General features: G+C 36.3%; 4 protein-coding genes and 2 long non-coding RNA genes across 8 annotated transcripts; all 6 read left to right on the top strand.

Moving 5' to 3' along the window:
• Positions 1–12,693: 12,693 nt before the first annotated feature.
• On the top strand, positions 12,694–14,169 carry LOC134177548 (uncharacterized). Its single transcript, XM_062644329.1, has 3 exons — positions 12,694–12,850; positions 12,916–12,952; positions 13,853–14,169. Exons 1-3 carry the CDS (start codon positions 12,709–12,711, stop codon positions 14,016–14,018), a joined length of 345 nt encoding a protein of 114 aa, XP_062500313.1. The 5' UTR covers positions 12,694–12,708; the 3' UTR covers positions 14,019–14,169.
• Positions 14,170–27,778: 13,609 nt separating this feature from the next.
• On the top strand, positions 27,779–40,869 carry LOC134177095 (uncharacterized). Of its 3 annotated transcripts, none has more exons than XM_062643811.1 (8): positions 27,779–27,848; positions 37,751–37,873; positions 39,075–39,341; positions 39,416–39,574; positions 39,626–39,715; positions 39,782–39,818; positions 39,872–40,597; positions 40,664–40,869. In XM_062643811.1, the coding sequence occupies exons 2-7, from the start codon at positions 37,759–37,761 to the stop codon at positions 40,113–40,115; spliced, it is 912 nt and encodes a 303-aa protein (XP_062499795.1). In that variant the 5' UTR covers positions 27,779–27,848; positions 37,751–37,758; the 3' UTR covers positions 40,116–40,597; positions 40,664–40,869. The 3 variants fall into 3 exon arrangements, with proteins under 3 accessions (XP_062499795.1, XP_062499796.1, XP_062499794.1); XM_062643812.1 differs by lacking the exon at positions 27,779–27,848 and adding an exon at positions 32,685–32,708; XM_062643810.1 differs by lacking the exons at positions 27,779–27,848; positions 37,751–37,873 and adding an exon at positions 38,131–38,350.
• A 10,953-nt stretch (positions 40,870–51,822) lies between these two features.
• On the top strand, positions 51,823–52,588 carry LOC134176634 (uncharacterized). Its single transcript, XR_009969311.1, has 3 exons — positions 51,823–51,921; positions 51,992–52,120; positions 52,250–52,588. It is a non-coding gene; the product is annotated as an uncharacterized LOC134176634 (long non-coding RNA).
• A 678-nt stretch (positions 52,589–53,266) lies between these two features.
• LOC134177651 (uncharacterized) lies at positions 53,267–55,397 on the top strand. The gene is made up of 5 exons (XM_062644427.1): positions 53,267–53,558; positions 53,633–53,794; positions 53,854–53,943; positions 54,009–54,045; positions 54,948–55,397. The coding sequence occupies exons 1-5, from the start codon at positions 53,267–53,269 to the stop codon at positions 55,111–55,113; spliced, it is 747 nt and encodes a 248-aa protein (XP_062500411.1). The 3' UTR covers positions 55,114–55,397.
• Positions 55,398–61,935: 6,538 nt separating this feature from the next.
• On the top strand, positions 61,936–62,463 carry LOC134176640 (uncharacterized). Its single transcript, XR_009969313.1, has 3 exons — positions 61,936–62,032; positions 62,104–62,232; positions 62,362–62,463. It is a non-coding gene; the product is annotated as an uncharacterized LOC134176640 (long non-coding RNA).
• An 8,293-nt stretch (positions 62,464–70,756) lies between these two features.
• LOC134177504 (uncharacterized) lies at positions 70,757–71,565 on the top strand. The gene has a single exon (XM_062644290.1). It carries the CDS (start codon positions 70,763–70,765, stop codon positions 71,468–71,470), a length of 708 nt encoding a protein of 235 aa, XP_062500274.1. The 5' UTR covers positions 70,757–70,762; the 3' UTR covers positions 71,471–71,565.
• The last annotated feature ends 524 nt before the right edge of the window (positions 71,566–72,089 follow it).

The following is a 72,089-nucleotide window of genomic DNA, read 5'->3' as shown; positions in this document are numbered from 1 at the left end:
TAATTTTTTGGTTGGCGCAACAATGTTGTTGCTACCGATGTTTTCACTTCAACTTTATTGGATGACAAAAAAGCCGTTTAATTAACTTTAAAGGAGCTAGTTTTAGACCTGTTTTAGCTTAGGTTTGTGAGTAAAGTATAAAATGATTCCATGCATTTTAATAAAATCTGAAAAATTTACATGTAATGCAAATTAGGAGCTTGCACCGTTGAAATTTATGTACATAAAATCTAAAAGACGATTTAAGTAGAACATACAAATAAAGTCAAAATAATTAAGCAATTAAAAATAATCATGAATTAGGGACATAACAATTCCCATAATTCTTAAAAATCACACATTATATACAAAAAATTAGCAGAAAACGACAAGAAAATGCAGTTATGTGCAAATTCAAATTAAATCTTTGTCAAATTTGGATTTGAATTACTTAACTGGTAATCAACTGGTTAAGGTTGCAATGTTACACAGAAGATTTAATAGCAAACGCATTTCACATAAGGAAACTTAATTGATATATACTGATCTATACCTTGTTGCTACCAACCACAAAAACAGACGTGAAACCTGGTCTAATGCTCGCATGCCTGTTAGTGATCATCCGTTTGTCAAATGAAGTATCGTATATAATTGAAAATGTTAATATTCTTATGACTAGAACTGCTAAAACAATAGCAATTTATAAGTTTCAAAAACAAATATATACATCTAAGCAACCGATGTTTCTACTTCCTTACAGAACTCATTACTGTTGAGTTTGTCGATATCACATTGTCAGTCACGTGTACACCATACATACAATCCAATTTAACTTAATCACATCACAAACTACGATTTTGTCACATGACGACGGTCATGTCTTTAATCGTCGTCAATTTTTCGTCATACCAAACGTACAGTAATCAGACAGTTGAGTGTAGCCTCGTACCAGACCCTCTCGCGTCGTCGGGTCCGGTTCCCGTATAACACGACAACGCCGGCGCGAGAGAGTCTGGTACGAGGCTAGTTGAGTGTACGAAGTCATTGCAAGCGTTAGGTATATGGAAAGTCACAAGACTAAATCGCTCTGCGACTGATACGTCACATTAATGTACAGAATGCTTGCCTGGAAATAAAATCGTATCAGAAAGCAAATTCTTAAGTCAAATGTCTCACAGCGTCAATAATGTCTTTAGTTTCACCATCACACAAGAACCAGTTTGAACTACGTGGCACCTACAAAGATTAGATCATTTCCTTTATATTAATATTCAATAATTTAGCAAAATACCACTTACAACTTTGCTATTATTGATCAAAATGTAAAACTTTGGACTACAGCGATCATTGTTGATTTTGTCTGTATTTTGCTGTGCAAACTGTCATTTTGTGTGACAAATATCGATAGCGGTAGAATTTGCAATCCCGCAGGATAAAGCATACTGGTGACCTAAAATCTAAAATTAGATTAATACAACAAAATGCCGATACAGTCATACATAACTAACACGATTGTAAGCGTTACAGATACAATATATTGGATATTATATCATAAATATCAGTTACAAAAAATTTAAGAAAATGCATCTGCTGGTTTGCGCAAATTAAAAATTAAAGCGTTAAATTTGATTTAGAATCGTTTGCTTTGTAATTAACTATAGATTACCATGTTAATTAAACAGACACTTACCTAACGCAATTCTAAGCGTAGTAAATTAACATAAACATAACTGCTGTAATTATTTACCAACCACGAAAAGCAGTTGCCCTTTATCCCTCGGCATGATGTGATTGTTTATACATATAAATTTTATTTTTTGAATTACTAAAATTATTTTGTAATTAAATGTTTAAAGTTGTCTTGCTCTCAAGACTTTATATAGACATCTTGTTTACGTCACTGATCTGATGATTGCAATGTCACATACAATAATTTGACCAGAACTGATAGAACGGTACGTATGTAACTAGCTATTATTATAAACTGACGTCGCACTCATTAAAATTAAAGGTGCAAAACACAGAAAAAACAAACAAATAAACAAGTAATATAACTACTGTGGCATCAATCTACTGAAAGCAATTCTTCTAGTACTGATTTACTACTTCTAGCTGGTTCAAACAACCAATGGTACGCCAAGCTTACAACCTCGCGCCTAGACTCAAATAGATATAAATCAACGTTCTTCCAAATGTCATGAGCAATTGACTGTCTCGACAGTACCCTGGTGTGGGTTTGGCAGTAATGCAATTCCCATTCCCTGCATGAAGTAAAAAAGGACGACTGCTGAGAACTACACATAAGAGACGAAATGTACGCGATAACACTGTTCTCAGACTGAATTAGAGAAGACAAAAACTGTAGCTTTCGTTTCCTCAGCATTTTGGACAAAGGCAAAAGAACGATGAAATAAATCATTGTATCAACATGACATCCTCTTCTTCTGACATTGAAAATTTTCGTATAGCATCATTCCACGCTACACGTACTTTATGTAGTTGACTGTCAATGCAACGCCAAACCTGACACCCGTCAAATACGGCTGAAATGCTTGTAATAAACGACATAACACAATCGGAGTGGCTCCTTTAAATTGATGGCAAAAGGAGTTGAGGGATGACAAAAACCTCTTCATTTCAAACTCAATTGATAATGACTCTTTCATATCAGCGCACATAATATGCCCGAGATGTTTCCAGCTTCGAACAGAGTCCAGGATATTCCCATCAAGAGTCAGCTTAGGTAGTGGCAACGTTAACAGCCACGATGCTCTACTGAAGACAAAACGAATACATTTTGTTTTAGAAGAATTAACACTAAGTGCCTCTCAACAGCAAATTTAGAACAAATATTTAGTACTTGACGTAAGCCACACGAGGAGCCAGATAAGAGACAGATGTCATCAGCATATGCCACTGCTCCTATATTAACTTTTCCAACACTGCAACCATATCCCGACCTATTAAGTTATTAATCTTTACCAATAGATCGTCGATGTAAATAGAAAACAGTATTGGTGAAAGGACAACACCTTGTCGCACACCAGTAGTTACAGCAAATGTATCAGATAAGAATCGTCCCCACTTAACTCTGCCTTTCCAATTTTTGTACGTGTACCAGTATTCCAGTAACCGTAAAATTAATGGATTGAGACCTCGATCTTCCAAGATGCCAAACAATTTATCACGACTGATCCTGTCAAAGGCTTTAGAGGCGTCCATAAAACAAGAAAATACAAGATATCCTCTCATATTGAAATATTCTATAGTCTCTCGTACTATAAATAAGCACATAGTTGTACTATGTTTTTTTCTTAAAGCCAAATTGAAGATCGCTTGACTAAAGATTAGACTTACACATGTCCGCTAACACAAGTTCCAAGATCTTAGAAATTGTTGAAGTCAGAGTTATACAACTGTAATTTGACATATCAGATCTGCTGGCAAGTTTATCTTTCACTATTAGTACTATAATCGCATCTGTCATGGAGTTGGGCAGATAGCCGTGAATCAACATACAACTGAAAAGAGTTGGGATATGAGCAATGACGCAATCTGGTGTGTACATCAAGTGTTCCTCACAGATATTGTCCGAACCGAGAACATTATTGCCCCTCAGAGACTGAATGACTTTCTCAACCATGTCGGCTTCTACTACAAACTCAGATCCAAACGGTACCTCCCTGTGTAGACAATGTGATTGTCTATTTTGACTTGTACCAGACGTCATACATCTCAGAAAAGTGACTTCTCCAGAGTTGTGGAATATCGCTTTCATTAGATAACCCATTAATGGATGTTGCTTGTGAGATTTTTGAAGATTTCAGCATATCAACTGTCTTCCAAAATTGAGAGCTAGAGCCCCCAAACATGTGACAGGCTATTCTATCTAAACGTATCTCTTCGGTATGTCTTTTTGGACATCTTACTGCATTCTTGTATCTTTTCTTATCATTCTTCAGTACTTCATAGACAGGACCACTGGTTGGCTTTCCAGACGCTGCCCACTGACCAAAGACTGTCGTGCAGTCACTTGATAAAGACGGACATATTAGTTCGTCAGTTTCATTGGATAAGACTTAGCCAATATGTTGTCCTTTACGTGCACATCTTCTACAGACAGTGATCTTCGTCCTAGGGTCCTTCTTTCCATTAGATTTCCGAACGCAACCACGCCTAGAAAGGCGAAAAGGTCCCGGATATATTTTAATAAATTCTAGCCTCGCCCCCGCAAAACCAAGCCTTGGCTGACGGACTGAAATCTACGTTCTCAGGAGCAACGGTTGGAACACGATTCAAATCTTTGGCCACAAACCACGGCAGTTAAAATCCAGCAGTGTTAGCAGCTTGCAGGGCTTTCACAATATCATCTAAATCTGCCATCGCTTTATTTGCTTTGGTATTAGTTGTCTTTCTTTTTACATACCTCTGGCTAACAGATGCCCAATTCATTGAGCCCTGAAACAGGTTGCTTTTAGCATCAGAAATTTCGTCTTTTGCGTAAAAATCTTTGCATAGCAATATAAGATTGCGAAAGAAACCGAAGATAACTTACAGCGCAAGAAACATAAGAGCTTCGAAATCACAACGTCCGCCATCGTACATTCGGGATACGATCTATGGTAACGCCCCAACTGAATTGAGTCGAAAGAGCATTGTATAAAGAGTTTAATGTACACAAGCAGTAGCGCAGGAAAGCATTAGCCTAGCCGTTACCTATTTTTCCGACTAGAACCAAACTTATGTTACCTTAATATACTTCCGTAGAAATAATATCAATAAAAATAATTGACATGTAAGTAGGGAAAATTTGAAAGGTGATGTGATTTACAGATGTCACGTCACGTTCGTGTGACTCGCGCAAAGACACAAATACCTGCAGTCTGTGCTGATAAATGTGACTACTTGCGGGAAGATTGAAAATTTTTATCGAAATTTTGTTGTGACATATTAGAGTAAGACGTTCTCTCTTTCTAAAGTATTGTTAATTGTAGTATTATGGTTATCAGTCATGTTGTGCCTATATTGTGTTTAGACTCAGCAATGCTAGACAAGCACTTGACCTATTATCTATTTGTCTTTCGGGTATCAAATATTTCGGGTATCAGCTATTTTGGAGTCAGTCGCTAGTGAGCAAACAGTACTTTGTCTAATTGATAGGAAAGGTAAATCGTCATGAACATGCTTGGCCTGCATTTGCACAATTTTGTAAGAGAGTGAGACTGCAGCGTGCATTAATTAGAAATTTACTAACTTGTTACAACTTAACTGATGTTGATCAGCTAGTTTGTGTATAGATGTCTTGCTGTACGAGAAAAATATTACGCTGTACAGTCTTGTTGGGTTAAATATCTCATTCCTATCACATAAATCTCAAGAAAATTCAAAGAAATTTGTACCGTCTTAAAAGAGCGGTTGGACTGTTAAAACCTTTGAAGCTCATTTTACCTATCGGTGGCGAAAAGCAGTCAAAACGTCAAGCGGAAAAACATATCGGACAATCTTCAAGGCGTTTTACAAAACTCTCAAAGTAAATGGTATTACAAAGGAATACGATGGTGTGCACCTAAGATATACAGTTGTGCTACCTAATTCTACAAGCTTTTATTCAAAACGGCGACTTTATGTGTGGGTGGTAAGCTAAATTATATGTAAAAGCAATAAATTGTTAATAAATAATTAATTTATACATTAAAATACTTTAATGTTTAAAATAGTATAACTATATTAACTCTCACAGTTATGTATATTATCCTAAGTTATCAGAGACGTATCTCAAACGGTTTCTAGAGTGGACGAAAACCAATATTTTTGGCACCCGGACGTCATGCATGCAAGCACTTGATACACGTTTGCCACGGATACCATCATTTGATTGATTTTATAGTCTTGGGCAATGCTCCGATAAACCAAAATATTCTATCTCAATAAAGAATTGAATAAGACCGTCTCAGTGCACGGTTTTATGTTTTACCATTCATTTTGGATGTTATTTTTCCAGACATGCATGCTAAATTGTTTTGCTGTTTTTAATGTTAAATAGAAAACTAAAACTTTTATCTACATGTTTATTAATATAACTCTGATTTTCTTTGCTAATTCTTAATAGATTAAATCATAGTTCAAAATAGGCATGCAAGTTGTGATAGTTTGCTGCAAATAATTTGATTTTGAATTTCTGCTGCTGTTATGATATTATGTTTGGCTAAACGTTATAAATTCTTCCTATGACGTAAGAAAAACTCTCCTGATTAAATATATTTTCTCTTACTATTTATTGTTAATAGAATTTAATTTTTGTATACATACAGATCTTCCCGCAATCTCAGAACAATCCGTTATTCTGAGTGAATCAAATTCTTGTGTGAAAGCTTGTTTTAATGTTACCGGAAGTCCCAAGTCATCTCTGAAAATTGCTTAACAAGCCAACAAACTCGTCAACAGTTCTGTTGAAATAGACCAAAAATGCATCAACTTCGTGTCTGAGAACGTCCAAGATGCCGAAAAAGTTACTGTCCCTCGCGGCACAAAATTGTTTTGGACAATCAAATGTTACCATTAGTGTTCCAAATTCAAAGTTAGCTGAATTTACACTAAAGACTTGATATGAACGAAGAAGCAATAATTGAAATATTTGTTTGCACTTCGCAGGAGCTCTAAATCTTTAAAACGTTAAATTAAATACTCCACCTGTTAGTATCTCAAATACGCTCGGTACTCTCACACCGTCAGAATCATCTCCTGTTTCTTCAAATTTGATTGGTGCAACGACACAAAGTAATGCAGAAGAAAAGAGCAATACAAATTCATCAGGCAACCATGTATGACTAAATCTTTGGGGTACTAATATTTTACAACCTTTCTCTTTTCAGGATTTCCAATTTGGGCGAATGCAATTATTTCTATTTTTAGTATTGCGGCGATCGTATTTTTTCTCTGTATTACTATATTTTATGTTATAAGTAAGTTGTGGTATTCTGCATGCACGCACGCTATATTTACGTGTTTTCATACATTGTTGGATTAGAGAACACATCACACAAAGCAGCAAGTCAACATTCAAAGTATTTACATATATTCTCCAAATAATTACTATATTAAAAATAGTATTTTAATTGACAGAATCAAAACCTATTGTTTGATGAACAGTATCTAAGGATATATAGATATCCAAAGAGACTTAAGTTAGTTGCCTAAAACATAAGTCTTTTCATCATCGCTCCATCAATCATGGCTCGTAACTCGTACAACAAGCGTACAACGTTTTCGTGGCGCAGTCCAACTTATAACCGCATCAAAGTTACCTGATTAACAGCCAGACGATAGGTTTTCTTTCGAGGAAACGATCAGGGATCCGTTGAGATTGGCGACACTCCATGATGCATTTGCATACAGGCATATGATAGATGTTGTTGACCATAGCGTTCGGCGTTCGTCATGACCTGGTTAAATTTGTGACTTCGTGCAAGTGTCTTACAGAGGCGTATAATGTGTTTATTGAAACCTTCATCTGCAGCAAAATTTAAGTCATGGTTTCGTCTAGATCAATCGGATTTTTGTACTTCATTCGATAGCAAATTTGATACTCCGCCAATACACAAGAAAGACCATTCGAGTTTGTACAGGAAACGTCTTGATAGCCCCTCAGTGGTGGTGGAGCGATCTCCAGCTGCAAACGTTTGCAAATAGTCAGTCATAAGATATAGACGGAACCGATCAATCATTTCCTTTATCCATAAAATTACGTCTCTATAATAAGATATATTTAAAAGATTTGTTTCTATATATGATTTCTTGTTTATGTTGGAATGCATATTTTATATAAAATAATTATTATTTTACTATTAAAATAGCACAATTGTCTAGTTGCAACACATTATTAATTAGTTACAATTTTACAATTAACTATTTGAAATATATAATTAACTAGTTACAATATATACTAACTAGAATTATGTTTATTGATGGAGCAGTGAAGTCATCGAATCCAACGAATGAGGAGTCTAGCCATGTCCACGAATACATCTACTATATAAAGCTCAAATTGTCTGTGTGCGTGTGTGTGTGTGTGTGTGTGTGTGTGTGTGTGTGTGTGTGTGTGTGTGTGTGTGTGTGTCTGTCTGTCTGTCTGTCTGTTCGCGTTTGGAGGCCACGTCTTTTGTGCGTTCGCAACCGAAATCGGTACGCACACTCAAAAAAATTATGCAGCGGGTTCCCTCTCCAGGGGTCGACCCCCGCGTAAAATTTCTCGACAACGCACACGCTACACATTCCTGTTCATTTGAACACACGCCCATGCCAGTCCTGTGTACAATGTATGCATCGTCGTCCTACGCAAAGCTTCGAGCGATCGAATATCTCTTGCCGACGAAACTTACTCTTCTAGCGCTTTCGTTTCTCTCCAAATTCTGATTGCATTTGCACCGTATCCAACCTACACGTTTTCTGCAGCAAGCGCTACACGGGGAGTGTGTCGATTTCTATCGAAACAAGCGCGAAGAACAAGATTCGAATTCATTCAGAATATCCGGGACCTCGCATCAAAGATGCACGTGACGTGTTCACAGACCTATCTCTACAATACAGTATCTTGCCCGTACGAAGGACGGGCCAGGTATACTAGTACCTAATGAAGATCAAGTAAGGCAATTGAGACTGGAGTCATCTTATGTTGAACCATCCGATTTTGCTATTTAAGAAAATCCAGCCTACGGAGCTGCAGTTTAATTCTTCAGTTGTCACAACAATATTGTTGCTACAGATGTTTGCACTTCAACTTCATTGGTTGACAAAACCCGCTTAACTTTTAAGAAACTAGTGTAGACCTGTTTCAGCTTAGGCTGTATCGGAAGTGAAGTATAAAATGATTCAATGCATTTATGTAAACACAGAAAAATTTACATGCAATGCAAATTAGGAACTTGCACTGTTGAAGTTTACGTATATTAAATCTAAAAGAAGATCTAAGTAGAAACAGAGAAATTATGTTAGAATAATTAAGTTATTAACAATATGCATGAAGCAGGGACATAACAATTCGCATATTTCTTAGAGATCAGACATTATTTATAAAAGAAATTAGCAAAAAACAAGAAAATGCAGTTACGTCAAAATTTAAATTAAATCTTTGTCAAATTTTGATTTCAAATTGTTAACTGGTAATGGACCAGTTAAGGTTGCAATGTTACACAGACGATTTAATAGCGAACGCATTTCACGCACTGGAAGAACATCTAATTGATATATAATGGTCTATACCTTGTTGCTACCGATTACAACAACAAACATGAAACCTTGTCTGATGCTCGCATGAATGATATTGATCATCTGTTTCTCAAATGAATTGTCGTATATAATTTCAATTGTTAAAATCATTTTGACTACAACTGCTAAATAATGGCGATCTACAAGTTTCAGCAACAAATAAATAAATCTAAACAACCGGTGTCTCTAATGCTAACAGAAGCCTTTAATGTTGAGTTTGATCAGAGATCACAGTGTCAGTCACGTGCACAATAAACATGCAATGCAATGTAACTTAGTCACATGATAAACTACGATTTTGTCACATTGACAAGTCATTAGGTCATGTTATAATCGTGTGTGTCAATTTTTCGTCATACCAAACGTACAGTAATCAGACAGTTGAGAGTACGAAGTCATTGCAAGCGCTAGGTATATGGAAAGTTCCAAGTCTAAATCACTCTACGAATGATGTGTCACATTAATGTACAGAATTCTTGCCTGCAAATACAATTGTATTAGAAACCAAATTCTTACGTAAAATGTCTCACATTCACAATAATGTTTTTAGTTACACCATCACACAAGAACGATTTTGAACTACGTGACACCTACAAAGATTAGGATCATTTCATTTATATTAATATTTACTAATTTAGCAAAATAACACTTACAACTTTGCTATTGCTGATCTAAATATACAAGTTTCGACTACAATGGTCATTGTCGCTTCTGTCTCTATTTTTCTGTGCCAACGGTCCTTTGTGTGACAAATATCGATAGCGTTAGAATTTGCAATCCCACAAAATACGGCATAATAGTAACCTAAAATCTAAAATTGGATTAAGGTAACAACATGCAGATACTGTCATATATACTGACACTACTGTAAGCCTGACAGATACAATATATTGGATATTAAACCATAAATGGCATTTACAAAAATTTAAGACAATGCAGCTACTATTATGTGCAAAATAGAATCAAAGATTTTAAATTTGATTTAAAATCGTTTGCTTGGTAATTAACTACAGATTACCTTGTCAATTAAACAGACACTTACTTAACGCATTTCTACGTGTAGTAACTTAAAATAAACCTTACCGTTGTAATTGTTTACCTTCTTAGTACCGACTACGACAAGCAATTGCCATTTATCTCTCAAAATGGTGTGATTGTTTATACGTATAAATTTCAATTTTTGAATTAGTTAAGTATTTTGTTGATATAATGTTTAGAGTTTTCTTGTTCCCCAGACTTTACATATACATATTGTTTACGTCAGTGATATGATGATTGCAATATCACATGCTGTGGTTTGGCCTGAACTGATAGCACAGTACGAATGTAATTAGCTATGGTATCGCCCAACTGCTTTGAGTCGATGAAAGAACATGGTACCTAGAAAAGATGCAAAATTACCGTAGAACTGACATCAATAAGAAAAAATGGCATTGATATACGGGATATTTGAAATGTGGTGTGCTTTGTAGATATCACGCCACGTTCGTGTGACTCGCGCAAAGAGACAAAGACCTACAGTCTGTGCTAATAAATGTGACTATTGGTGGCGAGATCGAAAATTTTTATCACACTTTTGTCGTGCCTTGCTTGAGTAAGAAGTTCTCTCTTTGTAAAGTATGGTGAATTGCAGTACTATGGTTATCAGCCATGTTGTAACTACATTATGTTCAGACTCAGCAATGTTCGACAAGCACTTGACCTTTCATCTCTTTGTCTTTCGGGTATCTGTTGTTGTCGCTGTTCTGGAGTCAGTCGCTAGTGAGCAAACAGTACTTTGTCGAACTGATAGCAAAGGTAAATCGTCATGCGCATGCTTGATCTGCATTTGTAAAATTTTGTAAGAGAGTGAGATTTCAGCGTGCATTAATTAGAAAGTTACTAACTTGTTACAACTTAACAGATATTGACCAGCTGCTTTCTGTATAGATGTCTTGCTGTACAAAAAAAATATTACGCTGTACAGTCTTATTGGATCAAATATCCAACTCTCAACACATAAATTTCAAATAAGCGAAAACCGTTATAGGTTTATATCGTCTCGAAATTATATTTGGACCGTCAACGCTTTTAAAATTAATATTACCTATCGGTGGGGAAATAACGTCAAACCGTCAAACGGACGAAAATATCGGACAATGTTCAAGCCGTTTTACAGAAGGCTCACAGTCAATGGTACTACAAAGGAATACGATGGTGTGCGCCTAAGATATACAGCTGTGCTACCTAATTCTACGAGATTTTATTCAGAAACAGCGACTTTACGTGTCGGTGGTAAGATAAATTATGACTAAGAGCAATTAATATTATAACTACATTGACTCTCACTGTTATGTATATTATCCTAACTTAGGAGAGACGTATCTCAAAAGGTTTCCAGAGCGCTCGTTAACCAATCTTTATGGCACCTGGCCGTCATGCATGCACGTTCTTGATACACATTTGCTACGGATACCATCATTTGATTGATTTATAGTCCCGGGAAATGCTCCGGTGAACCTAAAAATTCCATCTCAGTAACCGATTGAATAAGACCGTCTCAGTGCACGGTTTTATGTTTTACCATTTATTTTAGATGCATGTTTTCTAGACATGCAAGCTAAATTATATTGTAAGCTGTTTTCTTCAAAAATATTATAAATTTTTTTTGCTGTTTTTAATGTTAAATAGAAAGACCTCAATTTTATCTACATATCTATTAATATATTAATTAATAAATTACTAAAACTCTCATTTTCTTTGCTAATTTATAATAGAATAAATCATGGTTTAAATTTGGCATGCAAATTGTGCGAAAGTTTTGTTCAAATAATTTGATATTGAACTTCTGCTGCTCTTATGATACTACCATTTGGCTAGTAGTTGTAAATCCTTTCAACCGTACGAGATATGCCCCCAATTAAACATATATTTTACTAGTTAATGGTAATAGAGTTTAATTTTTGCGCATATACAGATCTTCCCACAATCTCAGAGCAATCGACCATTATTATGAGTAACTCAAAATCTCGTGTAAAAGCTTGTTTCAACGTTACCGGAAATCCAAAACCTTCTCTGAAAATTGATCAACAAGCCAACAAAATCGTCAACAGTTCCGTTGAATTAGAAGAAAACTGTGTCTACTTTGAGCTTCAAAACGTCAAAGAAGCAGAAAAAGTTACTGTGGCAGCAGAAAACTGTTTTGGACAGTCAAATGTTACAATTAGTGTTCCAAAATTTCAAAGTTAGTTGACTTTACACTAAACAATTGACATGAACGAAGAACGCATAATTAGAGTATTTGTTTGCACATCGCAGGCACTCCAAATCCTCAAAACATGAAATCTAATACTCCACCTATTAGTACTTACAATGCACTCGGTACTCTGAAACCGTCCGAATCATCTCCTGTTTCTTCATACATAATCGGTGCAACGACACAAAGCACTGCAGAAGAAGAGAGCAATACAAATTCATCAGGTAACCATGTATGACCAAATTTTTGGTGTACTAATATTTTTAAGCTATTTCTCTTCAGGATTTCCGATTTGGGCGTACGCAATTATTTCTATTTTTAGTATTGCGGCGGTCATATTTTTTCTCTGTCTTGTCATATTTTATGTTAGAAGTAAGTTGTGGTATTTTGCATGCACGCACGCTTTGTTTACATATTTTTGTACATTTTTGGATTAGAGAGCACCTCACACAAAGCAGCAAGTCAGCATTCAAAGTATTTAGAAATATTTTCCAAATAATTACTATATTAAAAATATTTTTAATTAATTATTTATAGAATCAGAAACTATTGTTTGATGAACTATATCTAAGGATATATAGATATCCAAAGAGAGTTGCCTAAAATATAAGACCCTTCATCATCGGTCGATCAATCATGGCTGATAACTCGTGCAACAAGCGTACAACGTTTTCGTAGCGCAGCCCAGCTTATAGCCGCATCAAAGTTACTTAATTAACAGCCAGACGATATGTTTTCTTTCGAGGAAATGATCATGGATTCGTTGAGATTGGCGACACTCCATGATGTATTTGCAGTACAGGCATACGATATAATTATGTTTTGACCATTGCGCGCGGCATTCGTCATAAACTGGTTAATTTTTGTGGCTTCGTGCAAGTTTCTTACAGATGCGTATGATTTGCTTATAGAAACTGTCACCTGCAGCAAAATTTAAGTCATGTTATCGTCTAGATCAATCGGATTTTTGTACTTCATTCGATAGCAAATTTGATACTCCTCCACTACACAACAAAGACAATTCGAGTTTGTCTAGGAAACGTCTTGATAGCCTCTCTGTGGTGGCGGAGCGATCTGCAGCTGCAAACGTTTGCAAAGAGTCAGTCATTAGATATAGACTTAACCGATCGATGTCATTTCCTTTATCCATAAAATTACGTCTCTATTATAAGGTGTATTATAAAGATCTGTTTCTATATATGATTTCTTGTTTATGTTCAAATGCATATTTTATACAAAATAATTATTATGTTACTATTGAAACAACACAATTGTGTAGTTGGAGTATATTATTAATTAGTAACAATATACAATTACCTACTTACAATATATAATTAACTAGTTACAATATATACTAACTAAAATTATGTTTAGTGATGGAGGAGTGAAGCCATCGAATCCAACGAATGAGGAGTCTAGCCATGTCTATGAATACATACCTAATGAAGATCAAGTAAGGCAAGTGAGACTGGAGTCATCTTATGTTGAACCATCCGATTTTGCTATTCAAGAAAATCCAGCCTACGGAGCTGCAGTTTAATTCTTCAATTGGCGCAACTATGTTGTTGCTATAGAGGTTTGCACTTCAACTTCGTTGGATGACAAAACCCGCTTAACCTTAAGGAACTAGTGCAGACCTGTTTCAGCTTAGGATGTATCGGAAGTGAAGTATAAAATGATTAAATGCATTTTTGCAAAAATAGAGAAAACTTTACATGCAATACAAATTAAGAGCTTGAAACCGATTGAAATTTACGTACATAAAATCGAAAAGACGGTTTAAACAGAAACACAGAAATAATGTCAAAATAATTAAATTATTAACAATAAGCATGAAGCAGAGACATAACACTTCGCATATTTCTCAAAGATCAGACCTTATTCATCAAACATTGCAAAGAAACGAGTATGAGGTTATGTTAAAATTCAAATTACATCTTTGTAAAATTTTAATTTTGAATAGTTAACTGGTAATCGACTAGTTAAGGCTGCAATGTTACACAGACGATTTAATAGCGAAAGCATTTCACGTAAGGACACTTAATTATATATACACTGGTCTATAAATTGTTGCTACCGGCCACAACAACAGTAGACCTGAACCTTGTCTGATGTTCACATGATTGATAGAAATCATCCGTTTGTCAAATAAAATATCGTATATAATTTTAAATGTTAAAATTGATTTGACTAGGACTGCTAAAATAATAGCAATCTATAACTTTTAACAACAAATATATACATCTAAGCAGCCGATGTTTCTACTGCTTTACAGAAGCATTGATATTGAGTCTGAGCCGACGTCACAGTGTCAGTCACGTGTACAATAAACATACAATGCAATTTAACTTAATCACATTATGAACTACGATTTTGTCACTTTGACAAGGCATTAGTCAATTTTTCAACGTACCAAACGTACAGCAATCAGAAAGTTGAGTGTACGAAGTCAAAGCAAACGCTAATTGTATAGAAAGTTACAAATCTAAATCACTCTGCGAACGATATTTTACATTATTATTATGTACAGAATGCTTGCCTGGAAATAATTGCGAATGGCAGTTGACGCCATATTTAGGAAAGGCATTCGACGGGGACTTGGTCTTCGATGGAGAGACTCACTGTATCAGCGCCTAGGTAATTGAATGTTCAATGCGTCAGTAAAGATTCGAACAGTACAAGCTTTATCGTTGAAACGGTCACTAGACTCTAGAATTGGCCTAGATAGAGGACTATCGTGGAAAGTCTATAGAGATAAGTTGTCTTTTGTAGATGTGCATACTAATTTTTTGCCATCTCGCTGAAGGAATTACGTTCTCTGTTATATACTTAGCTGTCTGTTTGTTTTTGATGTGTCTATGTGTATGTGTGTGGGTTTATACGTATATTTCTCTCATTTGTGAGAGAATGTACCTGTTGGTACAATGTGAAATATATTATTATAAAACCGTATCAGAAAGCAAATTCTTACGTAAAATGTCTCACATCGACAATAATGTTTTTAGTTACACCATCACACAAGAACGAGTTTGAACTACGTAACACCTCCAAAGATTAGATCATTTCATTTATATTAATATTCACAAATTTAGCAAAATACCACTTATAACGGTCAGTGGGTCTTTCGGGTCAGTGGGTCTTTCGGCCATTTCAAATTTAAAATTTTCAAATTTTTAAATTTTAAATTTTCAAATTTTAATTTTTTAATTTTTTAATTTCTAATTTCTATTTTTTTTACATAACTTTTTTATTTTTTTAAAATTTGCATTACATTTTCAAATTTTAATTTTTAAAAAATCAAAAATTTCAAATTTTATTATTTCAAATTTGTAAATTTTTAGGTCCAGTATATTAGAAATTGCTTTGCCTACGAGAAAGCGGACGTAGTTGTCTAGATGAACTGATGGTCGGATTTGAACTAACAGAAATTGAACGCTCATCCGTTCTTTCAAATAATTTGAGTACATCAGAAAAAGAAAATTGAAAGAGCGAGTAGCAGTGTACGCGGTAGGGAGTCCATTGGACGGCGTAGGGGTGCATTCCAACGCGTGCTGATACATTGATTCAATTAAACTAGGCGCGGTTTCTGCTAATCGCATCAGCACGTTTTCTGTACCGTGTTTCTGCACCTGTACGTACGGCGCTTCAGACAGTTACTAATTTTTAGTAACTCGAAGTGCATGGTCGCGTCATTACTGTAGATGTAGGAGTACGATTGGCCCAACTGCAAGTTGCACTTCATGTCTAGATTTTGTACATCACATAGAACACTACCCGATAGCGCAGATAGAACGTCTACAACCTCATGCTGTGTTTCTCCTGTGCCGTGAGAACAGAACCCACAATGACTACAAGTGAGAATTACGAGACCAAATAATAAAGGTGGACACGCAAGCAGTGCTCATGGCAGGAGGGCATAGGGAACGTACGTGTACACTCCTGCTGACAGGCCCCTCCCCTCGACGGTACCGCGTCCAACTACTACATTTACGTATGTCGTACTGTACCGGCAGAATAACCGCCAATTCAATACCAACTAACTTTACACAAGCAACGTACTGCATGATCGCGCGAATTACGTTTGTACTGTATCGTAACCTTTCTACAGAGTCTCTAATTAGCTAAGAATGCAACAACACGCAGCTAGAGATCCTCTAGTATCGGTATCGACATCTGTTAGGGGTTTCGTTGAAGGACGCCCCCACACTACACATAGAACGCACGCACACACAATAAACAACGGATCCGAGTCAAAGACATCGTTTACCACTCGGTAGGGGTTGATCGGTAGAGCGTGCGTTGAAAGAATGCTGTCACATGTTCGGCAAGATCGCTAGCGTTACGAGGTCGTGGAGGGCACAATCACGTTGGTGGTCGATGGTGCTTTGGAAATACTCCTGGATCATGAGAGCTGGCAGCGCCGACTAACTAAATTTCCGGACAGCGAACAACTTGGGGATTCCCCAACTAATTAACTGTAACCTATACCGCCGTGCAGCACGTACAGTATAGGCACATCGTATCGAATTGAGTCACGGGCTAAATTATGGTATTACATCATATTGGCGTATTGTATATGATATTGTAGATGCTATTAGAAGGTAGTTGTAAGGTGATAATAGTAGCGCCAAGAGTCATGTAGTTGCTGCCAACGGCCGTTGACTGTTTCTGAGTAAAAGTTATCAAAACTAAATCTCAACGTAAAGGCTTGTAATCTCACTTGGCGAACATGGTCGCATCTGATGCGGTCCGTACTGAATTCAGAAAGTCTATTTAGAACTCCTCCCTCTCCTTCAAATGATCGAACAGCATCATCTACAGTTGGGATGTCTTGTGCTTGAAGTCTGACAGCCATGGACATCTGAATTCTGTCTCTGGCTCTACCGATCAACCCCTACCGAGTGCTAAACGATGTCTTTGACTCGGATCCGTTGTTTATTGTGTGTGCGTGCGTTCTATGTGTAGTGTGGCGGCGTCCTTCAACGAAACCCCTAACAGATGTCGATACCGATACTAGAGGATCTCTAGCTGCGTGTTGTTGCATTCTTAGCTAATTAGAGACTTTGTAGAAAGGGTACGATACAGTACAAACGTAATTCACGCGATCATGCAGTACGTTGCTTGAGTAAAGTTAGTTGGTATTGAATTGGCGGTTATTCTGCCGGTACACTACGACATACGTAAATGTAGTAGTTGGACGCGGTACCGTCGAGGGGACGGGCGTGTCAGCAGGAGTGTACACGTACACGTTCCCTATGCCCTCCTGCCATGAGCACTGCTTGCGTGTCCACCTTTACTATTTGGTCTCGTAATTCACTTGTAGTCAGTGTGGGTTCTGTTCTCACGGCACAGGAGAAACACAGCATGAGGTTGTAGACGTTCTATCTGCGCTATCGGGTAGTGTTCTAGGTGATGTACAAAATCTAGACATGAAGTGCAACTTCCAGTTGGGCCAATCGTACTCCTATATCTACAGTAAGGACGCGACCATGCACTTCGAGTTACTAAAAATTAGTAACTGTCTGAAGCGCCGTACGTACAGGTGCAGAAACACGGTACAGAAAACGTGCTGATGCGATTAGCAGAAACCGCGCCTAGTTTAATTGAATCAATGTATCAGCACGCGTTGGAATGCACCCCTACGCCGTCCAATGGACTCCCTACCGCGTACACTGCTACTCGCTCTTTCAATTTTCTTTTTCTGATGTACTCAAATTATTTGAAAGAACGGATGAGCGTTCAATTTCTGTTAGTTCAAATCCGACCATCAGTTCATCTAGACAACTACGTCCGCTTTCTCGTCGGCAAAGCAATTTCTAATATACAGAACCTAAAAATTTACAAATTTGAAATAATGAAATTTAAAATTTTGATTTTTCCAAAATTAAAATTTGAAAATGTAATGCAAATTTTAAAAAAAAAGTTATGTAAAAAAATTAGAAATTAGAAATTAAAAAATTAAAAAATTAAAATTTGAAAATTTAAAATTTGAAAATTTGAAAATTTGAAATTTGAAATGGCCGAAAGACCCACTGACCCTTTCGGCCATTTCAAATTTTAAATTTTAAATTTTTAAATTTTAAATTTTCGAAATTCAATTTTTCAATTTTTTTGTTTTGAAATTTTAAATTTTAATTTAACGTTACCATTTTTTTAAAATTTGCATTGAATTTTCAAATTTTAATTTTTTGAAAAATCAAAATTTAAAATTTGATTATCTCAAATTTGTAAATTTTTAAGTGCAGTATATTAGAAATTGCTTTGCCGACGAGAAAGCGGATGTAGTTGTATATATGAACTGATGGCCGGATTTGAACTAACGAAAATTGAACGCTCATCCGTTCTTTCAAATAATTTGAGTACATCAGAAAAAGAAAATTGAAAGAACGAGTAGCAGTGTACGCGGTAGGGAGTCCATTGGACGGCGTACTGGTGCATTCCAACGCGTGCTGATGCGCTGATTCAATTAAACTAGGCGCGGTTTCTGCTAACCACATCAGCACGTTTCCTGTACCGTTTCTCTGCACCTGTACCTACGCCGCTTCAGACAGTTACTAATTTTTAGTAACTCGAAGTGCATGGTCGCGTCGTTACTGTAGATGTAGGAGTACGATTGGCCCAACTGCAAGTTGCACTTCATGTCTAGATTTTGTACATCACATAGAACACTACCCGATAGCGCAGGTAGAACGTCTACAACCTCATGCTGTGTCTCTCCTGTGCCGTGAGAACAGAACCCACACTGACTACAAGTGAATTACGAGACCAAATAATAAAGGTGGAGACGCAAGCAGTGCTCATGGCAGGAGGGGATAGGGAACGTACGTGTACACCGTCCTGCTGACACGCCCGTCCCCTCGACGGTACCGCGTCCAACTACTACATTTACGTATGCCGTACTGTACCGGCAGACTAGTCGCCAATTCAATACCAACTAACTTTACACAAGCAACGTACTGCATGATCGCGTGAATAACGTTTGTAACCTTTCTACAGAGTCTCTACCTAGCTAAGAATGCAACAACACGCAACTAGAGATCCTCTAGTATCAGTATCAACATGAATTAGGAGTTTCCTCCTGTATCGCTGAAGGACACCCCACACTAGACATCGAGTACACGCACACACGCACACACAATAAACCGAGTTTTGTGTCCAGGATATTGAGCCTAGTAAGGCACAAGATTTATTTGCGGATGAGCTAGTTGCTGCCTCCTTCCATGTTATCCAGGAGCAACTTGTCTTAGAATGCGTCCAATGCGTTTGTCACCAACTCTAAGTCCTCCTGCTTGAAGATACCCTTTCATCATCTTTCTTCCGTGCGCTGGACCAACCTACGTAGAGACAGGGGCGTAGCGTCCAGTCCGACCGGTCCGGCCATGGCCGGACCGGTTTTTGAAATATGCACTTTCGCCAGACGCTCAATGGCATCAACTTCCGTTTTAAGGGTATAGCCGATTAAATAAGTAATATATTTCTGCTCATGCAGTACTTTGTGCGTCGGCCTTGCGTTCTCCAGACGTCAGTTGAAGGTACTGTACAGGCTCGGAGACATGGCTGTCATTATAGTTCTCGTTAATTAAAGTTGTCCCGCCCATCTACTAGCGTGCGCTACATTGCCCAGCCCACTAGCGCGCGCTAGGCCGGACCGGTTTTCATTTACTTCCTACGCCCCTGAGAGACGTGTAACAACGGCAAAAGTCTCCATCTGTTTAAACGGGTTTAGTAAAAAGAACATATTACTTCTCTAACAGCTGCCTGGACTACCAGCCTCATGTCAAAGTAAGATAATGCAGAACGATAATGAATGTTTTGCTCATGACAAAATCGTCTAGCGGATCGTTCAAAAAAACCTTTGACTCCAGGATGTCTTCTTCGAAGTATCTAACTTATGTTCGAGTGCGATAGCCCAGCCTTCACCATTTCTTGAATTTCTCTCTCGTCCATCCGTGACTCAATTTGATACGATGTGCCTATACTGTACGTGCTGCTAATTAGTTGGGCAATCCCCAAGTTTGTCGCGTGCGTGAAAGAATGCTGTCACATGTTCGGCAAGATCGCTAGCATCACGAGGTTGTCGAGGGCACAATTACGTTGGTGGTCGATGGTGCTTTGGAAATTCTCCTGGATCGTGAGAGCTGACAGCGCTGACTAACTAAATTTTAATAGCTACGTAGGCAGATACGCGAGTTTCCGGACAGCCATGCAGACTCTAAGGATCAACCCCTACCGAGTGCTAAACGATGTCTTTGACTCGGATCCGTTGTTTATTGTGTGTGCGTGTGATCTATGTGTAGTGGGGCGTCCTTCAACGAAACAGAAGGAAACCCCTATTTGATGTTGATACTGATACTACAGGATCTCTACGCGATCATGCAGTACGTTGCTTGTGTAAAGTTAGTTGGTATTGAATTGGCGACTAGTCTGCCGGTACAGTACGGCATACGTAACTGTAGTAGTTGGACGCGGTACCGTCGAGGGGACGGGCGTGTCAGCAGGACGGTGTACACGTACGTTCCCTATCCCCTCCTGCCATGAGCACTGCGTGCGTCTCCACCTTTATTATTTGGTCTCGTAATTCACTTGTAGTCAGTGTGGGTTCTGTTCTCACGGCACAGGAGAGACACAGCATGAGGTTGTAGACGTTCTACCTGCGCTATCGGGTAGTGTTCCATGTGATGTACAAAATCTAGACATGAAGTGCAACTTGCAGTTGGGCCAATCGTACTCCTACATCTACAGTAACGACGCGACCATGCACTTCGAGTTACTAAAAATTAGTAACTGTCTGAAGCGGCGTAGGTACAGGTGCAGAGAAACGGTACAGGAAACGTGCTGATGTGGTTAGCAGAAACCGCGCCTAGTTTAATGGAATCAGCGCATCAGCACGCGTTGGAATGCACCAGTACGCCGTCCAATGGACTCCCTACCGCGTACACTGCTACTCGTTCTTTCAATTTTCTTTTTCTGATGTGTGCTCAAATTATTTGAGAGAACGGATGAGCGTTCAATTTCTGTTAGTTCAAATCCGGCCATCAGTTCATATATACACTACGTTCGTTTTCTCGTCAGCAAAGCAATTTCTAATATACTGCACCTAAAAATTTACAAATTTGAAATAATCAAATTTTAAACTTTGATTTTTCAAAAAATTAAAATTTGAAAATTCAATGCAAATTTTAAAAATTGGTAACGTTAAATTAAAATTTTTAAATTTCACACAAAAAAACTGAAGAATTGAATTTTAAAACTTTAAAATTTAAAAATTTTAAATTTTTGTAATTTGAAATGGCCGGAAGACCCACTGACCTATAACTTTGCTATTATTGATTTAAATGTAAAAGTTTGGACTACAGCGCTCATTGTTGATTCCATCTGTATTTTGCTGTGCCAACTGTCCTTTTGTCTGACAAATATCGACAATGCTAGAATTTGCAATCCCGCAGAACATGCCATACTGGTGACCTAAAATCTAAAATTAGATTAAGACAACAACATGCAGATAATGTCATACATAACTAACACGATTGTAAGCGTGACAGATACGATATATTGGATAATAAATCATAAATGGCGTCAACAAAAATTTAAGAAAATACAGCTACTAGTATGTAGAAATTAAATCAAAATTTATAAATTTTATTTAAAATCATTTGCTTGGTAACTAACTATAGATTACCTTGTTGATTAAACAAACACTTACCTAACGCATTTCTACGCGTGGTAAACAAAAATACACCTAACTTCTCAACTGTTTACCATCTTAGTACCGACCACGACAAGTAGTTGCCCTTTATTCTTCGGCATAGTGTGATTTTTTGTACATATAAATTTTAATTTTTGAATTAGTTAAGTATTTCGTAAATAAAAGGTTGGTGTTGTCTTCCTCTCCAGACTCTATATATACGTCTTGCTTAAATCAATGATCTGATGATTGCAATATTACATGATATAATTTGACCAGAACTGCTAGAACAGCATGTACGTAACTAGCTAGGGTACCGCCCAACTGCATTGAGTCGATAAAAAAGACATGGTATCTAGAGTTTACTGTATACAAGCGGTAGCGCAGCAAAGCATAGCCTAGCCGGTACCTATTTTCTCGACCAGAGACAAACTAATGTTACCTTAATGAACTACCGTAGAAACAATATCAATAGCTAAAATATTGTCATGACGTACGGGATATTTGAAAGGCGGTGTGCTTTACAGATATCACGCCGCGTTCGTGTCACTCGCGCCAGGACACAAAGACCTACAGTATGTTCTGATAAATGTGACTATTGGTAGCGAGATTGAAAAACCTTGTCACAATTTTGTTGTGCCTTGCTAGAGTAAGAAGTTCTCTCTTTGTAAAGTATGGAGAATTGCAGTACTATGGTTATCAGCCATGTTGTGTCTACATTATGTTCAGACTCAGCAATGTTTCACAAGGTTTTGACCTTTCATCTATTTGTCTTTCGGATATCTATTGTTGTCCCTATTTTGGAGTCAGTCGCTAGTGAGCAAACAGTACTTTGTCAAACAGATAGAAAAGGTAAATCGTCAGGCGCATGCTTGGCCTGCATTTGCAAATTTTTTTAAGAGAGTGAGACTGCAGAGTGCATTAATAACAAAAGTTACTAAATTGTTACAACTTAACTGATATTGATCACTGGTTTCTGTATAGATGTCCTGCTGTACGAAAAAATATTACGCTTTACAGTATTGTTGGATCAAATATCGTATTCGTACCGCAAGATTTCCAATAAACGGAAATTCAAACAATTTTGTACTCTCTGAAAACTACAGTTAGAACATCAACGCCTTTGCAAATAATTTTACCTATCAGTCGCAAAAACCAGTATAAACGTCAAACGGAAAAGAATATCGGACAATCTTCAAGGCGGTTTACAAAAAAAACTCAAAGTAAATGGTATTACAAAGAAATACGATGGTGTGCGCCTAAGATATACAGTTGTGCTACCTAATTCTAAGAGATTTCTTTCAAAAACGGCGACTTTTCGTGTCGATGATAATCTAAGTTATGACTAAAAGCAATAAATAATTAATAAATAATTAATTTATACATTGAAATACCTTAATGTTTAATATGGTATAAGTGTATTATCTCTCACTATTATGAATATTATCCTAAGTTATCAGAGACATATCTCAAAAAGGTTTCCAGAGTGTACGAAAACCGATTTTTTGGGCACCCGTACAAAGTACTGCAGAAGAAAAGAGCAATACAACTTAATCAGGTAACTATGTATGACTAATATTTGGTGTTCTAGTATTTTTAATCCCTTTTCTTTTCAGGATTTCCAATTTGGGCATATGCAATTATTTCTATATTTAGTATTGCGGTCTATCATGTTTTTCTCTGTATTATCATATTTTATGTTAGAAGTAAGTTGTGGTATTCTGCATGCATTCACGCTATATTTACTTGTTGTCATACATTGTTGGATTAGAGAACACATTACACAAAGCAGTAAATCAACATTCAAAGTATCTAACATATATATATATATATATATATATATATATATATATATATAATAATAATTACTATATTAAAAATAGTGTTTTAATTAATTTATTGATAGAATCAGAAGTTATTGTTTGCTGAACAACACTTAAGGATATATAGATATTCAAAAAGAGTTGCCTAAAAACATAAGCCTTTCATCATCGCTCGAACAATCATGGCTGCTAACTCGTACAACAAGCGTAAACCGTTTAAATAACGCAGCCCAACTTATAGACGCATCAAAGTTAGTTGATTAACAGCCAGTCGATATGTTTTCTTTCGAGGAAATGATCATGGATCCATTGAGATTGGCGGCATTAAACGATGCATTTGCGGTACAGGCGTACGATGTGTGTTGTTGACCATTGCGTGCAGCGTTTGTCATAACCTGGTTAATTTTTGTGGCTTCGAGAAAGTTTCTTATATAGTGTTCATGCAAACCGTCACCTGCAGCCAAATTGATGTCACGATTTCGTTTAGATCAATCGGATTTTTGGACTTCTTTCGACAGTAAATTTAATACTCAGACACCACCCCAAAGACCATTCGAGTTTGTATAGCTACGAAACGTCTTGATAGCTTCTCAATGATGGTGAACACATCACACAAAGCAGCAAGTCAACATTCGAAGTATTTACACATATTTGCCAAATAATTACCATATTAAAAATAGCGTTTTAGTTGACTATTGACAAAATCAAAACCTATTGCTTGATGAACAGTATCTAAGGATATATAGATATCCAAAGAGAGTTAATTAGTTGCCTAAAACGTAAGTCTTTTCATCATCGCTCGATCAATCCTTGCTCGTAACTCGTACAACAAGCGTACAACGATTTCATGGCGCAGCCCAACTTATAGCCGCATCAAAGTTACCTGATTAACAGCCAGACGATAGGTTTTCTTTCGAGGAAACGATCAGGGATCCGTTGAGATTGGCGACACTCCATGATGCATTTGCATTACAGGCATATGATAGATGTTGTTGACCATAGCGTTCGGCGTTCGTCATGACCTGGTTATATTTGTGGCTTCGTGCAAGTCTCTTACAGAGGCGTATAATGTGCTTATTGAAACCTTCATCTGCAGCAAAATTTAAGTCATGGTTTCGTCTAGATCAATCGGATTTTTGTACTTCATTCGATAGCAAATTTGATACTCCGCCACTACACAACGAAGTCCATTGGAGTTTGTATAGGAAACGTCTTGATAGCCTCTCAGTGGTGGTGAAGCAATCTCCAACTGCAAACGTTTGCAAAGAGTCAGTCAAAAGATATAGACTTAACTGATCGATGTCATTTTCTTTGTCCATCAAATTACGTATCTATAATTAGGTGTATTTCAAAGATCTGTTTCTATATATGATTTCTTGTTTATGTTAAAATGCTTATTTTATATAAAATAATTATTATGTTACTACTACAATAGCACAATTGTCTATTTGCAAAATATTATTAATTAGTTACAATTGACAATTAACTAGTTACAATATATAATTAACTAGTTACAATATATACTAAGTAGAATTGTGTTTATTGATGGAGCAGTGAAGTCATCGAATCCAACGAATGAGGAGACTAGCCATGTCTATAAATACATACCTAATGAAGATCAAGTAAGGCAAGTGAGACTGGAGTCATCTTATGTTAAACCATCCGATTTTGCTATTCAAGAAAATCCAGCCTACGGAGCTGCAGCTTAATTCTTCAGTTGTCACAACAATGTTGTTGCTAGAGATGTTTGCACTTTAACTTCATTGGCTGACAAAACCCGCTTAACTTTAAAGAAACTAGTGTAGACCTGTTCCAGCTGAGGCTGTATCGAAAGTGAAGTATAAAATGATTAAATGCATTTTTGTAAAAACCGAAAAATTTACGTGTAATGTACATTAGGAACTTGCACCGTTGATATTTACGTGTATTAAATCTAAAAGACGATCTAAGTAGAAACATAGAAATAATGCCAGAATAATAAAGTTATTAACAATAAGCATTTAGCAGAGACATAACAATTCGCACATTTCTTAGAGATCAGACATTACTTATAAAACAAATTAGCAAGAAACAAAGAAAATGCAGTTACGTCAAAATTCACATTAAATCTTTGTCAAATTTTGATTTTAAATAGTTAACTGGTAATAGACCAGTTAAGATTGCAATGTTACACAGACGATTTAATAGCGAACTCATTTCACGCACTGGAGGAAACCTAATTGATATATAATGGTCTATACATTGTTGCTACCGACCACAACAACAAACGTGAAACCTTGTCTGATGTTCGCATGAATGATATATTGATCATCTGTTTGTCAAATGAATTGTCGTATATAATTTCAAATGTTAGGATTATTTTGACTACAACTGCTAAAATAATAGCAATCTACAAGTTTCAGCAACAAATATATAAATCTAAACAACCGATGTCTAATGCTAACAGAACCCTTTAATGTTGAGTTTTATCACAGATCACAGTGTCAGTCACATGCACAATAAGCATACGATGCAATGTAACTTAGTCACATGATGAACTACGATTTCGTCACATTGACAAGTCATTAGGTCATGTTATAATCGTGTGTGTCAATTGTTCGTCATACCAAACGTACAGTACTCAGACAGTTGAGTGTACGAAGTCATTGCAAGCGCTAGGTATATGGAAAGTTTCAAGTCTAAATCACTCTACGAATGATGCGTCAAATTAATGTACAGAATTCTTGCATGGAAATACCATCGCATTAGAAACCAAATTCTTACGTAAAATGTCTCACATCGACAATAATTTTTTAGTTACATTATCACACAAGAACGAGTTTGAACTACGTGACATTTACAAAGATTAGGATCATTTCATTTATATTAATATTTACTAATTTAGCAAAATACCACTTATAACTTGCTATTGTTCAGCTAAATATAAAAGTTTCGACTACAATGGTCATTGTCGCTTCTGTCTTTATTTTGCTGTGCCAACTGTCCTTTTGTGTGACAAATATCGATAGCGTTAGAATTTGTAATCCCTCAGAATAAGGCATAATAGTGACCTAAAATCTAAAATTGGATTAAGACAACAACATGCAGATACTGACATACATAACTAAAACGATTGTAAGCGTGACAGATACAATACATTGGATATAAAATTATAAATGGCATTTACAAAAATTTAAGACAATGCAGCTACTAGTATGTGAAAATAGAATCAAAGATTTTAAATTTGATTTAAAATCGTTTGCTTTGTAATTAACTATAGATTACCTTGTCTATTTAACATACACCTACCAAACGCATTTCTACGCTTATTAACTTAAAATACACCTAACCGTTGTAATAGTTTACCTTCTTAGTACCGACTACGACAATCAGTTGCCATTTATCCCTCGGAATGGTGTGATTGTTTATACATATAAATTTCAATTTTTGATTTAGTTAAGTATTTTTTTGATATAATGTTTAGAGTTGTCTTGCTCCCCAGACTTTAGATATACATAATGTTTACGTCAATGATATGATGATTACAATATCACATACAATGGTTTGACCTGAACTGATAGCCCAGTACGTAGGTAACTAGCTATGGTATTGCCCAACTGCATTGAGTCGATAAAAGAACATAGTACCTAGAAAAGATGCAAAATTACCGTAGAACTGATATCAATAGAAATATTGACATGTACGTACGGGATATTTGAAAGGTGGTATGCTTTGTAGATATCACGCCACGTTCGTGTGACTTGCTCAAAGAGACAAAGACCTACAATCTGTGCTGATACATGTGACTATTGGCGGCGAGATCGAAAAATTTTATCACAATTTTGTTGTGCCTTGCTTGAGTAAGAAGTTCTCTCTTTGTAAAGTATGGTGAATTGCCGTCTCAGTGCACGGCTTCATGTTTTACCATTCATTTTAGATGCTTTTTTCTAGACATGCAAGCTAAATTATATTGTAAGCTGTTTTCTTCAAAAATATTATAAATTTTTTCTGCTGTTTTTAATGTTAAATAGAAAGACCTCAATTTTATCTAAATGTCTATTAATATACTACTTAATAAATTACTAAAACTCTAATTTTCTTTGCTAATTCATAATAGAATAAATCATGGTCTAAATTTGGCATGCAAATTGTGCGAAAGCTTTGTGCAAATAATTTGATATTGAACTTCTGTTGCTCTTATTATACTACCATTTGGCTAGTCGCTGTAAATCCTTTCAACCGTACGAGATATGCCTCTGATTAAACATATTTTTTACTAGTTAATGGTAATCGAATTCAATTTTTGCGCATATACAGATTTTCCCACAATCTCAGAGCAATCGACAATTATTATAAGTAACTCAAAATCTCATGTAAAAGCTTGTTTCAACGTTACCGGAAATCCAAAGCCTTTTCTGAAAATTGATCAACAAGCCAACCAAATCGTCAACAGTTCTGTTCAAATAGAAGACAACTGTGTCTACTTCGTGCTTCAAAACGTCAAAGATGCAGAAAAAGTTACTGTGGCAGCAGAAAACTGTTTTGGACAATCAAATGTTACAATTAGTGTTCCAAAATTTCAAAGTTAGTTGACTTTACACTAAACAATTGACATGAACGAAGAACGCATAATTAGAGTATTTGTTTGCACATAGCAGGCACTCCAAATCCTCAAAACGTGAAATCTAATACTCCACATATTAGTACTTACAATGCACTCGGTACCCTCAAACCGTCCGAATCATCTCCTGTTTCTTCATACTTAATCGGTGCAACGACACAAAGTACTGCAGAAGAAGAGCGCAATACAAATTCATCAGGTAACCATGTATGACCAAATTTTGGTGTACTAATATTTTTAAGCATTTTCTCTTCAGGATTTCCAATTTGGGCGTATGCAATTATTTCTATTTTTAGTATTGCGGCGGTCATATTTTTTCTCTGTCTTGTCATATTTTATGTTAGAAGTAAGTTGTGGTATTTTGCATGCACGCACGCTTTGTTTACATATTTTTGTACATTTTTGGATTAGAGAGCACCTCACACAAAGCAGCAAGTCAGCATTCAAAGTATTTAGAATATTTTCCAAATAATTACTATATTAAAAATATTTTTTAATTAATTATTTATAGAATCAGAAACTATTGTTTGATGAACAATATCTAAGGATATATAGATATCCAAAGAGAGTTGCCTAAAATATAAGACCCTTCATCATCGGTCGATCAATTATGGCTGATAACTCGTACAATAAGCGTACAACGTTTTCGTAGCGCAGCCCAGCTTATAGCCGCATCAAAGTTACTTAATTAACAGCCAAACGATATGTTTTCTTTCGAGAAAATGATCATGGATTCGTTGAGATTAGCGACACTCCATGATACATTTGCAGTACAGGCATACGATATGATTATGTTTTGACCATTGCGCGCGGCATTCGTCATAAACTGGGTAATTTTTGTGGCTTCGTGCAAGTTTCTTGCAGATGCGTATGATGTGCTTATAGAAACTGTCACCTGCAGCAAAATTTAAGTCATGGTATAGTCTGGATCAATCGAATTTTTGTACTTCATTCGATAGCAAATTTGATACTCCGCCACTACACAACAAAGACAATTCGAGTTTGTGTAGGAAACGTCTTGATAGCCTCTCTGTGGTGGCGGAGCGATCTGCAGCTGCAAACGTTAGCAAAGAGTCAGTCATTAGATATAGACTTAACTGATCGATGTCATTTCCTTTATCCATAAAATTACGTCTCTATAATAAGGTGTATTACAAAGATCTGTTTCTATATATGATTTCTTGTTTATGTTCAAATGCATATTTTATATAAAATAGTTATTATGTTACTATTGAAACAACACAATTGTGTAGTTGCAGTATATTATTAATTAGTAACAATATACAATTACCTACTTACAATAAATAATTAACTAGTTACAATATATACTAACTAAAATTATGTTTAGTGATGGAGGAGTGAAGTCATCGAATCCAACGAATGAGGAGTCTAGCCATGTCTATGAATACATACCTAATGAAGATCAAGTAAGGCAAGTGAGACTGGAGTCATCTTATGTTGAACCATCCGATTTTGCTATTCAAGAAAATCCAGCCTACGGAGCTGCAGTTTAATTCTTCAATTGGCGCAACTATGTTGTTGCTATAGAGGATTGCACTTCAACTTCGTTGGATGACAAAACCCGCTTAACCTTAAGGAACTAGTGCAGATCTGTTTCAGCCTAGGCTGTATTGGAAGTGAAGTATAAAATGATTAAATGCATTTTTGCAAAAAATAGAAAAAATTTACATGTAATACAAATTAGGAGCTTGCACCGATTGAAATTTACGTACATAAAATCGAAAAGACGGTTTAAACGGAAACATACAAATAATGTCAGAATAATTAAGTTAATAACAATAAGCATGAAGCAGAGACATAACACTTCGCATATTTCTCAAAGATCAGACCTTATTCATCAAACATTGCAAAGAAACGAGTATGTAGTTATGTTAAAATTCAAATTACATCTTTGTAAAATTTTAATTTTAAATAGTTAACTGGTAATCGACTAGTTAAGATTGCAATGTTACACAGACGATTTAATAACGAAAGCATTTCACGTAAGGACACTTAATTATATATACACTGGTCTATAAATTGTTGCTACCGGCCACAACAACAGTAGACCTGAACCTTGACTGATGTTCACATGATTGATAGAAATCATCCGTTTGTCAATTAAATATCGTATATAATTTTAAATGTTAAAATTGTTTTGACTAGGACTGCTAAAATAATAGCAATCTATAACTTTTAACAACAAATATATACATCTAAGCAACCGATGTTTCTACTGCTTTACAGAACCATTGATATTGAGTCTGAGCCGACGTCACAGTGTCAGTCACGTGTACAATAAACATACAATGCAATTTAACTTAATCACATTATGAACTACGATTTTGTCACTTTGACAAGGCATTAGTCAATTTTTCTTCATACCAAACGTACAACAGTCAGAAAGTTGAGTGTACGAAGTCAAGCAAACGCTAATTGTATAGAAAGTTACAAATCTAAATCACTCTGCGAACGATATTTCACATTATTATTATGTACAGAATGCTTGCCTGGAAATAATTGCGAATGGCAGTTGACGCCATATTTAGGAAAGGTATTCGACGGGGACTTGGTCTTCGATGGAGAGACTCACTGTATCAGCGCCTAGGTAATTGAATGTTCAATGCGTCAGTGAAGATTCGAACAGTGCAAGCTTTATCGTTGAAACGGTTACTAGACTCTAGAAATGGCCTAGCTAGAGGACTATCGTGGAAAGTCTATAGAGATACGTTGCCTTTTGTAGATGTGCATACTAATTTTTTTGCCATCTCGCTGAAGGAATTACGTTCTCTGTTATATACTTAGCTGTCTGTTTGTTTTGAGGTGTCTATGTGAATGTGTGTGGGTTTGTACGTATATTTCTCTCATTTGTGAGAGGCTGTACCTGTTGGTACGATGTGAAATATATTATTATAAAACCGTATCAGAAAGCAAATTCTTACGTGAAATGTCTCACATCGACAATAATGATTTTAGTTACATTATCACACAAGAACGAGTTTGAACTACGTAACACCTCCAAAGATTGAATCATTTCATTTATATTAATATTCACAATTTTAGCAAAATACCACTTATAACTTTGCTATTATTGATCTAAATGTAAAAGTTTGAACTACAGCGCTCATTGTTGATTCCATCTGTATTTTTTGTGGCAACTGTCCTTTTGTCTGACAAATATCGACAATGCTAGAATTTGCAATCCCGCAGAACATGCCATACTAATAACCAAAAATCTAAAATTAGATTAAGGCAACAACATGCAGATAGTGTCATACATAACTAACACGATTGTAAGCGTGACAGATACGATATATTGGATAATAAATCATAAATGGCGTTAACAAAAATTTAAGGAAATACAGCTACTAGTATGTAAAAATTAAAATCAAAATTTATAAATTTTATTTAAAATTATTTGCTTGGTAACTAACTATAGATTACCTTGTTGATTAAACAAACACTTACCTAACGCATTTCTACGCGTGGTAAACAAAAATACACCTAACTTCTCAACTGTTTACCATCTTAGTACCGACCACGACAAGCAGTTGCCCTTTATTCTTTGGCATAGTGTGATTTTTTGTACATATAAATTTTAATTTTTGAATTAGTTAAGTATTTCGTAAATAAAAGGTTGGTGTTGTCTTCCTCTCCAGACTCTATATATACGTTTTGCTTAAATCAATGATCTGATGATTGCAATATCACATGATATAATTCGACCAGAACTGCTAGAACAGCATGTACGTAACTAGCTAGGGTATCGCCTAACTGCATTGAGTCGATAAAAAGGACATGGTATCTAGAGTTTACTGTATACAAGCGGTAGCGCAGCAAAGCATAGCCTAGCCGGTACCTATTTTCTCGAAAAGAGACAAACTAATGTTACCTTAATGAACTACCGTAGAAACAATATCAACAGCTAAAATATTGTCATGACGAACGGGATATTTGAAAGGCGGTGTGCTTTACAGATATCACGCCGCGTTCGTGTCACTCGTGCCAGGACACAAAGACCTACAGTATGTGCTGATAAATGTGACTATTGGTAGCGAGATTGAAAAACCTTGTCACAATTTTGTTGTGTCTTGCTAGAGTAAGAAGTTCTCTCTTTGTAAAGTGTGGAGAATTGCAGTACTATTGTTATCAGCCATGTTGTACCTACATTATGTTCAGACTCAGCAATGTTTCACAAGCTTTTGACCTTTCGTCTATTTGTCTTTCGGGTATCTATTGTTGTCCCTATTTTGGAGTCAGTCGCTAGTGAGCAAACAGTACTTTGTCAAACTAATAGAAAAGGTAAATCGTCACGCGCATGCTTGGCCTGCATTTGCAAATTTTTTAAAGAGAGTGAGACTGCCGAGTGCATTAATAACAAAAGTTACTAAATTGTTACAACTTAACTGATATTGATTACTAGTTTCTGTATAGATGTCCTGCTGTACGAAAAAATATTAAGCTTTACAGTATTGTTGGATCAAATATCGTATTCGTACCGCAAGATTTCCAATAAACGGAAATTCAAACAATTTTGTACTGTCTGAAAACTATAGTTAGGACATCAACGCCTTTGCAACTAATTTTACCTATCAGTGGCAAAAACCAGTAAAAACGTCAAACGGAAAAGAATATCGGACAATCTTCTAGGCGGTTTACAAAAAAAAACTCAAAGTAAATGGTATTACAAAGGAATACGATGGTGTGCGCCTAAGATATACAGTTGTGCTACGTAATTCTAAGAGATTTCTTTCAAAAACGGCGACTTTTCGTGTCGATGATAATCTAAGTTATAACTAAAAGCAATAAATAATTAATAAATAATTAATTTATTCATTGAAATACTTTAATGTTTAATATGGTATAAGTGCATTATCTCTCACTATTATGAATATTATCCTAAGTTATCAGAGACATATCTCAAAAAAGTTTCCAGAGTGCACGAAAACCGATTTTTTGGGCAACCGTACAAAGTACTGCAGAAGAAAAGAGCAATACAACTTAATCAGGTAACTATGTATGACTAATATTTGGTGTTCTAGTATTTTTAATCCCTTTTCTTTTCAGGATTTCCAATTTGGGCATACGCAATTATTTCTATATTTAGTATTGCGGTCTATCATGTTTTTCTCTGTATTATCATATTTTATGTTAGAAGTAAGTTGTGGTATTCTGCATGCATTCACGCTATATTTACTTGTTGTCATACATTGTTGGATTAGAGAACACATAACACAAAGCAGCAAGTCAACATTCAAAGTATCTAACATATATAAAAAAATAATTACTATATTAAAAATAGTGTTTTAATTAATTTATTGATAGAATCAGAACCTATTGTTTGCTGAACAACACTTAAGGATATATAGATATTCAAAAAGAGTTGCCTAAAACATAAGCCTTTCATCATCGCTCGAACAATCATGGCTGCTAACTCGTACAACAAGCGTAAACCGTTTAAATAGCGCAGCCCAACTTATAGACGCATCAAAGTTAGTTGATTAACAGCCAGTCGATATGTTTTCTTTCGAGGAAATAATCATGGATCCATTGAGATTGGCGGCATTAAACGATGCATTTGCGGTACAGGCGTACGATGTGTGTTGTTGACCATTGCGTGCAGCGTTTGTCATAACCTGGTTAATTTTTGTGGCTTCGGGAAAGTTTCTTATAAAGTGTTCATGCAAACCGTCCCCTGCAGCCAAATTGAAGTCATCGTTTCGTTTAGATCAATCGGATTTTTGGACTTCTTTCGACAGCAAATTTGATACTCAGACACCACTCAAAAGACCATTCGAGTTTGTATAGCTACGAAACGTCTTGATAGCTTCTCAATAATGGTGAACACATCATACAAAGCAGCAAGTCAACATTCGAAGTATTTACACATATTTGCCAAATAATTACCATATTAAAAATAGCGTTTTAATTGACTATTGATAAAATCAAAACCTATTGTTTGATGAACAGTATCTAAGGATATATAGATATTCAAAGAGAGTTAATTAGTTGCCTAAAACGTAAGTCTTTTCATCATCGCTCCATCAATCCTTGCTCGTAACTCGTACAACAAGCGTACAACGATTTCATGGCGCAGCCCAACTTATAGCTGCATCAAAGTTACCCGATTAACAGCCAGACGATATGTTTTCTTTCGAGGAAACGATCATGGATCCGTTGATATTGGCGACACTCCATGAAGCATTTGCATTACAGGCATATGATAAATGTTGTTGACCATAGCGTTCGGCGTTCGTCATGACCTGGTTATATTTGTGGCTTCGTGCAAGTCTCTTACAGAGGCGTATAATGTGCTTATTGAAACCTTCATCTGCAGCAAAATTTAAGTCATGGTTTCGTCTAGATCAATGGGATTTTTGTATTTCATTCGATAGCAAATTTAATACTCCGCCACTACACAACGAAGTCCATTGGAGTTTGTATAGGAAACGTCTTGATAGCCTCTCAGTGGTGGTAAAGCGATCTCCAACTGCAAACGTTTGCAAAGAGTCAGTCAAAAGATATAGACTTAACTGATCGATGTCATTTTCTTTGTCCATCAAATTACGTATCTATAATAAAGTGTATTTCAAAGATCTGTTTCTATATATGATTTCTTGTTTATGTTAAAATGCATATTTTATATAAAATAATTATTATGTTACTATTACAATAGCACAATTGTCTATTTGCAAAATATTATTAATTAGTTACAATTTTACAATTAACTAGTTACAATATATAATTAACTAGTTACAATATATACTAAGTAGAAGTGTGTTTATTGATGGAGCAGTGAAGTCATCGAATCCAACGAATGAGGAGACTAGCCATATCTATAAATACATACCTAATGAAGATCAAGTAAGGCAAGTGAGACTGGAGTCATCTTATGTTAAACCATCCGATTTTGCTATTCAAGAAAATCCAGCCTACGGAGCTGCAGTTTAATTCTTCAGTTGTCACAACAATGCTGTTGCTACAGATGTTTGCACTTTAACTTCATTGGCTGACAAAACCCGCTTAACTTTAAAGAAACTAGTGTAGACCTGTTTCAGCTGAAGCTGTATCGAAAGTGAAGTATAAAATGATTAAATGCATTTTTGTAAAAACGGAAAAATTTACATGTAATGCAAATTAGGAACTTGCACCGTTGATGTTTACGTGTATTAAATCTAAAAGACGATCTAAGTAGAAACATAGAAATAACGTCAGAATAACAAAGTTATTAACAATAAGCATTTAGCAGAGACATAACAATTCGCATATTTCTTAGAGATCAGACATTACTTATAAAACAAATTAGCAAGAAACAAGGAAAATGCAGTTACGTCAAAATTCACATTAAATCTTTGTCAAATTTTGATTTCAAATAGTTAACTGGTAATGGACTAGTTAAGATTGCAATGTTACACAGACGATTTAATAGCGAACTCATTTCACGCACTGGAAGAAAACCTAATTGATATATAATGGTCTATACCTTGTTGCTACCGACCACAACAACAAACATGAAACCTTGTCTGATGTTCGCATGAATGATATATTGATTATCTGTTTGTCAAATAAATTGTCGTATATAATTTCAAATGTTAGGATTATTTTGACTACAACTGCTAAAATAATAGCAATCTACAAGTTTCAGCAACAAATATATAAATCTAAACAACCGATGTCTAATGCTAACAAAACCCTTTAATGTTGAGTTTTATCAGAGATCACAGTGTCAGTCACGTGCATAATAAGCATACGATGCAATGTAACTTAGTCACATGATGAACTACGATTTTGTCACATTGACAAGTCATTAGGTCATGTTTATAATCGTGTGTGTCAATTTTTCGTCATACCAAACGTACAGTACTCAGACAGTTGAGTGTACGAAGTCATTGCAAGCGCTAGGTATATGGAAAGTTCCAAGTCTAAATCACTCTACGAATGATGCGTCAAATTAATTTACAGAATTCTTGCATGGAAATAAAATCGCATTAGAAACCAAATTCTTACGTAAAATGTCTCACATCGACAATAATTTTTTAGTTACATTATCACACAAGAACGAGTTTGAACTACGTGACATTTACAAAGATTAGGATCATTTTATTTATATTAATATTTACTAATTTAGCAAAATACCACTTATAACTTTGCTATTGTTTAGCTAAATATAAAAGTTTCGACTACAATGGTCATTGTCGCTTCTGTCTTTATTTTGCTGTGCCAACTGTCCTTTTGTGTGACAAATATCGATAGCGTTAGAATTTGCAATCCCTCAGAATAAGGCATAATAGTGACCTAAAATCTAAAATTGGATTAAGACAACAACATGCAGATACTGACATACATAACTAAAACGATTGTAAGCGTGACAGATACAATACATTGGATATAAAATTATAAATGGCATTTACAAAAATTTAAGACAATGCAGCTACTAGTATGTGCAAAATAGAATCAAAGATTTTAAATTTGATTTAAAATCGTTTGCTTTGTAATTAACTATAGATTACCTTGTCTATTTAACATACACCTACCAAACGCATTTCTACGCTTATTAACTTAAAATACACCTAACCGTTGTAATAGTTTACCTTCTTAGTACCGACTACGACAATCAGTTGCCATTTATCCCTCGGAATGGTGTGATTGTTTAGACATATAAATTTCAATTTTTGAATTAGTTAAGTATTTTGTTGATATAATGTTTAGAGTTGTCTTGCTCCCCAGACTTTAGATATACATAATGTTTACGTCAATGATATGATGATTACAATATCACATACAATGGTTTGACCTGTACTGATAGCACAGTACGTAGGTAACTAGCTATGGTATCTCCCAACTTCATTGAGTCGATAAAAGAACATAGTACCTAGAAAAATGCAAAATTACCGTAGAACTGATATCAATAGAAATATTGACATGTACGTACGGGATATTTGAAAGGTGGTATGCTTGGTAGATATCACGCCACGTTCGTGTGACTTGCGCAAAGAGACAAAGACCTACAGTCTGTGCTGATAAATGTGACTATTGGCGGCGAGATCAAACAATTTTATCACAATTTTGTTGTGCCTTGCTTGAGTAAGAAGTTCTTTCTTTGTAAAGTATGGTGAATTGCAGTACTATGGTCATCAGCCATGTTGTACCTATATTATGTTCAGACTCAGCAATGTTCGACAAGCGCTTGACCTTCCATCTATTTGTCTTTCGGGTATCTATTGTTGTCGCTGTTTTGGAGTCAGTCGCTAGTGAGCAAACAGTACTTTGTCAAACTGATAGCAAAGGTAAATCGTCATGCGCATGCTTGGTCTGCATTTGTAAAATTTTGTAAGAGAGTGGGACTGCAGAGTGCATTAATTAGAAAGTTACTAACTTGTTACAACTTAACTGATATTGACCAGCTGCTTTCTGTATAGATGTCTTGCTGTACAAAGAAAATGTTACGCTGTACAGTCTTATTGGATCAAATATCCAACTCGTACCACATAAACATCTAATAAGCGATAACCCTCAGAAGTTAGTACCGTCTCGAAATTATACTTGGACCGTCAACGCTTTTAAAATTAATATTACCTATCATTGGGGAAATAACGTCAACCAGTCAAACGGACGAAAATATCGGACAATGTTCAAGCCGTTTTACAGAAAGCTCACAGTCAATGGTACTACAAAGGAATACGATGGTGTGCGCCTACGATATACAGCTGCGCTACCTAATTCTACGAGATTTTATTCAGAAACAGCGACTTTACGTATCGGTGGTAAGATAAATTATAACTAAGAGCAATTAATATATGTATAATTTCTACATTAGAGTAACTTAATTTTTAAAATAGTATAAATACATTAACTCTCACTGTTATGTATATTATCTACTTTATAAGAGACGTATCTCAAAAGGTTTCTAGAGTGCTCGTAAACCGATCTTTTTGGCACCTGGGCGTCATGCATGCATGTTCTTGATATACGTTTGCTACGGATGCCATCATTTGATTGATTTATGGTCTTGGGCAATGCTCTGATGAATCTAAAAATTCCATCTCAGTAAACGATTGAATAAGACCGTCTCAGTGCACGATTTCATGTTTTACCATTCATTCTAGATGCATGTTTTCTAGACATGCAAGCTAAATTATATTGTAAGCTGTTTTCTTCAAAAATATAATAAATTTTTTTCTGCTGTTTCTAATGTTAAATAAAAATACCTCAATTTCATCTACATGTCTATTAATATACTAATTTATAAATTACTAAAACTCTCATTTTTCCTGGCTATTTCATAATAGATTAAATCATGGTCCAAATTTGGCATGCAAATTGTGAGATAGTTTTGTGCAAATAATTTGATATTGAACTTCTGCTGCTCTTATGATACTACCATTTGGCTAGTCGTTGTAAATCCTTTCAACCATATGAGAGATGCCCCTGATTAAACATATTTTTACTAGTTAATGGTAATAGAATTCAATTTTTGCGCATATACAGATCTTCCCACAATCTCAGAGCAATCGGCAATTATAACGAGTAACTCAAAATCTCGTGTAAAAGCTTGTTTCAACGTTACCGGAAATCCAAAGCCTTCTCTGAAAATTGATCAACAAGCCAACCAAATCGTCAACAGTTCTGTTGAATTAGAAGAAAACTGTATCTACTTCGTGCTTCAAAACGTCAAAGATGCAGAAAATGTTACTGTGGCAGCAGAAAACTGTTTTGGACAGTCAAATGTTACAATTAGTGTTCCAAAATTTCAAAGTTAGTTGACTTTACACTAAACAATTGACATGAACGAAGAGAGCATAATTAGAGTATTTGTTTGCACATCGCAGGCACTCCAAATCCTCAAAACGTTAAATCCAATACTCCACCTATTATTACTTACAATGCAGTCGGTACCCGCAAACCGTCTGAATCATCTGTTTCTTCATACATAATCGGTGCAACGACAAAAAACACTGCAGAAGAAAATGACAATAAGACTTCATCAGGTAGTCATGTCTGATCAAATTTGACCAATATTTCAAACATTGCTTCTTCAGGATTTCCAATTTGGGCATCAGCAATTATTGCCATTATTAGTATTGCAGCGCTAATACTTGTTGTCTTTCTCATCATATGTTACGTTAGAAGTAAGTTGTAGTATTACAATACAAACCCAATAGATCATTACGCTTTGTCCTCCATTGTGTGATTAGAGAAACGACTATCAAGAGCAGCAAGTCAAGAATCAAAGTATTCATACATATTTGGTTATAATAGTTTTCTAAATTTGACCACTTCTCTAGGGACGATGACATGATGGAATCAGAACCAACTGTGTATGCAATACCAATAAAGAAGCGAGCGGTGGTATCACCTTTCATTAAAGAGTCTGCAACTGTAACAGCAGAACCGCAGCCATCAATGGTCCTAGCAAGCAAGCATGCATTAGACTCTTCGCCAACTAACCCACTCGAATGTCTTCTTTACTCGACTTTGTCTCAAGCTGAGACCAACATGGTCTCTCAGGTAATTCCAATAAGCAAATAATTCTAATGCATACAAACTAGTTACAATAGAATCGTTCTTGAAGCGAATTTCAGAAACAAATGTTTGAATCTCTTGGCAGTAAACAGTAAGCAAAAAATAGCCACGTTATGTCTATTAGACCTCTGCAGTTTAGCTAGTAAGAGTGTGTTGTGCAACATTACTGTACGCAAGTTAGCATTCGCAGCTACCTTCTCATCATGTAACTGTTTGTTACTATTCAAGTGAATTATCGATCCTATTTTATTTAGGGCGTCAAGCTTGACGAATCTGAGTTACTTTGCGAAGAAGACGCAAAAGCAATGTATGCCACACCAGTAAAGACTAAAACGGCAAATTCACAGCCGAAAATCGAGTACGACAATACATTAACAGTTAACCAGATATCGAGCCAAGAAGGCAACAACGCAGCAAATCCTCACATTACTCATTCAACTGCCCGTTCTCCAAATACGAGGCACGACGACAGCACCGCAACGTCGTCGGTAATTCAAACACATAAACTGTATCATGACATGAAAATGAATTGCTGTTATTGTTTTCAATTTTAGACTTTGGAGTATGCTGAGTTGCAGTTTGGAAACAACACGGTGGGCCCTGCAGTTTCTTCTTCCGCTGCTGTCACGTATGCTAGCATAAAAAAAACATAACTATGAAGTTTACTCTTGACGAAGACGTTTAGCTAACAAGACTTTTGACTCGGTACTTAAACGATTATGCAAAATTTGCGTAAACTTTGAAATACAAGTAAAATTTCTTGTCATGGTTAACTCCAGGGTACGCAATTTCATGGTCTTCGCTCGAATTGTCAAACTCCGACTCTAAGAAAATTTGTTTTATATAAATTAAATTTGTAGCATAGCAACACATTCTCTTCGCGATGTAAGCCAATGTATACTGTAGAGTGTTACGTATGTTCACGGGTTTCAGTACTGGTATTATATTTCCTTACAATAAACTCTATACGAACAAACAGAATAGGCACTAGCTCTACTAGTTTCGTACAGCTCTTCTAATCTCTAACAACCAATGCAAGTCTTTAGTTGTAATTCAATCCATATTAATAACTTCTCTTACTAATTACTCTCAAGACACCACATAGAGTGCATGGAGTAAGTTAAGTAATAAGTTTCTAATCAGTAAGTCACCTTCTATTTCAAAAGCATGCGTTAGGTCTAATAAATTTATATTTGCGGTGAAACTGGAGATGCAGAGCCGTATAGATACGGCTCTGAAAGGATCACGGCGATCGGGAACCCCTAACGTTGAACGCAACCTCAATCTTTGTAAGGAAGAGTATCGTTGTACTGAATGTATGTACTCTAATGTTATGAATGCCCCGACCCCCAACTTGCGAGTGGATCCGCCGCTCTTGTATCCCTATTGCTAGGAATATCGCTGCCAATCGTCCAGACATCTGTTTCAGAAATAAGAAAACAAACACTTGTCTTATTATTGATGTTAGCTGTCCTGCTGGTGTTGACATCGCCAGGAAACATGCTGAGAAATTGACGAAATGCAGTGACTTACGGAAGGAGGTAAGCCGCATGTGGCAGTGTCGGACCATGGTTGTTCCAGTTGTGTTGGGATCGTCGGGTAAAATGCACGCAGGTATGCATGGTGGCTGGATATTATTGCAGGTCATCACAACTTGAAGCAATTATAGAAAGCAGTGCTTTTTGGATCCAGTCGGATCATGCGTAAAATAATGTCTTCTCTTTAGACAAGCAGCCATGGTGGTCTAAGCAACTTTGAGCCAGGTTTTGCCTACGGGGCTTACAAGAGGCCTTACAAACCAGACTTACAGAGCGGCTCAGACAGACGAAGAAAGGAGACTGAGATAAGAGAACGTCATCTGCGTACATCAATTGAATCATCACGTCATTGCACTCTAGCACATGGCATACTCTTTGAAGTATTGAAGATCTTCGGTGCTGCATTTAATTATGACTCATGTCTTCATTATTCCATTGCGGCGCGGATTGGATGGATGTCTCAGAGCTGCGGGAAGTGTGCAGCATTGAAATGGCAGAAGGAAACAAAATGCATGTGCTGCTCGAATGGCAAAGTTTCTTTGCCAACACTTACTTCTCCTCCAGAACCTTTCAAAACCCTGCTAAAAAGAGAAAAAGTAAAGCCGTAATTTTTCCATAACATGCGCAAGTACAACAGCTGTTTTTTGATGACGAGTTTTGGAGCTGACAAAAAGTCACTGAGCATGGCTACATGCCAACGTTTAAGGTTCAAGGGCAAGTTTATCACACTATCGGCAGTGTTCTTCCAATAACCGGTGAAGAGGCCAAGTTTCTCCAGATCTACTCTATTGGAGACCCAAAGACCAGGCCAAACGACGAGGTCAGGTTATTATTTTAACCAGGCTCTCCATTATCTGGTCCCATCAAGACATGCTCCAACAAAAACACTATTTGGTCTACAGTTTCAAGTACGCATTTGAAAACAATCCAGGAAGAAAGTTTGACATTGTCATAAAAATACTATAGTCGATATAATAAAGGAAAGGTGTGTGTGTGTGTGTGTATGTGTGAACAAAATGTTTCTGAGAATTCTTCAGAGATACACTTCATAATAAATTAGAACGGGTGAAGGAGATATACTTCATCAATGCATACAAGGATAAATTAATTAACTACTAATAACTTAATCTTCCCATGCCGAGAATGGGACAATAAACTAGCAATAATAATAGTAATAATAATAGTAATAATGATAATGACGTTTAGTGCTTTCCTGGTGCTCATTTATATCAACTAGGCGTGCTGTACCGATGTTTGCGCCACCGTAATGCCTGCAATCTATATCGAATTGGCTAGTCATTGATCGCCGTGTGGACTACACAGAAACATGTATTCTGCTGGGCTTACCTGCCGGGTTGGTGAGCGCCCAAATGGGGGTAAAGACCCCACTTGCCCATTACGGAGGGGCATAGCGACACATAAGGCTTAGTGGTTTGGGGGTTCAAACCCCAGTGACGACAGTAAATTATGAAACTTTTCTGTATTTCTTTCTTATGTTTCTCTAGCTTTATCCATGAGACCATGACTTGTTTCAGTCGTGGGGAAATTTCTGTAGTCTGGCGAAAGGTCCGTTGACGATGACGTTGAGTGCTTTCCTGGTGGTCATTGATATCCACTAGGCATGCTGTATCAAGTTCGCAGTCACCGTAATGCCTGCAATCTATATTGAATTTGCTAGTCATTGATCGCCGTGTGGACTATACAGAAACATGTACCCTGCTGGGCTCACCTGCCGGGTTGGTGTGCGCCCAAATGAGGGTAATGACCTCACTTGCCCATTATGGAGGAGCATAAAAACACATAGACTTTACAAACCCCGACTGATCTGGTTGAGCACGACATAAATAATAATATTAGAGCGTGGCTTAGTGGTTAGCGACAATGACTACCACTCCATGGTTAGGCCCGTCATATACTCAGAACCAATGTATTTATAATCAGAACTTATACATAAAATATAAAAAATTAGAAGCCAGCAATTATAAATACAAAGGTCACACTCACAAGAAAACTATTACAGTGTATCAAATTGCTGGTTCACTTCTCTATTTCACTCCAAATATTTCCGATGCCAGTCTACATGATACATCTTCTAGGAAGTACACTTGGATTGTCAACATCTATGGAAATGGCTATACTTACAAGTGGCAAATAGTCCCGGATTACTAGATCAGACTGTCTTTTATGTTCGTTAAAGAAAATGTACACAACTAGGACAAGCAAAATACACAATAGTGCGCGAGTCAGATATGAAACTCGTATGAAAAATTCTAAAACATTTGTTTCTGCAACAGCAACCCTACATATTGGTGGTAAGAAATTGTAACAAAACAATAAATATTAATTAATAATTAATTATTAATTTGTGCGTTTGAATGCAATTGATCGTTTTCAAATTCGCTTAATTTCAAATTAAAGTATATTATTTGATTGTTAATAATCTATTTACTATTGTTTGCTTGTTTAGCTCCTCCACAAATTTCAAAAAATCAAACAGTTTGATGGGTGTCCCCGAGTCTTTGGTCGAGGCCTGTTTTAATGTCACCGAGAGTCCTGAGCCTTCACGAACAATCAGCAAAAGAGACGGTGCAGACGTTCCCATACCTTCTACATAGAAGAACAGCGTTAGTTTTGGACCTCTGAAAGTCACTGATACGGGAAACATCACTGTAAAAGTGAAAACCTGTTACGGAAATTCAAACGTAAATATTTATCTTTACGTTTCTCAACGTAAGTTACATGAACAAAGTTTGATTCAAATATTAGGTTTGAAAACAGAAAATTTTTACTACTGAAAAATAAGAAGCAAGTAATATGACAATAGGAACAACAAACCAAAGTACTGAAAATGAAACAGATGACACAAATTCATCGGGTAACAAACTTTAATTTCAAATAATATGTTTACATTTGGCTGTCTTGCTAAGAAATGTCAATTTGGAGTTATGTAATCATTGCAATTTGTAGCATCGCAGCTGTAATCGCTTTTACTAATCTGATTGTCTTTTATATTATAAGTAAGAAGTATATACAACTTTTGTGTTCTTACTTTGCACATTGTGTTGTGACTAGGAGATAAGTCTCAAAAGAGAAACGCCATAAGTCAAGGTATTTCAGATTTGTAAGAACAAGCAATTCTCTCAAATTTATATTAATGTCCAGATATGATCCACCCATACAATCACAGCCATCAGTGTATGAGACAACAGTGAATATGACGAAAGCAACATTTAGCAAATGCGCAACTACGGTAACAGATTATAAAAACAGGCAAATTAGAAAACTATAAATGACATAATCTTTTAATTCTAGTGTAATTTTAAAAATATTTATAATTTCTAATAAGTCAAAAATTGTTAAATAAATATTTGGTGTTAAACATACATACCAAATTTATTAAATCAATTTTTGTAGCTTGGAGAGTAAGACGAGCCAGATGTATGAAATAATTCGGCTGAAAAATACCGTGTGTAACCACACCAGAAAGACAAGCAGTCAAGTTTTCTTTGAGGTCTAACATCGCGGATAAAATAGCAGCTGACGAGACAACTGGAGGAGGTTATGACGTACCATGTTTTCTGAGTGTGGATTCTACTAAACGGTTTTCTAAGTCTCAAGTTGCTGCTAACACAAATACCAAACCGTAATTACAGCATAAAAATATTTTATTGTCTACGAATTAATTATTGTATTGTATACTTTAAGATTGAGGAGTATGATCACCTCGACCATAATTATGTAAATAGCGCAGTGACTACAGCAATTCCTCGTTCTTCTTCTCTCGCATATGCTACTGTCAACAAATACTATAAAAATGTTAGTCAAAATTGATGAGCTAAGAGCGGTGTTTAGTTAGCTGTATAACGAATGTTAAATGCAATCGTAGAAGTTTGAAGGTGCGCACGCTTGATGCGGGACGTCGAAGCTCTGCGTTTGACACACACACACACACACACACACACACACACACACACACACACACACACACACACACACACACACACACACACACACACACACACACACACACACACACACACACACACACACACACACACACACACACACACACACACACACACACACACACACACACACACACACACACACACACACACACACACAAGCAAGCAAGAGGCTATAGAGTAAAACTCCTAAAACTTGATTCATATTACGCTGAGTCAAACACTTACTACGTCTTCTTATTTCAATAGTAATACGTTGCCATAGCAACCGTGTTGTACCTTTTTCAAGTAAATTATATTAGCATATTTTGCAAAGAAATGTATAAGCTACAAAACCCATATATATATATATATATATATATATATATATATATATATATATATATATATATATATATATATTGTATATATAGCTGTAAGATTCGCATTGCTTGCAATTGAGCGACAGATTTTCCAGTTTAATTAATTAATTTACTTTAAGCATTAAGATGGAGCTCCCCAGACCTTAAATTTTTGTTATGCCAATGCCCTGACGTCAAGAATAGATTATCAGTTTACCTAATAACATACAATTTGATTCAAACTTTCAAATAATTATTAAAAAAAGTATCACCCAATTGTGTTTGAATCGCTAGAACGGTATATGCATTGTTTGTCTGTGGCAAACACAAGAAGTAAAGTTGCCAAGAATTGACCTGGCCGGTAATTTGATAATTATTTTCTTAATTAGAAGTAAACTAATTATAATTTAATAACGTCATTTATCGTACAAACAATGTCAACAGACATAACTGATATGTATGTACGGGATATTTGAAAGATGGTTTGCTTTGCAGATGTCAGGCCACATTCGTGCCGCTCGCGCAAAGACACAAAGAGCTACAGTCTGTGCTGATAAATGTGACTATTGGTAGTGAGATTGAACAATTTTATCACAATTGTGTTGAGCTTTGCTAGAGTAAGAAGTTCTATCTTTGTAAAGTATGGTGAATGGTAGTATTATGGGTATTAGTTCAGACTCAGCAATGCTCGACAATTTCTTGACCTTTCATCTATTTGCCTTTCGGGTATCAATTGTTGTCGCTATTTTGGAATCGTTCGCTAGTGAGCAAACAGTACTTTGTCGAACTGATAGCAAAGGTAAATCGTCATGCGCATGCTTGGCATGCATTTGTAAAATTTTCTAAGAGAGTGAGACTGCAGCGTTTATTAATTAGGAAGTTACTAACTTTATACTTAACTGGTATTGATCAGCTGGTTTCTGTACATATGTCTTGCTGTACGAATAAAATTTTACGCTGTAGAGTCTTGTTGGATCAGATATCGCATTCGTACCACAGCTAATCCGAATACAAGGAAATAAAATCAAGTTACCGTCTTCAAAATACATTTGGACCGTCAACGCTTTTAAAGCAAATTTTACCTATCAGTGGCAAAGAGCAGTCAAAACGTTAAGCGGAAAAATATTGGACAATCTTCAAGATGTTTTACAGCAAGCTCAGACTAAATGGCATTACAGAGAAATACGATGGTGTGAGTCTAAGACATACAGCTGCGCTACGTAATTCTACGAGCTTTCATTCAAAAACGGCGACTTTACGTGTCGGTGGTAAGCTAAATTATAAGTAAAAGCAATAAATAATTAATAAATGATTAATTTATACACTGAAATACTTTAATATTTAAAATAGAATAACTACATTAACTCCCACTGTTATGTATATTTTCCTAAGTTATCAGAGACGTATCTTAAAGGGTTTCCAGAAAGCACGAAAAAGGATCTTTTTGGCAGTGCTTTACCCAGACGTCACGTAATGCAGCATGCACGTTCTTGATACACGTTTGCTACGGATACTATCTTTTGATTGCTTTTGTAGTGGTGGGCACTAATACGATGACACCAAATATTCCAACTCAAAAAAATCCGTCTCATTGCACGGTTTCTGTTTTACCATTTATTATGTAACTGTTTTCTAGACATGCAAACTTATATTGCAGGCTGTTTTCTTCTAACATACTTTAACTAAAAATTATTCTGCTCTTTATAGTGTTAAATAAATAAACCGTAATTTTATCTATATTGCTATTACTATAAACTGTTTAATAAATTAATATATTTAAGGTTTTCTTTATAATTATTAATAGTTAAAATTATGGTCTAGATTAGGCATGCAAATTGTGTAATAATTTTAAGCAAATAAGTTGATTTCGAACTTCCGTTGCACTAGTTAACGGTGCTATCGTTTGGCTTGTGTTATAAATCCCTCTGATGACCATATCAAATACGCCCCTGAATAAATATATTTTGTCTTACTAGTAATTAGTAATAGAATATAATGTTTGCACATATATGGATCTTCCCACAATCTGAGAACAATCAATCATTATTCTGAGTAAATCAAATTCTCGTGGAAAAGCTTGTTTCAGTGTTACGGAAAGTCCAAAGCCTTCTCTAAAATTTGATCAACAGGCCAACAAAATCGTCAACAGTTCTGTTGAAATAGACGAAAACTGCGGCTACTTCGTGCCTGAAAACGTCAAAGGTGCGGAAAACGTTACTGTGGCAGCAGAAAACTGCTTTGGACAATCAATGTTATGGTTATTTTTCCAAAATTTCAAAGTTAGTTGTCTTTACACTAAAGAATTGACATGAACTAACAACCCATAACTAAAGTATTCGTTTGCACATTGCAGGTACTCGAAATCATCAAAACGTTAAATAAAATACTCAACCTGTCAGTACCTCAAATGCGATCGGTACTCTCAAACAGTCAGAATCATCTCCTGTTTCTTCATATTTGAACGGTGCAACGACAAAAACTACTGCAGAAGAAGAGATCTATACCCCTACATCAGATAACAACGTATGACTAAATTTTTGCTGTACTAATATTTTTAATACATTTTTCTTTAGGATTTCCAATATGGGCATATGCATTTATTACTATTTTCAGTATTGCGGCGGTCGTATTTTTTCTCTGTCTTATTATATTTTATGTTAGAAGTAAGTGGTGGTATTCTGCATGCATGCACGCTATATTTACGTGTTGTCGTACATTGTAGGATTAGAGAACACATCACAAAAAGCAACAAGTCAACATTCAAATTACTTAAAAATATTTGCCAAATAATTGCTATATTAAAAACAGTGTTTTAGTATATTATTGATAGAATCAGAACCTATTGTTTTTGAGAAACAGCATATAATGATATATAGATATTCAAAGAGAGCTGTATTTTCATCATCGCTCGAGCAAACATGTCTCCTAACTCGTAAAACAAGCACAAAGTTTTCGTAGCGCAGCCCAACTTATAGCTGTATCAAAGTTACCTTGTTAACAGCCAGACGATATGTTTTCTTTCGAGGAAACGGTCATGGATCCGTTGAGATTGGCAGCATTCCATGATGCATTTGCGAAACAGGCGTGCGATCTATGTAGTTGAAAATTGCGTGCGGCGTTCGACATGACCTGGTTAATTTTTGTGGCTTCGTGCAAGTTTTTTACAGAAAATATATAGTGTTCATGCAAACCGTCACCTGCAGCTAAATTTAAGTCATGGTTTTGTCTAGATCAATCGGATTTTTGGACTTCATTCGATAGCAAATTTGATACTCCGTCACTAAATTCTAAAGATAATTCGAGTTTGTATAGTCTTGATAGCCTCCCAGTAATAAAGCGATCTCCAGCTGCAAACGTTTGCAAAGATTTATTTACAAGATTGATGTCATTTTCTATATCCATAAATTACATCTCTATAAGAAGGTGTATTCCAATAATTTGTTTCTATATATGCTTTCTAGCTTAAGTTAAAATGCATATTTTATATAAAATAACTATTATGTTATTATTGAAGTAACATAATTGACTATTTACAATATATAATTAACTAGTTGCAATAAATAATTAACTATTTACAATATATACTAACTAAAACTATTTTTAGTGAGGCAGCGGTGAAGTCATCAAATCCAACGAATGAGGAGTCTATCTATGTCTATGGATACATACCTAATGAAGATCAAGTGAGGCAAGTGAGACTGGATTCATCTTATGTTAAATCATCCGATTTTGCTATTCAAGAAAATCCAGCCTACAGAACTACAGTATAATTCTTAAGTTGGCGCAACAATGTTTGTGCTACATATGTTTGCACTTCAACATCACTGGACGACAAACACCCGCTTAGCTTTAAAGGAGCTAGTGTAGACCTGTTTCAGCTTAGGCTGTAACGGAAGTGAGGTAGAAAATGATTCCAAGAAAATTTGCAAAAACAGAAAAATTTACATGTAATGCAAATTAAGAGCTTGCACCGATTGAAATCTACATACCTACAATCTAAAAGACAATTTAATCAGAAACATAGAAATAACGTCCGAATAATTAACCGATTAACAATAAGCATGAAGCAGGGACATAACGATTCACATATTTCTTAAAGATTAGACATTATTTATAATAAAATTAGCAAAAAAAAAACAGCAAAAGTGCATTTATGTGCAAATTCAAATTAGATCTTTGTCAAGTTTGATTTCAAATAGTTACTTGGTAATCGACTAGTTAATGTTGCAATGTTACAGACGATTTTAAAGGAGCGCATTTCACGCACTCGAAGGATACATAATTGATATATACTCGTCTATACCTTGTTGCTACCAACCACAACAACAGACATGAAACGTTGTCTGATGCTCGCATAAATGATATTGATCATCTATTTGTCAACTAAAATATCGTATATAATTTTATATGTTAAAATTATTTGATTAGAACTGTTAAACAGTAGCAATCAATTACTCTTATATACATCTAAGCAACCGATGATCTACCGCCTTACAAAACACACTAATGTTGAGTGTTATCAGAGATCACAGTGTCAGTCACGAGTGCAATAATCATACAATGCAATGTAACTTAATGACATGATGAACTACGATTTTAACACATTGACAAGTCATTAGGTCATGTGTATAATCGTGTCAATTTCTCATCAAACCAAACGTACAGTAATCAGACAGTTGAGTGAACGATGTCATTGCAAGCTTTAGGTATATGGAAAGTTCCAAGTCTAAATTTCTCTGCCACTGATACGTCACATTAATGTACAGAATGCTTGCCTGGAAATATAATCGTACCAGAAAGCAAATTCTTACGTAAAATATCGCAGATCGACAATAATGTTTTTAGTTACACCATCACACAAGAACGAGTTTGAACAACGTGATACCTACAAATATTAGAGCATTTCATTTATACCAATATTTACTAATTTTGCAAAATATCACTTATAACTTTCTATTATTGATCTAAATATAAAAGTTTCGACAACAGTACTCATTGTCGCTTCTGTCTGTATTTTGCTGTGCCGACTGTCCTTTTGTCTGACAAAAATCGATAACGCTAGAATTTGCAATCTCGCAGGATAAGGCATGCTGGTGACCTAAAACCTAATATTAGATTAATGCAGCAAAATGCAGATACTGTCATACAAAACTAACACTATTGTAAGCTGACAGATAGGATATATTGGATATTAAATCATAAATGGCATTTACAAAAATTTAAGAGAATGCAGCTACTATTATGTGCAAATTAAATCAAAGTTTTTAAATTTGATTGAGAATCGTTTCCTTGGTAAGTAACTATAGATTACATTGTTGATTAATCAGACACTTTAGCTAGCGCATTTCTAAGTGTGGTAAATTAAAATACACCTAACAGTTGTAATTGTTTACCTTCTTTGTACAGACCACTGCAAGCAGTTGCTCTTTATCCCTCGACATGATGTAATTGTTTATACATGTAAATTTCAATTTTTGAATTAGTTAAGTATTTTGTAAATAAAATGTTTAGACTTGTCTTACTCCCCAGACTGTATATATACATCTTGTTTACGTCAACAATCCGATGATTGCAATATCACATACAATAATTTGACCAGAACTGCTAGAACACTATGTATGTAACTAGATATTGCATCGCACAACTGCATTGAGTCGATAAAAGAACACGGTATCTAGAGTTTACTGTATAACAGCAGTAGCGCAGCAAAGCACTATCCTAGCCGTTACCTATTTTCTTGACTACAAGCAAACTAATCTTACCCTAACGAATTACCGTAGAAATAATATCAATAGAAATATTGACATGTACATACGGGATACTTGAAAGGTGGTGGGATTTACACATGTCACGCCACATTCGTCTCACTCGCGCAAGGACACAAAGACCTGCAGTCTGTGCTGATAAATGTGACTATTGGCGTTGAGATTGAAAAAAGTTTATCACAATTTTGTTGTGCCATATTAAAGTAAGAGTTCTCTCTTTGTAAAGTATGGTGAATTGTAGTACGGCTATCAGCCATGTTGTACCTATATTAGGTTTAGACTCAGCAATGCTCAACAAGCACTTAACCTTTTATCTATTTGTCTTTCGGGTATCCATTGTTGTCGCTATTTTGGAGTCAGTCGCTAGTGAGCAAAGAGTACTTTGTCAAACTGATGGCAAAGGTAAATCGTCATGCGCATGCTTGGCCTGCGTTTGTAAAATTTTGTAAGAGAGTGAGACTACAGCGTGCATTAATTAGGAAGTTACTGACTTGATACTTAACTAGTATTGATCAGCTGGTTTCTGTATAGGTGTCTTGCTGTACGAGAAAAATATTACGCTGTACAGTCTTGTTGGATCAGAGATCAAATTCCTGCCACATAAATTCCAAAAAAAGGGAAATTCAAAGAAGTTTGTACCGCCTTCAAAATACAGTTGGACTGTCAACGCCCTTGGAACTAATTTTACCTATCAGTGGCTAAAAGCTGTCAAAACGTCAAATGGAAAAGAATATCGGACAATCTTCAAAATGTTTTACAGAGAACTCAAAGTAAAGGGTGTTACAGAGGAATACGATGGTGTGCACCTAAGATATACAGTTGTGCTACCTAATTCTACGAGATTTCATTCAAAAACGGCGATTTTACATGTCGGTGGTAAGCTAAATTATAACTAAAGCAATAAATAATTAATAAGTACAAAATTTATAGATTGAAACAGTTTAATAATTAAAAAAGTATAACTAAGTTAACTCTCACTGTTATGTATATTATTCTAATTTATTCAAGACGTACCTCAAAAGGTTTTCAGAATGCACTAAAATCGATCCTATTGGCACCCGGATGTCATGCATGCACGTTCTTGATACACGTTTGCTACGGCTACCATTATTTGATTGATTTTATAGTCCTAGGCAGTGCTCCGATAAAACTAAATATTCCATCGCAGTAAAAAATTGAATACTAACGTCTCAGTGCACAGTTTTATGTTTTATCATTCATTTTAAATGCTATTTTCTAGAAATGCATGCTAAATTATATTGCAAGGTGTTTGTTCAAAAACATTTTAAAATTTTTCTATTGTTTTTAATGTTAAATAAAAACCCTCAAATTACATCTACATGTTTATTAATATAACCCTGATTTTCTTTGCTAATTCTTAATAGATTAAATCATGGTCCAAATTAGGCATGCAAATTGCGTGATAATTTCGTGCAAATAACTTCTGCTGCTATTATGATATTAATGTTTGGCTAGACGTTGTGCCCTCAGATAACCGTCTGAGATACGCCCCTGATTAAATATATTTTTTCTTTCTATTTATTGGTAATGGAATTTAATTTTTGTACATATACAGATCTTCCCACAATCTCAGAACGATCCGTTATTCTGAGGAAATCTAATTCTCGTGTGAAAGCTTGTTTTAATGTTACCGGAATTCCCAAGCCTTCTCTCAAAAAGGATCAACAAGCCAACAAAATCGTTAACAGTTCTGTTGAAATAGACGAGAACTGCATCTTCTTCGACCATGAAAACGTCAAAGATGCCGAAAAAGTTACTGTGGTGGCACAAAACTGTTTTGGACAATCAAATGTAACCATTAGTGTTCCAAACTTTCAAAGTTAGTTGACTTTACACTAAATACTGGACATGAACGAAGAACTCATAATTGAAATATTCGTTTACACATCGCAGGCACTCTAAATCCTCAAAACGTTAAATTAAATACTCCTACTGTTGGTACTTCAAATACGTTCGGTACTCTCACACCGTCAGAATCATCTCCTGTTTCTTCAAATTTGATCGGTGCAACGACACAAAGTACTTCAGAAGAAGAGAGCAATACAAACTCATCAGGTAACCATGTATGACCAAATTTTTGCTGTACTAATATTTTTAAAATATTGCCTCTTCAGGATTTCCAATTTGGGCGTATGTAATTATTTCTATGTTTATTATCGTGGCGGTCATATTTTTTCTCTGTCTTATCATATTTTATGTTAGAAGTAAGTTGTGGTATTCTGCATGCATGTAAGCTTTGTTAACATATTTTCATACATTTTTGGATTAGAGAACACATCACACAAAGCAACAAGTCAACATTCAAAGTATTTACACATATTTTTCAAATAATTAATTTATTAAAAATATTGTTTTAATTAATTATTGATAGAATCAGAAACTATTGTTTGATGAAAAGCATCTAAGTATATATAGATATCCAAAGAGAGTTGCCTAAAACCCAAGTCTTTTTATCATCGGTCCATGAATCATGGCTCATAACTCGTACAGCAGGCGTACAACGTTTTCGTAGCGCAGCCCAACATAGAGCCGCGTCAAAGTTACCTGATTAACAGCCAGACGATATGTTTTCTTTCGAGGAAACGATTATGGATCCGTTGAGATTGGCGGCACTCCAAGATGCATTTGCAGTACAGGCATACGATATAATTATGTTGTTGACAATTGCGTTCGGCATTCGTCATAACCTGGTTAATTCTAGAGGCTTCGTGCTAGTTTCTTACAGATGCGTATAACGTGTTTATAGAAACCGTCACCTGCAGCAAAATTGAAGTCATGGTTTCGTCTAGATCAATCGGATTTTTGTACTTCATTCGATAGCAAAGTTGATACTCCGCCACTACACAACAAAGGCCATTCGAGTTTGTGTAGGAAACGTCTTTATAGCCTCTCAGTGGTGGTGAAGCGATCTCCAGCTGCAAACGTTTGCAAAGAATCAGTCTTAAGATTTAGACTTAACCGATCGATGTCCTTTCCTTTATCCATAAAAATCCGTTTCTATAATAAGGTGTATTTCAAAGATCTGTTTCTATATATGATTTCTTGTTTAATTTGAAATGCATATTTTACATAAAATAATTATCATGTTACTATTGAAATAACACAATTGTGTAGTTGCAATATATTTTAATTAGTTAAAATATACAATTACCTAGTTACAATATATAATTAACTAGTTACAACGTATACTAACTAAAATTATGTTTAGTGATGGAGGAGTGAAGTCATCGAATCCAACGAATGAGGAGTCTAGCAATGTCTATGAATACATACCTAATGACGATCAAGTAAGGCAAGTGAGACTGGAGTCATCTTATGTTGAACCATCCGATTTTGCTATTCAAGAAAATCCAGCCTACGGAGCTGCAGTTTAATTCTTCAATTGGCGCAACAATGTTGTTGCTACAGTTGTTTGCACTTCAACTTCATTGGATGACAAAACCCGTTTAACTAGTGCAGACCTTTTTCAGCTTAGGCTGTATCGGAAGTGAAGTATAAAATGATTAAATGCATTTTTGCAAAAATATAGAAAAATTTACATGTAATACAAATTAGGAGCTTGGACCGATTGAAATTTACGTACGTAAGATCTAAAAGACAATTTAAGCAGAAACATAGAAATAATGTCAGAATAATTAAGTTATTAACAATAAACATAAAGCAGGGACATAACAATTCGCATATTTCTTAGAGATCAGACATTATTTATAAAAAGAATTTGCAAAAAAACGAGTAAATGCAGTTATGTGAAAATTCAAATTAAATTTTTGTAAAACTTTAATTTCAAATAGTTAACTGGTAATCGACTAGTTAATGTTGCAATGTTATACAGACGATTTAATAGCAAAATCATTTCACGTAAGGACACTTAATTATATATATACTGGTCTATAATTTGTTGGTATCGACCACAACAACAACAGACGTGAAACCTTGTCTGATGCTCACATGACTGATAGAGATCATCCGTTTGTCAAATGAAATATCGTATATAATTTTAAATGTTAAAATTATTTTGGCTGGAACTGCTAAAATAATAGCAATCTATAACTTTCAACAACAAATATATACATCTAAGCAACCGATGTTTCTACAGCTTCACAGAACCATTGATATTGAGTCTGAGCAGAGATCACTGTGTCAGTCACGTGTACAATAAACATAAAATGCATTTTAATTTAATCATATTATGAACTTCGATTTTGTCACTTTGACAAGGCATTAGTCAATTTTCAATAATACCAAACGTGCAGCAATCAGACAGTGGAGTGTACGAAGTCATTGCAAGCGCTAATTATATGAAAAGTTACAAGTCGAAATCACTCTGCGAACGATACGTCACATTATTATTATGTAGAGAATACTTGCCTGGAAATAATTGTGAATGACAGTTGCCGCCATATTTAGGAAAGGTATTCGACGGGGACTTGGTCTTCGATGGAGAGACTTACTGTATCAGCGCCTAGGTAACTGGATGGTCAATGCGTCAGTGAAGATTCGAACAGTACAAGCTTTATCGTTGAAACGGTCACTAGACTCTAGAAATGACCTAGTTAGAGGACTATCGTGGAGAGTCTATAAAGATAACTTGCCCGTGGTAGATGTGCATACCAATTTTTTTGCCATCTCGCTGAAGGAATTACGTTCACGTTATATACTTAGCTGTCTGTTTTTTCGAGGTGTCTACGTGTATGTGTGTGTTTGTATGTATATTTCTCTCATTTCTGAGAGGCTGTACCCGTTGGTACGAAGTGAAATATATTATTATAAAACCCAATCAGAAACAAATTCTTACGTGAAATGTCTCAAATCGACAATAATGTTTTTAGTTACAACATCACACAAGAACGAGTTTGAACTACGTGACACCTACAAAAATTAGATCATTTCATTTATATTAATATTCACAATTTTAGCAAATACCACTTATAACTTTGCTATTATTGATCTAAATGTAAAACTTTGGACTACAGCGCTCATTGTTGAATCCGTCTGTATTTTGCTGTGCCAACTGTCCTTTTGTGTGACAAATATCGACAGCGCTAGAATTTGCAATCCGCAAGACAAGCCATACTGGTGACCTAAAATCTATAATTAGATTAAGGCAACAACATGCAGATAATGTCATACGTAACTAAGACGATTGTAAGCGTGACAGATACAATATATTGGATTTTAAATCATAAATGACGTCAACAAAAGTTTAAGAAAATGCAGCTACTAGTATGTAGAAATAAAAATCAAAGCTTATAAATTTTACTTAGAATTATTTGCTTGGTAATTAACTATAGATTACCTTATTGATTAAACAGACACTTACCTAACGCATTTCTACGCGTGTTAAACAAAAATACACCTAACTTCTGCAATTGTTTACCTTCTTAGTACCGACCACAACTAGCAGTTGTCCTTTATCCCTCGGCATGGTGTGATTTTTTATACATAGAAATTTTAATTTTGAATTAGTTAAGTATTTCCTAAATAAAATGTTGCAATTGCCTTGCTCCCCAGACTCTATATATACGTCTTGTTTACATAAATGATCCGATGGTTGCAATATCACATGATATAATTTGACCAGAACTGCTAGAACAGCATGTATGTAACTAGCTAGGGTATCGTGCAACTGCATTGAGTCGATAAAAACATAGTATTTAGAGTTTACTGTATACAAGCGGTAGCGCAGCAAAGCATAGCCTAGCCGGCACCTATTTTCTCGAATAGAGGAAAACTAATCTTACCTTAATGAACTACCGTAGAAACAATATCAATAGCTAAAAATATTGACATAACGTACGGGATATTTGAAATGTAATGTGCTTTACAAACATCACCCCACGTTCGTGTCACTCGCGCAAAGAGACAAAGACCTATAGTTTGTGCTGATAAATGTGACTATTGGCGGCGAGATTGAAATCCTTCTCACAATTTTGTTGTGCCTTGCTAGAGTAAGAAATTCTCTCTTTGTAAAGTATGGAGAATTGCAGTAATATGGTTATCAGCCATGTTGTACCTACAGTATGTTCAGAATCAGCAATGTTTGACAAGCACTTGACTTTCGTCTATTTGTCTTTCGGGTATCTATTGTAGTCGCTATTATGGAGTCAGTCGCTAGTGAGCAAACAGTACTTTGTCAAACTGATAGCAAAGGTGAGTCGTCATGCGCATTCTTCGCCTGCATTTGCAAAATTTTGTAAGAGAGTGAGACTGCAGCGTGCATTAATAAGAAAAGATACTAACTTGTTACAACTTAACTGATATTGATCAGCTGGTTTCTGTATAGATGTCTTGCTGTAAGAGAAAAATATTACGCTTTACAGTATTGTTTGATCAAGTATCGCATTCGTACCACAAAGATTTCCAATAAACGAAAATTCTAATTATTTTGTACTGTCTGAAAACTACATTTGGAACATCAACGCCTTTGCACCTAATTTTACCTATCAGTGGAAAAAACCAGTAAAAACATTAAACGGAAAAATATCGGACAATCTTCAAGTCGGTTTACAAAAAGTTCAAAGTAAATGGTCTTACAAAGGAATACAGTAGTGTGCGCCTAAGATATACAGTTGTGCTACCTAACTCTAAGATTTCATTCAAAAACGGCGACATTCGTGTCAATTGTAATCTAAATTATAACTAAAAGTAATAAATAATTCATAAATTATTAATTTATACATTGAAATACTTCAATGTTTAAAATGGTATAACTACATTAACTTTCACTATTATAAATATTATCCTAAGTTATCAGAAACGTAAATCAAAAGGTTTCCAGAGTGCATGAAAACCGATTTTTTGGCACCCGTACAAAGTACTGCAGAAGAAGAGAGCAATACAACTTCATCAGGTAATCATGTATGACTAAATTTTTGGTGTTCTAGTATTTTTAATCCTTTTCCTCTTCAGGATTTCCAATTTGGGCATACGCAATAATTATTTCAATTTTTAGTATTGCGGTCTATCATATTTTTCTCTGTCTTATCATACTTTATGTTAGAAGTAATTTATGGTATTCTGCATGCATGCACGCTATATTTACTTGTTGTCATACATTTTTGGATTACAGAACACATCACACAAAGCAGCAAGTCAACATTCAAAGTATTTAACATATTTACCAAATAATTACTATATTAATAATAGTGTTTGAATTAATTTACTGATAGAATCGCAACCTATTTTTGCTGAACAGCACTTAAGAATATATAGATATCCTAAAAGAGTTGCCTAAAACATAAGCCTTTCATCATCGCTCGATCAATCATGGCTGCTAACTCGTACAACAAGCGTACAACGTTTTCATAGCGCAGCCCAACTTATAGACGCATCAAAGTTACTTGATAAACAGCCAGACGATATGTTTTCTTTCGAGGAAACGATCACGGATCCGTTGAGATTGGTGGCATTCAATGATACATTTGCGGTACAGGCGTACGATGTATGTTATTGAGCATTGCGTTCGGCGTTCGTCATAACCTGGTTATTTTTTGTGGCTTCGGGAAAGTTTCTTGGAAAGTGTTCATGCAAACCGTCACCTGCAGCCAAATTAAAGTCATGGTTTCGTTTAGATCAATCTGATTTTTGGACTTTTTTCGACAGCAAATTTGATACTGAGACACCACACCAAAGACCATTCGAGTTTGTGTAGCTACGAAACGTCTTGATAGCCTCTCAGTGGTGGTGAAGCGATCTTCAGCTGCAAAAGTTTGAGAAAAAAGGTAGTTATAAGATATAGATTCAACCGCTCGATGTCATTTCCTACTTCCACAAATTACATCTCTATAATAAGGTATATTTTAAAAATCTGTTTCTATCTAGGATTTCTTGCTTTTGTTGAAATGCATATTTTAAATAAAATAATTATTATGTTACCATTGCAATAGAACAATTGACTAGTTACAATAAATAATTAACTGGTTACTAATACACACTAACTAAAATTATGTTTAGTGATGGGGCAGTGAAGTCAGCGAATCCAAAGAATGAGGAGTGTATCCATGCGTATGAATACATACCTAATGAAGATCAAGTGAGGCAAGTGAGACTGGAGTCATCTTATGCTAAACCATCCGATTTTGCTATTCAAGAAAATCCAGCCTACACCGCTGCAGTTTAATTCTTAAGTTGGCGCAACAAGATTTTTGCTACAGATGCTTGTAATTCAATTTCATTAACATTAAAGAAGCTAGGGTAGACTTGTTTCAGCTTAAGCTGTACCAGGAGCGGGGTATAAAATGATTAAATGCGATTTTGCAAAAAAAAGAAAAATTACATGTAATACAAATTAGAAGCTTGCTCCGTTAAATTTACGTACATAAAATGAAAATATGATTTAAACCGAAATATAAAAATAACGTCAGAATAATTATGCGATTAAAATAATCATTAAACAGGGACATAACATTCGCATATTTTTTAAAGATAAGTCATTATTATAAAAAAAATTACAACACCATGTGCATTATCATATTACACCTTTGTCAAATTTTGATTTTAAATAATTAATTGGTAATCGTCTAGTTAATGTTGTAATGTTACACAAACGATTTAACAGAGAACGCATTTCACGTAAGGATTTTTAATTATATATATAACTATATATATAATTATATATATTCTGATCTATAACTTGTTGCTACCGACCAAAAAACAGACGTAAACCCTTGTCTGTTGCTCACATGACTGACAGAGATTATCCGTTTGTGAATGAAATATAGTATATATTTTTAAATGTTAAAATCATTATGACTAGAACTGCTAAAATAATAGCAATCTATAACTTTCAACAACACATATATACATCGAAGCAACCGATGTTTCTACTGCCTTACAAACACATTAATTTTGAGTTTGATCAGAGATCACAGTGTCAGTCATGTGTAAATATACATACAATGTAATGTAACTTAACACGATGAACTAAGATTTTGTCACATTGACAATACATTAAGTCAAGTGTGTAATTGTCGTCAATTTTTCGTCATACCAAACGTGCAGTAAGAAGACAGTTGAGTGTAAGAAGCCACTGCAAGCGCTAGGTATATGGAAGTTACAAGTCTAAATCATTCTGCGACTAATACGTCACATAAATGTAGAGAATGCTAGCATGGAAACAGAATCGTATCAGAAAGCAAACTCTTACATAAAATTTCTCACATCGATAGTAATGCTTTTAGCTACACAATCACACAAGAACGAGTTTAAACTACGTAACACCTACAAATATTAAATTTTTTATATATATTAGTATTCACAATTTAGCAAAATACCACTTATAAGTTTGCTATTATTGATCTAAATGTAAAAGTTTGGACTAAAGCTCTCATTTTTTGTTCTGTCTGTATTTCCTGTGCCAACTTCATCTTGTCTGACAAATATCGAAAGCGCTAGAATTTACAATTCCGTAGGATAAGGCATGCTGGTAACCCAAAACCTAAAATTAGATCAATGCATCAAAATTCAGATACTGTCATACATAACTAACACAATTGTACGCGTGACAGATATTATATATTGAATATTAAATCATAATTGGCATTTACAAAATTTAAAAAATTCAGCTACTGGTATGTGCAAATTAAAATAAAAAATTTAAATTTAATTTAGAAGCGTTTGCTTCGTAATTAACTATAAATTACATTGTTAATTAAACACACACTTACCTAATGCATTTCGACGCATAGTAAACTAAAATACACATACCAGCTGTAATTTTTACCCTCTTAGTACCAACCACGACAAACAGTTGCCATTATCCCTTTGTATGGTGTGATTGGTTATACATATAAATTTCAAGTTTTAAATTAATTAAGTATTTTGTAAATAAAATGTTTAGAGTTGTCTTGCTCTCTAGACTTTATATACAAATCTTGTTTACGTCAGTGATCTGATGATTGCAATATTATATACAATAATTTGACCAGAACCGCAAGGACAGTACGTACGTAACTAGTTATGGTAACGCCCAAATGCATTGAGTCGAAAGAGCATGGTATCTAGAGTTTACTGTATACAAGCAGTAGCGCTGAAAAGCAATTAGCCTAGCCGGTACCTACTTTCTCGACTAGAAGAAAAAATTATCTTACCTCAATAAATTACCGCAGAAATGATATCAATTGAAATATTGACATGTACGTACGGGATATTTGAAAGGTGGTGGGATTTACACATGTCACGCCACATTCGTCTCACTCGCGCAAGGACACAAAGACCTGCCGTCTGTGCTGATAAATGTGACTATTGGCGGTGAGATTGAAAGAAATTATCACAATTTTGTTGTGCCATATTAAAGTAAGAAGTTCTCTCTTTGTAAAGTATGGTGAATTGTAGTACGGTTATCAGCCATGTTGTACCTATATTAGGTTTAGACTCAGCAATGCTCGACAAGCACTTGACCTTTCATCTATTTGTCTTTCGGGTATCTATTGTTGTTGCTATTTTGGAGTCAGTCGCTAGTGAGCAAACAGTACTTTGTCAAACTGATGGCAAAGGTAAATCGTCATACGCATGCTTGGCCTGCATTTGTAAAATTTTGTAAGAAAGTGAGACTGCAGCGTGCATTAATTAAGAAATTACTGACTTGATACTTAACTGGTATTAATCAGCTGGTTTCTGTTCAGATGTCTTGCTGTACAAGAAAAATATTACGCTGTACAGTCTTCTTGGATCAAATTTCAAATTCCTACAACATCGATTCCCAATAATCAAACAGTCAGGGAATTTTGTACCGTCTGATAAATACAGTTGGACTGTCAACGCATTTGAAACTAATTTTACCTATCAGTGGCAAAAAGCTGTTAAAACGTCAAACGGAAAAAGATATCGGACAATCTTCAAAATGTTTTACAGAAACCTCATAGTAAATGGTATTACAGAGGAATACGATGGTGTGCGCCTAAGATATACAGCTGTGCTACCTAATTCTACGACCTTTTATTCAAAAACGGCGACTTTGCGTGTCGGTGGTAAGTTAAATTATAACTAAAGCAATAAATAAATAATAAATAAGTAAATAATACATTGGAATACTATAATATTTAAAATAGTATAACTAAAATATCTCTAACTGTTATGTCTATTATCCTAAGTTATCAGAGACGTATCTCAAAGGGTTTCCAGTGTCCACAAAAACTGATGATTTTGCCACCCGGACGTCATGCATGCAAGTTCTTGATACACGTTTGCTACGGATACCATCATTTGATTGTTTAATAGTCCTACGCAATGCTGCGACGAGCAAAAATTCCATCTCTGTAAACAATTGAATACGAACGTCTCAGTGCACGGTTTTATGTTCTACCAATCGTTATAGATGCATGTTTTTAGGCAAGCAATCTAAATTATATTGCAAGGAGTTTTCTTCAAAATATTTTTAAAACTGTTCTTTTGTTTTTAATGTTAAATAAAAAAGAATTCAATTTTATTTACGTCTTTATTAATATATTGATTAATGAATTAATAAAACTCTTTTCTTTGCCATTTCTTAATAGATTAAGTCATGGTCTAATTAGGCATGCAAATTGTGTCATAGCTTTGTGCAAATAATTTGATTTGAAATTTTGCTGCTCGCAAGATACTAACATTTAGCTAGTCGTTGTAAATCCATCTGATGACCGTATGAGATACGCCGCTGATAAAATATATTTTCTCTTACTAGATATTGGTACAGTAATAGAATGTAATTTTTCACATATACAGATCTTCCCACAATCTCAGAACAATCGACAATTATAATGAGTGAATCAAACTCTCGTGTAAAAGCTTGTTTCAATGTTAACGGACGTCCCAAGCCTTCTCTGAAAATTGATCACCAAGCCAACATAATCGTCAACAGTTCTGTTGAAAAGAAAGAGGACTGCGTCTACTTCGTGCTTCAGAACGTCAAAGATGCCGAAAAATTTACTGTGACAGCAGAAAACTGTTTTGGACAATCAAATGTTACCATTAGTGTTCAAAAATTTCAAAGTTGGTTGACTTTACTCTGAAGACTTGATATAAACAAAGAAAACATAATTAATGTATTCGTTTTCACATCGCAGGCACTCCAAATCCTCAAAACGTTAGATCAAATGCTCCATCTATCAGTACTTCCAATGCACTCGGTACCCTGAAACCGTCAGAATCATCTGTTTCTTCATACTTAATCGGTGCAACGACACAAAACACTGCAGAAGAAAAGGACAATAAGACTTCGTCAGGTTGTCATGTATGATCAAATGTGGCCAATATTCTAAACATTTCTTCCTCAGGATTTCCAGTTTGGACATCTGCAATTATTGCCATTTTTAGTATTGCAGCTCTAATACTTGTTGTCTTTCTAATCATATTTTACGTTAGAAGTAAGTTGTAGTATTCTACACGCTTAATAGATTCTTACTCTTTGTCCTCCATTGTTTGATTAGAGAAACGACCACCAAGAGCAGCAAGTCAAGAATCAAAGTATTCATACATATTTTCTAAAATAACTTACTAAATTTGACCACTTCTCTAGGGACGCTGTCTTGATGGAATCAGAACCGACTGTGTATGCAATGCCAATAAAGAAGCGAGCTGTGGTATCGCCTTTCATTAAAGAATCTGCAACAAAAACACCAGAAGTACAGCTATCAATGGTCCTAGCAAACAAGCATGCGTTGGACTCTTTACCAACTAACCCAACCGAATGTCCTCTTTACTCGAATTTGTCTCAAGATGAGACCAACATGGCCTCTCAGGTAATTAAAAAAAATCAAATAATTCTAATGCATACCAACTAGTCACAATAAAATCATTCTTGAAGCAAATTTCAAATACAAACATTTCAATGTCTTGGCAATAAATAGTAGACCAAAAAATAGGCAAGTCATGCCTACCAGACTTCTACAGTTTAGCTAGTAAGAGTGCGTTACCGTACGCATTAAATTTTAGTCGTGTAACCAAAGATTAAATAATTTACCACAATTAAAATATTTCTTTATATGACGTCACAAACGTCAAGGTTAAAACTACTGTAAGCGAATTACACGTTCACAGCTACCTTCGCATCATGTAGCTGTTTGTTACTATTCAAGCGAATTATCGATCATATTTTATTTTAGGGAATCAATTATGACGAGTCTGAGTTACTTTGCGAGGAAGATGCACAACTAATGTATGCCACACCAGTAAAGACTACAACGGCAAATTCACAGCCCGAAATCGAGGACGACAATACGTTAACAGTTACGCAGAAATCGAGCAAAGAAGGCTACGACGGGCTATCTCCTCACATTACTCATTCAACTGCCCGTTCTCCAAATGTGAGGCACAACGACAGCGCCGCAATTTCTTCGGTAATTCAAACACACAAACTATGTCATGACATGAAAATATATTGTAGTTATTGTTGTGCATTTTAGAGTTTGCAGTATGCTGAGTTGCAGTTCGAAAACAACCCTGTGGACCCTGCAGTTCCATCTTCTGCTGCTGTCACGTATGCTAGCATAAAAACATAACTATGAAGTTTAATTTTGGCTAAGACGGTTAGCTAGCAAGATTTTTGAGTCGGTTCTTTATCGATTATCCAAAATTTGCGTAATTTTTAAATACAAGTAAAATTTGTTGCTAAGGGTTAACTCCAGGGTACGCCTTTCAATGGTCTTCGCTCGAATTGTCAAACTCCGACTTTAAGAAAATCTTTTTTATTTAAGTTTTTAGAATAGGAACACATTCTCTTTGCAATGTAAGCCAATTTATACTGCCGAGTGCATGGAATAAGTTAAGTAATGGATTTCTATAATCAGCGTGTCACCTATTCCAAAGCAGGCGTTAGTTCTAGTATATTAACAGGGTCGGTGGATCTGGGGAATGCAGAGTCGTATAGATGTGGCTTTGGCAGGATGACGGAGATCATTAATCCCCAACTTTGAGCAAAACCTCCATTTCTGTAAGCAAACAGCATTTTCGTACTGTATGTATGTACTCAAATGTCTTTCATGCCCCGACCCCAACTTGCTAGTGGATCAGCCGACCCTGTATCCCTACTGCTAGGAATATCGATGCCAATCGTCCTGACATCATTTTCAAAAATAAGAAGACAAACACAAACATCGCCAGGAAACAGGCTGAGAAATTGAAGAAATGCAGAGACTTGCGAGTGGAGGTAAGCCGCATGTGACAGTGTCAGACACTGGTTGTTCCAGTGGTGTTAGGATTGTTGGGCACAGTGCACGCAGGTATTGCACGGTGGGTGGACATTATTGCAGGTCATCACAACCTGCAGAAATTACAGAAAGTAATGCTTCATGAATCCAGTCCGATCCTACGTAAAATCGTGTCTTCTGTTTAGACAAGCATCCATGATGGTCTAAGCACCTCTGAGGCATAGTTTGGCTATTGTGCTTACAATAGACTTTACAAACCAGACTGATATGATTGAACACGACAGTTTATACTACTAAAATTGGCGGTGTTTGTATATATATATATATATATATATATATATATATATATATATATATACCAACGTTGTATCAAGTTTGATAGCCGGCTAGGCCGGATTACGCACAAGGCTAAATTTGTGTTACAGGCGTAACTCGGCGTGGGTAAGAACATAGGCAGGGTTGCGTCGGCCTCCAGCCTTATTCGGGTCTCTTTTCGCAGGTGCAACGTAGAACGACACTTTGCTGTAGAATTACCTAACGGGCAGGGTTTGTCATTATTTCAGGAAAGAGACTGAATGCCTCTGATAAACAAAATTTGAAGAAAAGTTGAATTACGCGGATTTTATCTCATAGCGTAGTTTTCTTTCTCATAAGTTCATTTGTTGTTGTCTACATGCCTGAGTTACGGCACAATGCTTTCTAGCAGAGCTCTCAGACTGGGTTATCTGGGCAAGCTGTAGTTAATTTTGCTTATCTTGAAGATCAAACTACGTCCAGAGCGAAGAGATAGGTTCCAAAAAGAAATATTGAGTGGTGTTACATCTATAAGGTTAGCATCAAACGAGATTGTTGCGTTTTACTATCTACACATCTAAAGTAAGCAAAAATTCAAATTTAGTTTAAATCATATCTTTCTACGTATTGCTACCTTTCATGATCATCCATTCAACACAACATACCAACAAAAATAGTCCAACATGTCTCGCCGCTCTGCCAGCTTACAAAGGCAATCTTCCATTCTTTGGAAGAGACAGAATAACAGCGTCAGAAACGCCGACAGGACCTATGTGCACGAGCAGCCTCAACGAGAGCAATGGAAACACCAGAACAGCGTCAGAAACGCCTACAAGACCTCTGTGCACGAGCAGTAAAAGGGATAGTATCTGAAACACCAAAACAGAGTCAGAAACATGACAAGACCTCTATGAACGAGCATCAAGAGGAAAGCATTTGAAACACCAGAACAGAATGAGGTACGGATTGAGAGTGTTCACACACGAGCAGCTGCAAAGAGAGCGGCTCAGACAGACGAAGAAAGGGAGAATGAGATAAGAGAACGTCATCTGCGTACGTCAATTTCATCAGCACGTCACTGCACTCCAGAACGTGAAAGACTGTTTGAAGTATTGAAGATCTCCGGTGTTGCATTCAATTACAACTCATCTCTTGATTATTCTATTGCGGCGAAGATTTGATCCATGTCTCAGAGCTGCGGGAAGTGTGGAGCATTGAAATGGCAGAAGGAAGCGAAAGGCATGTGCTGCTAGAATGGCAAAGTTTCTTTGCCAACACTTCCTTCTCCTCCAGAACCTCTCAAAACCATGCTAAATGGAGCAACAGCAGAGAGCCGAATTTTCTCGATAACATGCGCAAGTACAACAGCTGTTCTCAGATGACGAGTTTTGATCTGACAAATAAGTCACTGAGTATTGCTATATGCTAATTTTTATGGTTCAAGAGCAAGTTTATCACACTATCGGGAGTCTTCTTTCAATGGCCGGTGATGAGGCAAAGTTTCTGCAGATCTACTTTATTTGAGAACCAAAAGACCAGGCCAAACGACGAGGTCAGATTATTCCTGGAACCAAGCTCCCCATTATCTGGTCCCTTCAAGGGATGCTCCAGAAAAACAACTATTTGGTCCACAGTTTCACGTAAGCATTTGAAAACCATCTAGGAAGAGAGTTTGACATTGTCATCAATATAGTATACTTGATATAATAAATGTGTGTGTGTGTGTGTGTGTGTGTGTGTGTGTGTGTGTGTGTGTGTTTGTGTGTGTGTGTGTGTGTGTGTGTGTGTGTGTGTGTGTGTGTGTGTGTGTGTGTGTGTGTGTAAACGAAATTCTTTATGAGAATTCTTTAGAGATACTCTTCATAATAAATTGAAAGGGGTAAATGAGATGTACTTCATTAATGCATATAAGAATAAATAAATTAAACACTAACGGTCTAATCTGCTCGTGTGGAGGACGGTCCAGTTAGCTAGTAATAATAATAACAGCATGATGCTGGACAGACTCCGTCGTGAGTACTTTCGCAAAGTGAAGGTGGTTCTCCGGACTGATTTTTATGGTCACAACAAGATTCTAGCCATCAATGGGTTTGCACTACCGGTTCTCACTTACGGTTTTGGCGTCATTCATTGGGGTAAATGGACCTGTAGAAGCTCGATCGACGGACAAGAAAGCTCCTCTCTATGCACGGTGTCCACCATCTTTTTGCAGACGTTGACCGACTGTACGCTCCTTGCAGTGATGAGGATAGGGGTTTCAACAGATTGAGTCGACATATCAATCTTGTATTGTGAGGTTGAACTGTTACCTTGGCGACAGTTCTGATCCTTTTAAACAGATGATACGGGAGTGTGACTCCGAAAAATCTTTACACTCGATCAAGCGCATGGCTTGTCGCTTTATTGCACAGATGCGGAAGAGTCTTGCTTCGGACGACAAGTTGCAAAGATTACACAGGAATGCATTCATCTCGGTTGAAGGTGTCTTCGAGCAAGCGCCTGAAACAGATGCGAGACATTACCGTACGCGTTACAGTTCTCTTCGTGTGCGGTCCTGGAGCGGGAAGTCTATGCATGGGCAGTATCGCCGCCTCACTGAGCAACCGCCTGTGGACATGAAAGATACCTACGAATGGCTAAAGGCAGCAAATATTTCTGCTGCAACTGAGGGACTGGTTGTTTGCTGCTCAAGACCAAGCTCTTCGGTCTCGGTACTATGAGCTCAAGATTCTACATCGTGATGTCAGTCCTACTTACCGCATGTGCAGTGTAGCCCTGGAAACAGTCGATCACATTGTTGCAGGCTGTAGTGCTTTGGCACCGATGAACTACACTGATCGACACAATCAGGTGGTCTACATCATTCACTGAGATGTTTGTCGTAATTTTGGTGTTCCAGTGGAGAGCAGATGGTACCGGCATCATGCTGATAGGCTTGTGAAGACGAATGACATTACTATGATGTGGGATATCACCATCCCAACTGCCAAGAAAATCAAAGCAATCGTCCAGACATCTGTCTCAGAAATAGGAAGACAAACACTTGTCTTCTTATTGATATCAGCTGTCCTGCTGATAGCAACATTGGCAAGAAACATGTTGAGAAGTTGGCGAAGTACAGCGACTTGCGAGCAGAGATAAGCCGCATGTTAAATTGTCGAAAACTGATGGTTTCGGTGGTCTTGGGAGCTTTGGGCAAAGTGCACTCAGGTATTGCACGGTAGCTGGACATTATTACACGCCGTCGCAACCTGCAGCACTTACGGAAAACAGTGCTTCTGGGATCTACTCGGATCCTTTGTAAAGTCATGTCTTCTTTCTAGACAGCCGTGATGGTCTAAGTACTTCTGAAGCAGGGTTTGCTTCCTGTACTTGTAATAGACTTTACAAACCAGACTGATCTGGTTGAGCACGACAATGATAATAATAACAATGATTACCACTCTATGGTTTGGGGGTTCAAACCCCAGTAACGACAGTAAATTATGAAACTTGTCTGTCTTTCTTTCTCATATTTCTCTAGCTTTATACAAGAGACTATGACTCGTTTCAGTTGTTGGGTAGTTTCTGCGGTCTGGCGAACGGTCCGTTGACAATGACATTCAGTGCTTTCCTGGTGGTTATTTATATCCACTAGGCGTGCTGTCCCGATATTTGCGGTCACAGTAATGACTGCAATACATATCGAATTGGCTAGTCATTGATCGCCGTGTGGACTACACAATAACATGTACCCTGCTCGGCTAACCTGCCGGGTTGGTGGGCGTCCAGATGGGGGTAAAGACCCCTCTTGCCCATTATGGAAGGGCATAACGAAACAATAATAATAATAATAATTACAATTATAATGGATCTACTCGGATCCTTCGTAAAGTCATGTCTTCTTTCTAGACATCCGTGATGGTCTAAGTACTTCTGAAGCAGGGTTTGCGTCCGGTACTGGTAATATACTTTACAAACCAGACTGATCTGGTTGAACACGACACATAATAAAACTCCATGGTTTGGGGGTTCAAACCCCAGTGACGAAAGTAAATTATGAAACTTGTCTGTCTTTCTCTCTCATGTTTCTCTAGCATTAATCATGAGGCTATGATTCGTTTCAGTCGTTGGGGAGTTTTTGTGGTCTGGCGAACGGTCCATTCACGATGACGTTCAGTGCTTTCCTGGTGATCATTTATATCCACTAGGCGTGCTGTCCCGATATTTGCGGTCATCGTAATGCTTGCAATCTATATCGAATTGGCTGGTCGTTGATCGCCGTGTGGACCACACAAAAACATGTACCCCGCTGGGCTCACCTGCCGGATTGTTGGGTGCTCAAATGGGGTAAAGACCCTACGTTCCCATTATGGAGGGGCATACCGACACATAGACTTTACAACCCAGGCTGATCTGGTTAAGCACACATAAATAATAATAATAATAATAATAATAATAATAATAATAGAGTGCATCCATCTCGGTTGAAGGTGGCTTCGAGCAAGCGCCTAAAACAGATGCGAGACATTACCGTACGTGTTGCAGTTCTCTTCGTGTGCGGTCCTGGAGCGGGAAGCCTATGCACGGACAGTATCGTCGTCTCACTGAGCAACCGCCTGTGGACATGAAAGAGACCTACGGATGGCTAAAGGCAGCGAATCTTCCTGCTGCAACTGAGGGACTGGTTGTTGCTGCTCAAGACCAAGCTCTTCGGACTCGGTACTATGAGCGCAAGATTCTACATCGTGATGTCAGTCCTACTTGCCGCATGTGCAGTGTAGGCCTGGAGACAGTCGACCACATTGTGGCAGGCTGTAGTGCTTTGGCACCGACGGACTACACTGATCGACACAATCAGGTGGCATCCATCATTCACTGGGACGTTTGTCGCCATTTTGGGGTTCCAGTGGAGAGCAGATGGTACCGGCATCATCCTGATAGGCTTGTGGAGACGGATGACATTACTATGATGTGGGATACCACCATCCCCACTGCCAGGAAGATCAAAGCCAATCGTCCAGACATCTGTCTCAGAAATAGGAAGACAAACACTTGTCTTCTTATTGATATCAGCTGTCCTGCTGATGGCAACATTGGCAAGAAACATGCTGAGAAGTTGGCGAAGTACAGCGACTTGCGAGTGGAGATAAGCCGCATGTGGCATTGTCGAACACTGGTGGTTCCGGTGGTCTTGGGAGCTTTGGGCACAGTGCACGCAGGTATTGCACGGTGGCTGGACATTATTCCAGGTCATCACAACCTGCAGCACTTACAGAAAACAGTGCTTCTGGGATCTACTCGGATCCTTCGTAAAGTCATGTCTTCTTTCTAGACAGCCGTGATGGTCTAAGTACTTCTGAAGCAGGGTTTGCTTCCGGTACTTGTAATAGACTTTACAAACCAGACTGATCTGGTTGAGCACGACATAATAATAGACCATGGCGTAGTGGTTAGCGACAATGACTATCACTCCATTGTTTGGGGGTTCAAACCTAAGTGACAACAACAACTTTTGAAACTTGTCTGTCTTTCTTTCTCGTGTTTCTCTAACTTTGTCTATAAAACTATGACTCGTTTCAGTCATTGAGGAGTTTGACGATGACGTTTAGCGCTTTCCTGGTAGTCATTGCTTTTTACTAGGCGTGCTAATCACGAGTTCGCGATCACCGTAATGCCTGCAACCTACATCGAATTAGCTAGTCACTGATCGCCGAGTGGACTCAACAGAAACTTGTAGTTTGCTAGGTTTACCTGCCGGTTGGTGGGCGCCCAGATGGGGTAAAGACCCCACGTGCCCATCATAAAGCCCATCATTGTTGTTTACCTAATGACCGATTTAAGACAACACTAAAACAAGAAGCAGATAGAAGACAGCTGAAGTTTGAATAGAACAATGGAACACGGTACGCCAATTAGCCATACAAGTAATTATCACATCGTCTTCAAAACTT

The sequence above is a fragment of the Corticium candelabrum genome, chromosome 3 (assembly GCF_963422355.1).
Source record: "Corticium candelabrum chromosome 3, ooCorCand1.1, whole genome shotgun sequence".
NCBI lineage: Eukaryota > Metazoa > Porifera > Homoscleromorpha > Homosclerophorida > Plakinidae > Corticium > Corticium candelabrum.
This window is presented reverse-complemented; position numbering and strand designations above follow the sequence as displayed.

Coding starts and splice junctions, on each gene's coding strand:
- LOC134177548 (XM_062644329.1), top strand. CDS start 12,709: ATGTATGACCAAATTTTTGGTGTACTAATATTTTTAAGCTATTTCTCT. Junction 12,851..12,915: donor TGTCATATTTTATGTTAGAA/GTAAGTTGTGGT, acceptor TTTTTGGATTAG/AGAGCACCTCACACAAAGCA. Junction 12,953..13,852: donor GCAGCAAGTCAGCATTCAAA/GTATTTAGAAAT, acceptor AATTATGTTTAG/TGATGGAGGAGTGAAGCCAT.
- LOC134177095 (XM_062643810.1), top strand. CDS start 38,215: ATGTTCAAGCCGTTTTACAGAAAGCTCACAGTCAATGGTACTACAAAG. Junction 39,342..39,415: donor TAGTGTTCCAAAATTTCAAA/GTTAGTTGACTT, acceptor TGCACATCGCAG/GCACTCCAAATCCTCAAAAC. Junction 39,819..39,871: donor GCAGCAAGTCAAGAATCAAA/GTATTCATACAT, acceptor CCACTTCTCTAG/GGACGATGACATGATGGAAT.
- LOC134177651 (XM_062644427.1), top strand. CDS start 53,267: ATGGAATTTAATTTTTGTACATATACAGATCTTCCCACAATCTCAGAA. Junction 53,559..53,632: donor TAGTGTTCCAAACTTTCAAA/GTTAGTTGACTT, acceptor TACACATCGCAG/GCACTCTAAATCCTCAAAAC. Junction 54,046..54,947: donor GCAACAAGTCAACATTCAAA/GTATTTACACAT, acceptor AATTATGTTTAG/TGATGGAGGAGTGAAGTCAT.
- LOC134177504 (XM_062644290.1), top strand. CDS start 70,763: ATGAAAGAGACCTACGGATGGCTAAAGGCAGCGAATCTTCCTGCTGCA.